The sequence below is a fragment of the Thamnophis sirtalis genome, unplaced genomic scaffold (assembly GCF_051295495.1).
Source record: "Thamnophis sirtalis isolate CommonGarterSnake01/CBP01778 unplaced genomic scaffold, rThaSir2_p1.2 scaffold_13, whole genome shotgun sequence".
In the NCBI taxonomy this organism is placed as follows: Eukaryota; Metazoa; Chordata; class Lepidosauria; order Squamata; family Natricidae; genus Thamnophis; species Thamnophis sirtalis.
In genome coordinates, this window is record NW_028261393.1 from 977,115 (window position 1) to 1,045,399 (window position 68,285).

Genomic DNA, 68,285 nt, shown 5'->3' on the forward strand with positions numbered 1-68,285 from the left:
AAAAATACGGAAAAAAAAAAGAATAGGAGCCCGAGTACAGGAGCAAGTGATTCACTTAACATCTGTGGCAACGAAGGCCGTAAAACGGAGCAAAGCTCACTTAACAACTCCCTTGCTTAGCAACGAAACGTTTGGGCTCCATTGTGACCGTAAGTGGAGGACTCCCTGTATTACAGGAGCTGATCTCAAGATAGAAGATCAATTAATATTTGGATCCCACAAGATGGGAGTAATTGTTCTTGACTCCGCGCTTTCTCTGAATAATCTAAGTGGTTTAATTCTATTTAGAAGCATCTATTTTCTGCCTCATCCTACCTCTAATATTATTAAGCGCCGCTTTTTGCTTTCAGGATTCCCTCAGGGCCGTTAAAATGATTTTGCATTCTGAGAAAATGAAGCTTCCCGTAGAATCCCACCGACTCCTTGCGCGTTGCAAAAAAAGCAGTGAACCAGAGACCAAATCATGAACATCTTGCTGACATGCGTGAAGATTGTAAAACATACTGAATTAAATAGGAAGGCAAACAATGCCATCAGCACATTGTTCCCCCGAGATAATAAATTTGATTTGAAATTCAATTTGCTTTTTGTCCGGGCCAGTAATTTCTAGCAAAATTTACATCCAGGAAGCCGGACTGTTTAATGGAAGAGTTGCTTTTGGAGGGGGGGAAAAATGATGTTGCCTTCAGTCAGATTCAAACAGTGACAGCGCAGGGTGGGAAGTTAGACTACGGAGGAACTTAAATCATCTAAAGGAATGGAATGTGTATTCCTGCACATATATAAATGTACTTGCATACACACAAACACACGTGAAAGAATGAGTGCAAATGAAAGAATAATGAAAAGAATTGTTGATTGCAGGGCCCTCGGTGAAAAAGCATTCCATCTGGGATATGATTTAGGATCTGACAGCCTTACTACCTTTCCAGTTTCCACTGGGTGGAAGGAAAAGAGCCGGCTCGTAATTTATCTTAATCCATATGTAGCTAATTCATTTTTACGCCCCAAGGCAAAGTTCCTTTATAACCTCCTCTGATTATAACCAAATACACATTTCTATGTTTTCCTAGCTTTAAAAAATTGAGTTTTTGTTTTTAGCATATGAAATTACGCTTAAGCAGCTAGAGAACTATTCATCAGACGCAGCTGCTCTCATGCTGCAAATTTGCACCTTATTTGATATAAAGGAGAACATTCTGGAGTTTTGGTTGATTGGGAGAGCTGTAGCTTTGTCTACCCTCTGTGGCTTGCTTTAATGCAGGGGTGTCCAATCTTGGCAACTTTTAAGACTTGTGGACTTCAACTCCCAGAATTCCCCAACCAGCAAACACCAAGGTAGAGATTCCTGGTTTAATATGTATCATGAATCATCTCTGCAGTTTAATTGATCTTTCTAATGTGTTTAGCAGCAACCCCCCCCCCCCAAGACAATTCTCTGATTCTTCAACCAACATATGTTTGAAGGCTAAATCATTTGATTAATGATTGTAACCATGATTATGACCTATTATTTGCCTGTTTATATGTACACTGTGAGACGAATTCCTTGTGTGTCCAATTACACTTGGCCAATAAAGAATTCTATTTCTATTTTTATTCCATTCTATTTCTAACTGCTGCTTTAATTTACAGATTGGCATTATGGACAGGCATTTAAATACATTCAAAATATGGGTGGGCTTCTTTAAAAGGAATACCGAAGTCATTTTAGTTTTAAAAATGAGACAAATGTTGTGCCTACCTGAAATTCCTCCTCCAGAATCACCAGTTGTCTGTCTTTGTCAACTTTCACTGATGACAGAGAGAGGAGAAACCAATTAACAAGTTTTTCACTTCCACCGGTTCCTAGAAAACTCGCCGTCTCCGTTATCACCCATTCCTTGCCCTTCTCAAATCTTCCAGCGTGGCTGCTAGACAAGAGTGGGCACAGAGCACTAAGCTGGAAACCCTGAATTTTTTAATAGCGCTGAAGCAATCTACCGTCAGCAGGAGTAGAGCCAAGAGCTGTTTTCATATCTCCTTCACTTTATTCAAAGTGATGACAAATTCACGGATGTTAGATTGCCTATACAGCTGTCAGCAGAGGTTCAATGAACATCAAAGGCACTTTAATAGAAGGGGCATGAAATGCTGACAACATTTCAAAGCAGGGGGCTGCTGTCCTCTTCGGTTAAAAAAACACAACCACAAAGATGTACAATCATGAAAGGCATAAACACACACACGCACGCACAGAGCGCGCACACACACACACACACATAATCACTGAGGAAGCACAAATTCTTAAAATGCATTAGGGCAGGGGGCCTCCAACCGTGGCAACTTTTAAGACTTGTGGACTTCAGCTCCCAGAATTCCTCAGCCAGCGTTGAAGTCCACAAGTCTTAAAAGTTCCCACGGTTGGAGGCTCCCCTGCATTAGGGTACAAGTGCCGCTTAGTGTTCAATTTGTGCAAAGTTTGGGCCAGGCATACACTTTTGCCCTGACGCAGGTAGTCCTCGACTTACGACAGTTGAGCCCAAAATTTATGCGGCTAAGTGAAACATTTCTTAAGTGAGCTTTGTCCCATTTTACGACTTCTCTCGCCACTGTTGTTAATTGAATCACTGCAGTTGTTAAGGTAGTCACACGGTTGTTAAGTGAATCCCACTCCCACATTGACTTGGCTTGTCAGAAGGTCGCAAAAGGGGATCACGTGGCCCACAGGACACCGCAACCGTCATAAGTACATGGCAGTTGCCAAGCGCCTGGATTTTGATCACGTGACCACGGGGGATGCTGCAATGGTCGTGAAGTGTGAAAAATGGTCACCTTTTTTCAGTGCCGTTGTAACTTTGGTCATTAAATGAACGGTTGTAAGTCGAGGACTAGCTGTGACTGACCGAAAACTAACTTGTAACACATATAGGAATTCACTTACTAATTAAAGCTGTGTTGTTAGTCTCCTTCTGGAAACGAAATTTCTTTAGTTTCTCGATCAGCGACGGATCCACATCACACACAACCAGGGAATCTGACTAAAGAAGGAAGAGCAAGGTGGATTTCTTCCCCACTCAGGTCTATCATGTCTCATTTCATGTTCCTGAAGGCCACGTGGGTCTCCTTCCCTCTTTGATTACATACTGCAAAGGACTGGCTATATTTTCAAAAATCTCAGACTCATATAGGTGACATATGCCAAAGAGGCCTGCGTTCTTAAAACCGTAGTCTATTTTGCTACAGCTGAAGGTTTAGAAGTAACTATAAACTTTAATTGAAACTGGTACTAAAATTCCCAATTTCCAGATGGGTGCATGGGGCAGGGGCGGGGGGGGGGTAGCTGGTTGCACAAGACTGCAGGATTATACGCAACTAGGCGATATTTTTCTAATGCCTTTCTGCTTTTGCAGTTCCTCATTTTTTAAAAACCACGATGTTAACGCCAAAGATTCACAAAATCTTTTTCACCTGGGTTTTGGTGCCTGCGTCCTCGTTCTGAACACGTGTGCCCCGTGTAATGGCATTTGCCTACAGTCAATCCATCAAATCTTAATTAATAGTCATAGACCAGCATATGGCTACTTGTTACAGCTTTTCTCTCCTCTGTCACTTCGCTAGTGTAATGTTGACCTGTTAGATTTTTGGCAGCAGAAACCATGTTGCCTGCGTACATCATTGGTGCAACATTCACGAACACAGACATATTTTGAACTGATTACAAATCACGAGGTTACCAGAGGTCAAGTTAACCTCATCTGCCACCCTAGTTTCTAGGACATTTTATGCCTAAATTAAATTTCTCCAGCTGCTTTTTGAAAACCTGAGGAAAGGGGCTTCTGGGTCTTCATTTCGGGGACCAAACAGGCTTAAATCTTCACAAGACGCTCTGCATCTTGGTTATAACTTAAACTCCCTTATTCCAAAACGCCCTTGTTTTGAAATGCTGATCTTTCAATCCAGCACACCGCAGCAGAGGAAGTGAGTCTCTGCCAACCGTCAACATGAGCTTCCACTGGGGCCATAACTGTTTCTCTTGAAGCTTCATTTTGAGAGATGGCAAAGAAACGGTTCCTCCAAAACCTCCCCCAGATCTGAAAAAAATAACTGACTGATGGGCAAAGGGACCCATAGAATAAATGTTTTAAAAGACCACTTTTCCAAACCTGCTAAGCCAATATTGGAAGCAAGGGCCCCACCCAGAATTAGGAATCGGTTAAGCTAACCATTCTGCCCTGCGGAGGATCTCCAGTCGTCTCTCCTCGTCTGTTGAAATCTTGCAGCTCCGAGTTCGGTGCTTTCTGCCCTGTTGTGCAGGATGTGTTGCTCTTCAGCTCGGGACACCCTCCGACAGATGCAAAGGGAAAGACAGAGACAGATGCAAAGGAAAGACAGATTGGGAGGAAGTAATTGCCGATGATGGGGTGGAGCATAGAGCAACGCCAAAGTTTTGCATTTTTACTTGCAAAAGAGGAAGGGCCACCCAGACCACAAGGTGGGAGCTTACGCTGCTGTATTTGCGAGTATTTTTCAGAGGAGGAATAGGTGCAAGGAGGCTAGGAATTAGGCTGCAGTCTTCAGCTCAATTTCAAATAGGAGTTTAGCAAAGTGAGTCCCTCAAGCAAGCGAGCCAGGATGCCGGAGGGACAGCAAATTGGTTTGACCTAGTAGAGCAAGGTTGGGAAAGTGGCGATTTTATGACCGGTAGCCTTCAACTCCCATAATTCCTCAGCCAGCCATGCATTCACACATCTTAAAGTTGCCAAGGTTATACAGCTGTTTTGTAGGTTTTTAAAGAAAAAATACTTATTTTTAAATATTTCTGAGCAAAAGAGTGCTCAGAAATAAGTGTGAGGTTTTTAAGAGGGATCCAACAGACCTTGGTCAAATCAAGTAGGTTCCTTTAACTCAAAGTAAGATTTAACAGATTAACAGAGTTGGAAGGGACCTTGTAGCTCATCTAGTCCAACCCCCCCCCCCCCAAGCAGGAGACCATTTAGTTCCCAGAATCCTCAGTCAGTCGAATCCATACATCACAGGCAGCCAGCAGCTGAAAAATAACAAGGACATCACCTACAGATCGGAATTGCTGTATCTGTTGCTAAAATATAATCATCTTCAAACTTAAGTTATCCAAATAAACCAGTTGGCTCTCCCAAAGGTGCTTTTTTTCAAGCACTTTCTGGTTTTCCTTTCGCTGGCTGGGGAATTCTGGGAGTTGAAGTCCAGACATCTTCAAGTTGCCAAGGTTGAGAAACACTGCCAGACAGTTGGCTGGTTTCCCACAACCTAGGAGTCACTTTATAGGTGAGGTGAGAAGCATGTAAATGTGTGTGTGTGTGTGTGTGTACGTATATAAATAAATAAATAAGCATGCTGAATGAAAAGCCAGCCAAGTGATCCCTAATTCCTTGGGGGAAATCCCTCCTATGGGGGGGGGGGCAAACCCAGATTGGGTGGGTTGAGGAACTACAGATGAGCTGAAGTCCTACAAACCCCACATACGCAGGGCCACCTCGAGGGGGAAAGAAGCAACATCACAACACACGCAACAGGGGTGTCAGCCTCTGCCTTGCTGCTGCTTCAGCTGCCATTGAAACGGGGAGGGGGGGCATGGTATTTGGGAAGGGAATCATTACGTGCTGGAGGAAGATTCTAGACGCTGACCTGACCATCTCACTGCGCATGTGGAGGAAGGGAGTTTCCCGCCAAGGTTAATTGTCCGGCATTCCACCCTGGTGATGTTTTTTGAAGATATCTCCCACCTGACAGTTGGGTGAATTGGACTATGGACTGGGGGGCCAAGGGGAGGGGATTGAACTATACATGATATTCTTTGCTTTCGCGCCTAATTAACTGTTGTCATATAACTCCTTGTGTAGGTGTGGCGGTCACCCATGGCCCAGTGCATAACAGGGCATGCGCAGCCACGCTGAACCACACAGGAAAAAACAAACTCCTAAAGGACATAACATCCTGATAGTTCACTCTAGATGTGCCTTACCCAACGACGCCCAGGATTTGACCATATATAGACAGAACTTCCCTGAGCAGTAGATTAGCAATTGTAGTTTGACAGGCTGTCTTAAATCACATGCTGATTGCTCCTCCTGCCTTTGTCCTATCTCAATAAAAGGGGCTCCCAGACCCCAATCTGGGTCGCCTCATCCCGAGAAAGCTCGTGTCTGTGTCTTTTCTCAACATTGGCCTCATGGGCGAACTGCGGGTACTTCACAATTAACCAGATTCAGCTTTGCTTCGCTACTATTAGTTTGTAATTAGTAAAAGTACACTTGATTTCAAGCAAATGGGAGTTGAGTGGTTTCCTTTCCTGATTATTAAATGAAGCAACACCTGACTCAAGCCAAGTGATCCCTAATTCCTTGGGGGAAATCCCTCCTATTGGGTGGGGGGGGTCAAACCCAGATTGGGCTGGTTGAGGAACTACAGATGAGCTGAAGTCCCACAAACCCCACATACGCAGGGACCCCTCGAGGGGGAAGAAAGCAACACCGCAACAGGGGATTGCAGCACAAGGCTTAGCTAGCAAGCCCAGTTGGCTGGGATGCTCTGTCCCTGGCCTTGCATGGCTGGGTTCCCACAATAGATTGACCCTGTTGGGTGAACGGTAGAAGCTTAAGGTGGGAGGGGGGGGACTTCAACTCCCAGAATTCCATGCTGCCTGGGGAATTCTGGGACTTGGGAGTCGGCTCGTCTTAAAAGCCTCAGAGCTTGACCAACATAAATGCTGGGCCATTTGATGGCCGGGGAGTCCGACGAGCTGCAAACACGTCAGTAGAGGCTTGGTTAACTCGGGTCTGGGGCGTCCCAGGTTGTGTGAACTCAGCCAAGGGGAAGAGGCGTCGCCTGGAGGCCTGGACCCAAAGGCCGTGAAGTGAGCGGAGAGGGGGTCGGCTTCGGGAGGAGCCCAGGTCGGGGGGCAAACCCGCTTCTCGGGCGCCCCTCGGGAGCCTCCCACCAGCCGGGCTCGGCGCTGAGGGAGAACCGAGATTTGGGCGGGAAGCGGGGGTGCGTCACACGCTGCCAGGCCACGCCCCTGCCCCCCCTCCGCCTCCTGCCTCCATTTCCCGCCAGCTCATTGGCCGCCCCCTCCGCGCAAACTCCACCCCGCGCCGCCCGACTTCAGCGATTGGCAGCGAGAGCGTCCGGAGGACGAGAAAGATTGGTGGGCGGAGGGGGGGGGGACACAAGGAGGAGGGTTTAAAGGGAAAGCCTCGCGCCGCGCCAGCCAATGGGCACGGCAAGGTGAGCGACGTAACTAGGGCGACCGGGGCGAGTGGATTGATTGGTTGGTTGGTTGGTTGGTCGGGCCGGGCAAGGCCCGCGCGCTCTTGTGCGTGCTTGCTTGCGTGCCTGCGTGAATGCCGTCGCCGCCCCGGGTGCGTACCCACGTCGCCGTGCGTTGTGACGTCGCGCTCCCCCTCTGGAGTGTGTGTGTGTGGTGGCTGGAGCTTCCCTGCGTGTGTCTCTGTGCGTGCGAGTGAGTGTGAGGGTGCGCGAGTGTGGGAGCGCGCGCGCGCGTGTATGTATGTCTGTACGTGGGGTCTCCGGGCGTGCGCGCGCGCGTGTGTGTGTGGAACTCGGTCTCCCCGGTGGGGCCGGAGCGGGCCGCGGCGACGGTGAGTGGGGCGGCGGCGGGGGGGGGGGGGCGGCGGCGGCGGGAAAGCGGCGTGTCTGAGGAGACCCGGCCGAGCCCCCTTCCCCTCCCTCTCCCGGGGGCTCCTCAGGGAGCGGCAGCCCCGCCCCCGGGGAGGGGGTCTCGGCGGGCCCCGCCCCTTCCCCCCTCCCCGCTCGGCCGGAGGGCGACCCGAGGCCCCATCATCCCCAGCCACGCCATGGGGCGGGTGGGGGGACGCTCGAAAGGAGAGCCGCGGCTGGACTTGAGAGTCTTCCCAGACGCCGAAGGCCCCCCCCCTCAATTGGACGGTTGTTAGAAAGACCCCCCCCCTCCCCATTCCAAGCAGACTTTCCCTTCTGGGGGGGCTGGAGGAGGTGGACAGTCCTCCCCCCCCCCCAAGTGGGCCCCCTTCCCAATGCCCTCTGGCGTTTTGGTCGGCCCCCCTGAGAGGAGAGGGACCCTCGCCTGCCCCCCCCCTTTTCCTTGCCAGGATGCCCCTTCCTCAGCTGAAGGGGTCTCCTCAGGGTCTGCCTGGCCCTGAAAACCCCTTCTGCCCCAGGGCTGCCTCTACCCCTCCCTCACCCTCCCCCCCTCCCAAATTTCATTTATTCCATTTATTTGCCACTCTGGGCAGCCTGTAATGCTACAAACCTGGGATAAAAACCATCCCAGGATTCAAAGCATGAAGGTCTTAGGCGTTAAAAGTTAAAACATTAAAGTTACTGCAAAAGTGGATACATTTGCTGCTCTCTGGGTTGCTCCCACCCCCACCCCACCCCCAAGTAGGAGAGGAAGCTGCTTTCCTGGGTCTGCAGCTTTTGCCCCCTTTCCATAAAGTTTCCCTCTGGAAGGAAGGACTCCCCCTCCTCCTTTCTCCCAGTTCTCCGCAGTTTCTGCTGAAAACTTCCCTCCGCAGGTGGTTTGGGGATCATTTCCGCCCAACATCTCACTTTTGGATCCAGTAGGGACCCTCCTTGGCGGAAGAGGACCAAGGATGGAGAAGAAACTCTTAGGGGTACAAATATATCTGGGGACATTAGCGGTTTCTTTAAAAAGTTTAAAATTTAGATTTATGACAGCAGACAAAGAGCCGGGGGTCTGACTGAGACCGAAGGGCCCCTTTTCCGCATGGTGTCATAAACAACTTATAAACTCACTCAGATGTTCCCTTTAGGCTTCTTCTGCAGGAAACATTTGCCTGTATTCATCTGATGGGCTGCCTCATTGTTTTCGTCCTTACGTTGATTGTTCCCTGATGTTGTTGCTCTGTGATGCTTTTCATTTTTTGTTCTATCACTTAGCTCGCCCTGCGTTGGTTGTTGCTCGCAAGATACCTCTCTGGGAGTGAGATACGTTTCGGTAGTTAAATGTCTATGGAGGTTCTCAGTCATCCAGGCCATGGTTGCCTTTTCAAAAACAATTGGTCGTCCTTGGTTTTTTCCCCCCTTGAAAACATTTCACTTCTCACAGAAGCAGCTTCTTCAGTTCTGTAGTTACTTCTGCTCACATTGGAAGGTTCACCTTCAAGAGCAACCCCTTGGCTGAGGATTAGGTGTGACACGATAGCTGTCTTCCAATATTCGAGAGGCTGTCACAGAGAGGAAGGGGGGTCAAGCTCTTCTCCAAAGCATCAGGACAAGAAGCAACAGTTGGAAACTAATCAAGGAGAGAAACAACCCTGGAAGCAAGGAGGAATTTCCTGACAGGACAAGTAACCAGTGGAACTGCTTGCCTCGAGAAGTCGTAGGTGCTCCGTCCCTGGAGTTCTTCAAGAAAAGATTGGACAGTCGTTTGTCTGGAATGGAATAGAGTCTCCTGCTTGAGCAGTCTTGGACTAGAAGACCTCCAAGGTCCCTTCCATCCCTACGATTCTATGTTTCTCTGTTTTTGTCTCGAACTTCTCCGTCGGAGGAAAGCGTTCCTGTATTTCGCCAGCTTCTGAGGATACTTGGTAGGGGGTGCATTGTCTCAATATGGCAGCCCATGCCCTCTGCTGCCAGGTGGGTTCCACATCTCCTTTGCCCAGATCCTCTTTGGGATAGTGGAGAGCAAATGCAAAATGGAGCTCTGGGTGATTTGTTAGAGGAACCTCCTCTTTGAGGCAAGACCGCTCCGGGCTTAATAGACTTACCTGCATCCTTCATTTTAGCCACCTACTTCTTCCTCGCCACTGGTATACAGGTTTTCTCCCATGAATAGCAATAGCAATAGCAGTAGACTTATATACCGCTTCATAGGCCTTTCAGGCCTCTCTAAGCGGTTTACAGAGAGTCAGCATATTGCCCCCAACAATCTGGGTCCTCATTTTACCCACCTCGGAAGGATGGAAGGCTGAGTCAACCCTGAGCCGGTGAGATTTGAACCGCTGAACTGCTGATCTAGCAGTAGCCTGCAGTGCTGCATTTAACCACTGCGCCACCTTGGCTCTTGAAAATTATTCCTTGCAATGCTCTGATCTTTCTTCCTCGTTTATAGAGGAATCTTTGATGGTTGTTTTTTTTTGTTTTAAATGACTAGTCAGGTTTAATGGTGGTCTTAGGAAAAGAAACCTCCAACCTCTGGACATGTGGTGGTGTAAAAGTGGTGGTGTAAAGTTCGTTAATTTTGTCTCGGGATCGGTACGGAGATTCTAATCCCGAGTCCTTAAATCGATGAGGAAAAGGGGATCCAGCTGGGTCAGTTCCTTCCAAAATTTGGATAACTGGGACAATCCCACATTGTAAAATTGGAGGCACACTTCAGTTTTGCTCTTTTTGGGAAAAAAAAACTCATTTTATGACTAACCTTTAATGCAGGGATCCCCCAAACTTGGCAACTTTAAGGCTTGTGGACTTCAACTGCCAGAATTCTCCAGCCAGCTATGCTGGCTGGAGAATTTTGGGAGTTGAAGTCCACAAGCCTTAAAGTTGCCAAGTTTGAAGACTTCTGCTTTAATGTGAAAGAGCTCCTATCCTTTGATCTGCAGTTAAGTTCATAAATTAATGGTCCACCCATTATTCTCACCACCTCTTCTCACCTAAGCTCCATGGTGGTTGTGCAGCATTTGGCCTATTGGGGAAGGTTCACGTTTTAGATTGAACCTCATAATAATCTCCTGGGGTCCTCTGGGGTCTTAACTCCCATTAAGCACTTTGTAACCAGGCCTGCCAAGCCACAGATAATAGCCTTATGAGATTCTGTTCTTCTTTTTGTGAGTTTTAAAACTGGAACTAGAAAGCTGCACTAGATTAGAAATTTAACACAGGTCCTAATGATTCTCTCTCGATAAGAACAAAATTCCATATTGCATGTGATGGCTGAGGCTACGTGCGGCACACTGGAGGCCTATATTTAGCCGAAAGCCTTGTCCTACTTAATATCTATATTGTTTTATTGCCAATGACAGTTGCCCTTCTATTGAGAGACAGAATGGTGCCACAAGCGCTCAATCGTATGCCGGGTGTCCACCCTGCCCCTTGATTTGAATATGTCGGTTTGTTTTCAGGCCTTTGGATGAGAATGGCTCTGAATCTCGTTTTGCGGTTTGCTTTTCTTGGTCCCCCTGAGATCAGCCTGGTTAATGCGAGGAAGTAAGTTACAGAATAACAGAGTTGGAAGGGACCTTGGAGGTCTTCTAGTCTGACCCCCCCTGCTCAAACCGGAAACCCCAGACCATTCCAGACAAAGGGTTGTCCAGTCTCTTCTTAAAAACCTCCGGCTTTGGAGCACCCATAACGTCTGAAGGCCAGTCCTTCCACTGGTTAATTGTCCTCACTGTGAGGAAGTTTCTCCTTAGTTTTAGGATTAAGAGCCGAGGTGGCGCAGTGGTTAGGGTGCAGTACTGCAGGCCACTTCAGCTGACTGTTATCTGCAGTTCGGCGGTTCAAATCTCACCGGCTCAAGGTTGACTCAGCCTTCCATCCTTCTGAGGTGGGTAAAATGAGGACCTGGATTGTTGTTGGGGGCAATATGCTGACTCTGTAAACCGCTTAGAGAGGGCTGAAAGCCCTATGAAGCGGTATATAAGTCTAACTGCTATTGCTATTGCCATTATTCTCTCCTTGATTAGTTTCCATCCATTGGTGCTTCTCCTTCTCCTTCTGGTGCTTTGGAGAACAGGTTGGCCTCTTTGTGGGCAGCCCCTCAAATATTATCCTTTTTTCTAGACTGGCCATACCCAATCCCTGCAACCATTCTTCTTCATATGTTTTAGCCTCCAGTCGCCTTTGGACTGGAGTCCCCAAGCAATCTTTGTTGCCTTTTTTTCTGCACTCTTTCCAGAGTCTCCACATCTTTTTTACATCGTGCATTTTACTACATACTGGATGCCGTATTCCAAGTGTGGCCTTCCCAAGGCCTTATAAAGTGGTATTAACACTTCACGTGATCTTGATCAGTGTTTTTCAACCACTGTGCCGCGGCACACTAGTGTGCCGTGACATAGTTTAAGGTGTGCCGTGGGAAAAAGACTTTATATATAGTCAATATAGGCACAGAGTTAAAATTTTTTAACATTTTCTAATGGTGGTGTGCCTTGTGATTTTTTTTCATGAAAAAAGTGTGCCTTTGCACAAAAAAGGTTGAAAAACACTGATCTTGATTCTATCCCTCTGTTTATGCAGCCTAGAATCGCGTTGGGGTTTTTTTGGCTGCTGCACGGCTGGCTCACACTTAAGTGATTGTCCACTAGAACTTCAAAATTCCTCTCCCGGCTACTGCTGTAGAGCCAGGTTTCACCTCACCTGTACCTGTACATTTGGTTTTTCTTGCCGCATCTTTGCGGTGTGCTTCTTTTGCCCTGACGGGGAAAACCTGACCAAGTCCAAGAGCAAACTTGAAAGCCAAACTTCAGTGTGGGTCATTCCACAATGTGTTCTGTGTGTTCTAGACCAGTGTTTCTCAACCTTGGCAACTTGAAGATGTCCGGACTTCAACTCCCAGAATTCCCCAGCCAGCGAACGCTGGCTGGGGAACTCTGGGAGTTGAAGTCCGGACATCTTCAAGTTGCCAAGGTTGAGAAACACTGTCCTAACCACTGCTGGGGAATTCTGGGAGTTGAAGTCCGGACATCTTCAAGTTGCTAAGGTTGAGAAACACTGGTCTAGACCATGAAAGCCAAGATTGACAAGTTGTTGCATAGCTCGTTTGCAGAGTTGTTGGCTGGCAGGCGCTGCCATAGAGAAAATGTGGGTGTGGGTATGTGTGCTTTGGACGCAGTTTGAGACAAGTTGGGCCAGCTAAAACTCCTCCTGTTTTTGCAAGAGAAATCGGGATCGCTGTATGTAGCAAGCTATGTTTCTTGGCTGTAATAACTGCATACGGGTAATCCTGGCTTAACAACTGTTCTCCAGGGACTGTTCAAAGTTACAACAGTTCTGAAAAAAGCAACTTACGACCATTTTTCACACTTAACGACCGTTGCAGCATCCCCCATGGTCGCATGATCAAAATTCAGATGCTGATTTAACATTTGCAGTGATTCCCTTAACTGTGGCAAGAAAAGTCGTAAAATGGGGCAAAACTTGGTTAGCAAATATCTCACTTAGCCAAGGAAGCTTTGGGCTCAACTGTGGTCATACGTTGAGGACTACCTGTATAGGAACAGGGGCCATTCAAACGCTCCTGCCTCGCTCCTTTTACACCTGCGTGTCTTTTAAGTCAGGGGTCTCCAACCTTGGAAACTTCAAGGCCTGTTGTGGGCTTCAACTCACAGCTGGCTGAGGAATTCTGGGAATTAGTCCACAGGTGTGAAAGTTTGGACACTCCTGGTCAAAGTTATTCTCAACTCTGTTTGGTGCCATGCAAGTAGACAGCCTGTCTATTAAGAGTAACATTAAACCTTGCTTTATCGTAGAAGCTTCATCAGCATGAGCACATGAGGGAAAAATCTGACTTCTTTCAATCAAAGGGCTTTTTTCCCCCCTCTCCCACCTAAATATCATTTCTGCATCAGCAACACAGCGAATATCCGTGCAGAAGTCCATGTTAACGTTTCCATGTTAATCCAAAACAAGGAGTCGCACCTCGCTCTCTTGCAACTAACCTTGTAATGATGGCTTGTTCCGTACGAAACTAGCTGCGTGCCTCCCATCTTCGTATCCTCTCCGCGTTATTCAAAAGCAACACAAGCTGCGAATATCGCAATAATTGAAGCTTGCTTTTTATTAAGCTCTCTCCGCCCTCCTTCGATCTGGAAATGGGGGGCAGCTCTCCGCTCTCGGCCGCGGAAGTTGAAGAGCGTGTTGTTTCTCTCGACGAGTGAAGTTGGAGGCTCCTGTTGTTTTCTGATTTACACGTCCTATTTTTGGGACCTGTGGCGGTGAGGTTTCCTGGGTTTTTTGATTTGCAGGGTGAGAACCAGAGGGCCTCCCCTAGGGTCCCTGGAGGGAAGGAGAAGGGAGAACCACGGCTCATCGGCCCCTTGAGTTGTTTTGCTCCAATTGGACACCCTGCAGGGAGTTTTGTAGTAGCAAAATGGCATTTTTTGGTGGGGGAAGTAGCCAGAAATGTTTGGTAGAGGATATTTCAGCTTAGCTGAGTCACTGGAACCTGAGTGTAATTCTAGGTTTCTCTTCCTGGCTTGTTTGCCTAATTGACATACGTTTCCCTCCTTTGGGCAAAATCTAGAAAGCAGATGATAAAACTTTACCTGCAAAAGAGTTCAAACTGAAGGTACAGGAAGATCCAGACTTAATTCGTTTAGTTACAGTGGCGTTGAAGACAAAGTGACATGACCATTTTTCACGCTTACGACTGTCGCAGCCTCCCCGTGATCACCTGATCAAAACCCAGGCACTTTTCACAACTGACTCACACTTGCGATGGTTGCGGTGCCCCGGCGTCACACGATCCACTTTTGCGACCTCCTGACAGGCAAAATCAATGGGGAAGCCAGGTTCGCTTAAACAACCTTGTTATACTGGCTGCAGATGATTCGCGTAGTAACTATGGCAAGAATGGTCGTAAAATGCTTAGCAACACATGTTGGATGTAGTCGTGATTCGAGGACTCCCCCTTTTATCTGTCTACCAGGTTTAACTGACCCGCTTTTCTGCAGACAAGGCAACTCAGGTCCAGTTTTGGTGCTGCGTGGCTGGCCGGCTCTTCCCCTCTTCGATGCTCCTGGTTCCTCCCACCTGTGTGGCAAAGGGCCTCTCTTGGGTGTGCATGGGACTGCGTGTGTGCGTCCTTCTTTTGGAGGTATAATTATGGCCAGCTGCCTCCCTGCTTCCTCCAGACGCCTCCTGGCCGTTTTCTTTGGGGAGTAGGCTAGCTTCGGTTAACTCTAATTATAGTGTCCAGAGAATGGAAGGACCTAGACAGCAGCCGTTTCCTCGGTCTATTCTTCCCCTTTCATTGCAAAAGATAATAACACAGATGCTCCCTGTTCGTAGAACGGCTTTTAAGTATGGTTGGTTTTGGGAGCCGCTTTTGCTGCTTCCTCTACCGAAAAAGGGGTACCGGAACAGTGGCCGGGGTCCAGAGGCAACGGTAGGCAGGCTAGGCTTACGGATGCATTGTTTTTAGTAGATCCTTTCGCGTCTTCTGGATTGTCCCAAAGGTGCTTTTTCAAGAGGCCTTGAAAATGTTTCGCTTCTCATCTAAGAAGCTTCTTCAGAAGAACTTTGGGACAACCATGAACTGGTAGATGGGCATCACCCTAGACCAGTGTTTCTCAACCTTGTCAACTTGAAGATGTCCGGACTTCAACTCCCAGAATTCCCCAGCCAGCATTCGCTGGCTGGGGGATTCTGGGAGTTGAAGTCCAGACATCTTCAAGTTGACAAGGTTGAGAAACACTGTCCTAACCACTGCTGGGGAATTCTGGGAGTTGAAGTCCGGACATCTTCAAGTGGCCAAGGTTGAGAAACCCTTCCCTAGACGCTCTTCTGGATTGCTCTCGTCTTCAACTCCTGCACCTTAACCACCCTGTGAGATTTCAGGGATTTCCTATTAGCACGCTGGCTGGCTTTGATTGGCAGTTAATTAGATTCATCCGACCGGTGTTCTGCCTCCTTTGGGGGTCTTGGAGAAGTCATTTAAAGCTTTTATTGCTTCTTGGGGCTGGAGGATTTGCATAACTCTCTCTGGAGCCTCTTAAAATGCAATTTGTTGGAGGAGATTGTCCTCACGCTCCCTTCTTCCTTCTGACGCTCATCCAAACACGGTTTCCGATGTGAGCTTTTTCTCTTGACTAGCTAACACTAATAGGAAGAATGTCAGGTTCATCGTTGGGTGTAAATAAATAAGGTGACTTGCACAAGAAGTAAGAAAACACGATTGGCAAGACAACAAGCGTTGGAAGGGACCTTGGAGGTCTTCTAGTCCAACCCCTTGCTCAAGCAGGAGACACCGTATACCATTCTGGACACCTAGTTGTCCAATCTCTTCTTAAAGACCTCCGGTGGTGGAGCACCCACAACTTCTGGTGGCAAGCTGTTCCACTGGTTAATTGTCCTCAAGTTGTCAGGAAGTTTTCTCCTTAGTTCCAAGTTGCTTAGCTCCTTGGTTAGTTTCCATCCGTTGCTTCTCGTCCTGCCTTCAGGGGCTTTGGATGGAAAACCCCCCCCCTCTCTTCTGTGGCAGCCCCTCCAATACGGGAACGCTGCTCTCGGGTCACCCTGGTCCTTCTTTTCACTAGAGTAGACCCACCCAATTCCAGCCACTGTCCTTTACAAGTTCGTGTCCTGTTAAGCGTTTAAAGGAGCTGGTGTTTGTCTTTTCTTTCGACTTCCGTGTTTCAAAGCTGGCTGGGGGGAATTCTGGGAGTTGAAGTCCACAAGCGTCAACCTGTGCTAGACAATAGAGAAACGGGCAGGGGGGTTTCCCAGAGTGTCTTATCTATTTTTTTCTCCCTTTTGTGCAGGGAGATCTGAAAGGATCCGTCAAAGAAGAGGAATCACAAAGGATCTACAGGGAGCCAGGAGTTTCTGACTGACTTCTGGGCCACCCCTATTTCCCTACTAGTGTGAAAATTGGTGTCGTGGCGCTGCCTACCTGCTAACCCCCACCCCACCCCACCCCTCCTTGAAAACATGTGATGGGTGCCCCTTTTTCCCTGTACTTTTCCTGACCCCCCCCTCGGTGGGTGCGTTGCTGCTAAGGCCGAGGCGCTGGCCATCATGATGTTCCGGGATCAGGTGGGCATCCTGGCCGGCTGGTTCAAGGGCTGGAACGAATGTGAGCAGACGGTCGCCTTGCTCTCACTCCTCAAGCGCATCTCTCGCACCCAAGCCCGCTTTCTGCAGCTGTGCCTGGAGCACTCGCTGGCCGACTGCACAGAGATCCACGTCCTGGAGTCTGAAGCTAACAGCGCAGGTGAGTCTCCTGTGTGTGTGTGCGTGCGTGTGTGTGGGTGGGTTGAGTGTGAATCACCTATTCCTTGATTTATGACCAGTCCATTAGTGATTGAAGTTACTTCACTGGAAATAGTGACTTACGGCCGTTGCAGCATTCCACACCCACCCATGGTCACGCGATCAGAATTTAGCCGCTTGGCAACTGATTGATTGATTGATTTAATAAATTTATAGGCCGCCCAATCCTGAACGATTACAGAAAATAAATTTTAAAAAGTGAAGAGTTAAAAACAAACGGAGGAAAACAGATTAAAAGAGAAGCACATCATGCACCCAGTCTAATCGGGGCTGGACCTCGGTCAAGAGGTCAACAGCCCCAGGCCTGCCGGCATGTGTACTGGCACGTGTTTATGACACTTGCGGTGCCTGGCGTCACACGATCAAAATTTGCAACATCCCCAGCCTCGCTTGGGACGAGCGAAGCCCATGGGTGAAGCCAGATTTGCTTAATGACGGCACGATTCCCTTAACAACCGCAGGGATTTGCAAGGCCGGCTGGGGAATTCTGGAAGTCCACAAGTCGTAAAGTTGCCAGGTCTGGAGAGCCCCATCCTAGATCCCTCCAGCTGAAATCCCTCGGCTGATGGGGCCCAGAGTGTATACATTATGCTGTTTAAACGTAACAGCCGTGTAAAAGTAACGCCCTATAGAAGGCAGTGTGGCATCTGATAGGGCTGCTATGGCTGTGGGCATAGCTCTGGCAGCAGCAAGCCAGCCCTCGTGGAGGCCAGGGGGGGGGGGACGATGGCCCTTTTGGGACTGGTGGACTTCCGGAATGAGCATGGCTGGCTCAGGAATTCTGGGAATTGAAGTCCAGGAGACATCGACGGGCCCTCCTTCCTGATGTAGGCCTCGGTCGGAAGGCTCCTGCCTCCAGAGTCACAGTCCCTTCCCTCGGAGGGCCCGGAAGAGGTCCCTGGTTCTGAAGCGGCCTTGGTCCAATTTGCACCCCTCTTTTTCTCCTCCTCCTCCTCCTCCAGCCGTCATCAACCAATGGCACCAAGAGCCCAAAGACAAAGTGGTCTCCCTGCTCCTCTCCCACCTGCCCCTCCTCCAGCCCGGCAACGCAGACGCCAAGGCCGAGTACATGAAGCTGTTGCAGAAGGTGCTGGCCTACTCCATCGAGAGCAACCTCTTCATCGAGGAGAGCCGGCAGCTGCTCTCCTACGCCCTCATCCACCCGGCCACCACCCTGGACGACCGCAGCTCCCTGGCCCTGTGGCTCAACCATCTGGAGGAGCGCCTTTCCAGCGGCTACCCCAGCCAAGGCCGGGCGCGGCCAGACGCGGCCTACCACTCGCGCCAAGGCTCCGACGACTGGCAAGGTCCGGGGGAGACGGGCCTCGGAGACCTGGGCCACGGTTGGCAGGAGAAGGCGCCGCGGGAAAACGGGCACATGTCCTTCCACCCTGCCGGCTCGGGCATCAATAGTCTTGGGAGCAGCTCGGGCAGCACAGGTTTGGAAGGGATTTGCTGGGGGACGGGGTGGGGGGGATATTTGTGAGGAGCTGGAAATAGCAATTGTTAGCAATTGTTAGACTTATATACCGCTTCATAGGGCTTCCGGCCCTCTCTAAGCGGTTTACAGAGTCAGCATATCGCCCCCAACAACAATCTGGGTCCTCATTTTACCCACCTCGGAAGGATGGAAGGCTGAGTCAACCCTGAGCCGGTGAGATTTGAACAGCCGAACTGCTGAACTGCAGTCAGCCTGAAGTAGCCTGCAGTGCTGCATTTAACCACTGCGCCACCTTGGCTCTAAGACTTTTCATAGTCCCAGATCGAAACAGGCTTTTCTGTGAGATGTGTTCAAATCCTGGCTAGGAAACCGTCATCTGGGGGACTCTGAGCCACGTAGTTTGGGTGCCAGCTGTACAACGTGCTACTTTTATTGTTTTTGAATTTGGCTGGGTGACTTTGGGCCAATGACAAGGAGGTTGGGAGTTCTAGCCCTGCCTCAGGCATGAAAGCTAAGAGGGTGATTTTGGGGCCAACACCAGGAGACGGGGAGTTCTAGTCCCCCCCCCTTACGCAGAGAAAGCCGGTGGGGGAGCCTCGGGCCAGTCGCGATGTCCTCCTCCGTGAAAGGAATTGGCTTATTTTGTGACTGTCTCCTCCTCCCAGCGCTTCCTTGCCAAATCCACCCCAGCCCGCTGAAGCGCTCCATGTCGCTCATCCCCACGGGACAGCAGGTCCCCAGCGAGTGGATGAACGTGGAGGAGATGGGGGCCCGGCAGGCCTTCATCTCCAGCGGGGAGCACGCGCCCCTCTCGCCCCAGAGCAGCGTGGCCTCCTCAGGCAGCGAGCAGACGGAGGAGCCGCCCAGCAGTCGGAACACCTTTCAGGAGGACGGCAGCGGCATGAAAGGTACGGCGGGGGCTGGAGGGGGCCGCGGGATCAGGCCCACCGCCCGGCTCTGCCTGGCTTGCGTAACTCCAGCCCTGGGATCTGAGGGGTCAGCCGAGCCCCTGGGCCTTCCCAGACTCCTTCAGGGTTTGGGATGCAGGAGACACACAGGTGGTCCTTGGCTCACAGCGGTTCATTTAGTGGCCGTTGAAAGTTACGAGGGCACCCGGCCACCGTTGCAACATCCTCGTGGTCACGTGACCCAGACGCTTGGCAACTGGCATGTACTTAGGACGGTTGCCATGTCCCCAGGTCATGTGATCCCCTGTTGCGACACCCTGACAAGCAAAGTCAGCGGGGAAGCCAGATCCACTTAATAACCAAGTGACTAACTCAACAACTGCGGTGATTCACTTAACGGCTGGAAAGGAAGGGCATAAAATGGGGCAAAACTCCCTTAACAACTTTCTCGCTTAGGAACAGACGATTTGGGCTCAAATTATGGTCGTAAGTCAAGGACTTAAGTGTGTGCCACTTCAGTGGGTTCTGTAAGCCAGTTACTTAAGGAGGCATCCAGAAATACATTTGAAGGAGGGGGCCTTCTTAGCCTCGATTTGGCTGTCCCGAACGTTGCACCAGAGATTGTGAAGACGGGGGTGGGGGGCGGGGGGCTCTTGCAGCCCCAGCATGGAGACTTGGTAGACCTTGAGCAGACCCTGCCCTCGAAGCAGCCCTAGAAAACTCAATAACTTCTTACTTTGCCCCAAAAATCTCCCCTTGAACTTCTCTTGGGGGGCTGCGTGTGGCCCTGTTGGTTGGAGACCAGCAGCCTGCTTCCCTGGGGGGGGGGTCTTCTCCAGGAAACGGGGCTTTTGGGGCAGGGTTCTTAAGGCCTTGGTGCTTCCCCACAGATGTTCCCTCGTGGCTGAAGAGCCTCCGTCTCCACAAATACGCAGCCCTTTTCTCCCAAATGACTTACGAAGAGATGATGACTCTCACAGAGCAACATCTGGAATCGCAGGTATTGTTTCCCGTTCCTCTGACTTTGGTCGCAGTGGCACCCCCCCAAAATGCAACGCCGTGCACCGTTTTGGGGGCCAGTCTGAAGACGCAGATATGTCCCTCCTATAAAGGCTGGGGGGCAGATGTGTGTCTGAATTCCCTTTTTTAACCCTCTTCTCCTCCTTCTCCTCTTTCTTCCCCGAACAGAATGTGACCAAAGGAGCGAGGCACAAAATTGCCTTAAGTATCCAAAAGTTGCGCGAAAGGCAGAGTGTCCTGAAGTCCTTGGAGAAGGTAAGGCCTGGGGTTCCATGGGTGGTCCAAATGGTTTAGAGCAGTGTTTCTCAACCTTGGCCACTTGAAGATGTCTGGACTTCAACTCCCAGAATTCCCCAGCAGTGGTTAGGACAGTGTTTCTCAACCTTGGCCACTTGAAGATGTCTGGACTTCAACTCCCAGAATTCCCCAGCAGTGGTTAGGACAGTGTTTCTCAACCTTGGCAACTTGAAGATGTCTGGACTTCAACTCCCAGAATTCCCCAGCCAGCATTCGCTGGCTGGGGAATTCTGGGAGTTGAAGTCCAGACATCTTCAAGTAGCCAAGGTTGAGAAACACTGGTTTAGAGCAGGGCTTTTCAACCACAGACCCCTGGGGGGGCTGTGATGTCACAAGAGGGTCCTTGAAGGCTTGAAGAAATGTTAACGATTTAAATCTGAAGTCTTGTGGTGTCCGTGGGGAAGAAAAGGTTGAGAACCACTGCCCTAGCCCCATGTTTCTCAAACCTGGAAATTTCAAGATATGTGGACTTCAACTCCCAGAAATACTCCGCCAACTGGCAACTTTTAAAGACTTGTGGACTTCAATTCCTAGAATTCCCCAGCCAGCCAGCTGTTCTGACTGGGAATTCTGGGAGTTGAAGTCCACAAGTCTTAAAGTGACCGAGGTTGGTCACCCTTAGTTTAGAGAGAGTTTCTCTAAACATTCAGAAATTATCTCAGGAAATACTTGGTTTTCCTGCAAGTGGAAGCACACTTGTTGTTGATGTTGCTTGCCTCGGCATAGGATGTGTGTGTGTGTTTTGGGAAGCTGTGTGAGTTGTGTTGCTGTTTGTTTGCTGCTGGCAGAGAGTTGTGTCACTCAGCTGTTGGGTCAGAATGCTGGATCAGAGCCAGCAGTTGCTAAGCAGATGCAGGAAAACCCGCCCCCTTGTTTCCAGCTGTTGTGGCTGAAAAACGAATTTCAACAACTGTAGAGTCAGGCTGAAGCATGAGGGAAGCGAAGGGGGTCGGAAAGCCCTTCATTCATGCCTAAGTAAAGATTTCCCTCGGCCTCCTCCCCCCTCCTTTCTCCCCCCCCCTCTCCAGGACGTTTTGGAAGGGGGCAACCTATGGAACGCACTCCAGGAACTGCAGCAGATCCTCACCACCCCCATCAAGGCCTTCCACACTCTGCATGCCGCGTCCGCCTCCAAGGAGGCCCAGCCACTGGCAGCTGAGCCGAGGGGGGCCCCCACGCTGGGCCTGGAGAAAAGCAGCAACGAGGACAAGGAAGCCACCGACGACCCCTTCCCGCCCCCAACAGGCTCCCCGTGCGACGGAGAATCCGGAGCGGCACCGATCGCCGAAGGGGACATTGCAGGCCAGTTCACTCGCGTGATGGGTAAAGGTGAGCTCTTTTGAGGGGGGGGGGTCAGGCCTTTTTTCAGCGAGGCCTCCAAGGAGGCTAGAATGAGGGGGCTGTGCTGTGGGTCTCTCTGCCCCATAAGAAACGCTCTTAAGCTACTCTTGGCATTCCCAGAGTTTTGAGGATTGATGAGGTTCCTTTGAGGAGTTGAGGTTTGTTATTGATAGAAGGGAATCCTTCGTGCTGTCTGAGCTGGGTGGTTTTCTTCCAGACGTTTCAGGACCCAACTAGGTAACGTCATCAGTGGTAGAAGCGAGTGGGGTTTGTGGAGAGGAGGAGGAGGAGGAGGAGGAGGATAACTGGGTTGCTGTCTGAGCAGATGTTTTTTGGCCCATCTAGGTGACGTCATCAGTGTGCTCTGAGCCTGGTTGTCAGTGCACTGATGATGTCACCACTTTCACTTTCACTTTACTTTCACTTTATCAAGATTTGAATGCCGCCCACTCCCTAGAGACTCAGGGCGGCTGATAGATAAACGGGGGAGGGGGACATATAAAACTTACAAAAGAACAAACATTAAAATTACACAACATTCATACAGTCTTAGAAAGGGGCTGGATAAAAATCAACAGTTATTTATTTATTTATTTATTTATTATTTATTTATTTGTCTTGTATGCCACCCACTCCCGGAGGACTCCGGGCGGCTCACAAAAGACAAGGGAAAGGGGGGGAACGAGACAAAGACAACATATTAAAAACAAAACCAACATTCACAATTTCCGTGGAGGTAGATGCTTCTCAGCTCCCCCCAGCCTGCTGGAGCAGCCAGGACTTGGTGGCTTTGCGGAAGGCCGGGAGGGTAGTGAGGGTCCGGATCTCAACAGGGAGCTCGTTCTAGAGGGCTGGAGCTGCAACAGAGAAGGCTCTCCCCCGGGGGGTCGCCAGCCAACATTGGCTGGCAGATGGAATCCGGAGGAGACCTAACCTGTGTGATCTAATTGGTCTGAGGGAGGTAATCGGCAGGAGGCGGTCTCTCAGGTACCCAGGTCCGATGCCATGTAGGGCTTTATAGGTAGCGACCAGCACCTTGAAGCGGATTCGGAGACTAATAGGTAGCCTATTCATTATCCAACAGTTGGATAATGAAACGTCTTCAGGAGAACCACGAAGCTCAGAGGGCATCAAGGACCCTACAGATGTTCCTTATTGTTCCTTTACATTGAATTGGGCTTCTGGTTTCCCAGCCTTGGTTTTAGTGGCACATAGGTTGGAGAAACCATCTCCCTCTCTCCGTAACCATTTCCCCCTCCTTTCTCGCAGTATGCACGCAGTTGCTCGTCTCCCGGCCAGACGAGGAGAACATCACCAGTTACCTCCAACTGATCGAGAAGTGCTTGATGCACGAGGTGAGCCTGGGCATTACAGGAGGCCCGGAGGGTGGCCATTGTCTTGAGACCGCTGCTTTTCTTCCCCCTTTCCCAACATGGCTGCCTCTCTCTCTCTCTCCCCTCCCGCCAGGCCTTCACCGAGACCCAGAAAAAGCGCCTCTTGTCCTGGAAGCAGCAGGTCCTGAAGTTGCTCCGGACCTTCCCGAGGAAGGCCGTGCTGGACATGCAGGGCTATCGCCCCCAGAAAGGGTAAGTCTCTGGGCACCGCTGGGTTAAAATGCCAGCCTGGCATCCCATCGGGCACAAGGAGCTTCCTAGCGATGGAAAATCTGGCAAGGTTGACTTAAGAAGCAGATGCTGGGTAGAAATAGAGCCACTTTCCATTGGTTACTCCAGTGCAGTGTTTCTCAACCTTGGCAACTTGAAGATGTCCGGACTTCAACTCCCAGAATTCCCCAGCCAGCATTCGCTGGCTGGGGAATTCTGGGAGTTGAAGTCCGGACATCTTCAAGTTGCCAAGGTTGAGAAACACTGTCCTAGACACTGAATTGTTCATACGTGAATGCTGACTGGGGAATTCTGGGAGTTGAAGTCCGGACATCTTCAAGTTGCCAAGGTTGAGAAACACTGTCCTAGACACTGAATTGTTCATACGTGAATGCTGACTGGGGAATTCTGGGAGTTGAAGTCCGGACATCTTCAAGTTGCCAAGGTTGAGAAACACTGTCCTAGACACTGAATTGTTCATACGTGAATGCTGGCTGGGGAATTCTGGGAGTTGAAGTCCGGACATCTTCAAGTGGCCAAGGTTGAGAAACACTGTCCTAGACACTGAATTGTTCATACGTGAATGCTGGCTGGGGAATTCTGGGAGTTGAAGTCCGGACATCTTCAAGTTGCCAAGGTTGAGAAACACTGAGCTAAATATTGTGACAAGCGAAGGGCACGTTCTGGATGTCTTTTGTCACTTTGTGGTGTGTCTTCCTGCCACGCGAGTGACACTTCGGGGATCCTTTGCGGGAAAGATGGAACCAGAGCGGTGTCAGAACTATTTCCGAAGCCGCCAGTTTAAACTCCTGAGAGCCTTGTCACCGGTTGCTTTTGAAAAACTGGATTTAGTTAAACAATAGAAATGGATTTTTATTTATTTTTTTGCTTCAAAATGACAGAGTTTTTTTTTGTTGAAGGAATATTTCCATACTTAACAGAAACTGTCACTGTAGTAAAAAATAAAGAACCTGCAAATTTAGTATTTAGTATTTATTGTTCTTGTATGCCGCCCACTCCCGAAGGACTCCGGGCGGCTTACAATAGACAAAGGAAGGGGATAAATAGACAAATAGACAAACAACAATTTAAAATACACAACATTCATAGTTCCCGTGGGGCTGGCTATTTCAACATCCCCACAGCCTGCCTGAACAGCCAGATCTTTGTGGCTTTGCGGAAGGCCGGGAGGGTAGTGAGGGTCCGGATCTCCACGGGGAGCTCGTTCCAGAGGGCTGGAGCTGCAACAGAGAAGGCTCTCCCCCGGGAAGTCGCCAGCCGACATTGGCCGGCAGATGGGATCCGGAGGAGGCCTAGTCTGTGCCCCTGCGATTGTGAGATTGCGATATGCCAGTGAAAACGGCTTGCTTTGGATCCTTTTTGAAAACGAGGCTTCATTGACACACATCCTTCTGCAGAGAGGGGAGATTTGGGGCTCCTTCCTTGCGGCTCCTCCTGGCTGAGGTCTCCTTGGCTAACTTTGCCGTTTGCCATTTGGATGGGGGGGGTCAGTTTGATAGCTGGCTGCTATCAAATAGAAGCAGGGAGGGAGGGAGGGCACCGTGGCTCCCAATTGTTAAGTGAGTTTGCACCATCTTACGACCTTCCTTGCCAAAGTTGTTAAGTGAGTCACTGCAGTTGATAAGTTAGTAACTTGTTTGTTAAGTGAATCTGGATTCCACGTGGACTTGAGTCCATAAATATGAACCAGTTGAAATTATCTGGATTTGATCTCATGACCCAGGGGGGGGATACAGCCACGGTTGCATGAAAAGGGCTCATGAGTCACGTTTTCCATGTTGTGACAATTTTTGAACAAATGGTTGTAAGTCAAGGACTATGGGTACCCTCCCTGTGGCCCCTTCTCCCATGCAGGATGCCCGGTGGAGGCTCCTTAGATCTGCCCTCTCCTTGGTGAAGCCCCCCTGGCAGCCTTGGAGGGCGGGGGGGGGCAGAGGGGGGCTTCCGAGGGCCCTTGAGGGAGGGGCTCCCATTGGTCCTCTCAGCTTCAGGGGCAGACGGTGGCATCGCTTTGGGTGGCAAAGCAGTGCCAGTCCCGATGGCGGCCCAGCCACCGGTAAGATTGACGTTCCTCTCCTGTGTTCCTCCAGGTGGGCCTTTGGCTCCAACTCTCTCCCCATAGCTGGATCTGTGGGGGTGGGGGTGGCCCGCCGAGGACAGAGGCAGTTCCAGATGCCCCCCCGTGCCATCCCCCCAAGCCGCATGGGGATCCTGAGTCCGGTGGGGATCGGAGGGGTCTCCCCACGGCACGGACTGACCAGCCCGAATCTGGGGAGCCAAGGTCGGCAGGTGAGATCCGGTTCGATTTGGGAGGATAGCATCCGAATGTCTCGAATAGCAGCCGGCCGAGAGGTGCCAACGAGCTTCTCCCCTTTCCCTTAGAACCTCTGGTTTGCCAATCCCGGGGGCAGCAACAGCATGCCTGGCCAGAACCGCAGCTCGGTCCAGCGGACCCACTCTCTGCCCGTCCACACCTCCCCTCAGGCCATCCTCATGTTCCCACAGGGTGAGTAAGCCGGACCCAATGCCTGTCCCCTGCGTAGGAGGCCTCCGTCTTTGTTCCGCGGTGGGGGGTCTTTGGGAAACATTGCTCTCGGGATCGGGTTTTGGGCCCTTCCTTAAGCCCCTTGGGTCTTTGGGCAAAGGTCTGCCAGGGGCTTCCCCCCCCCCCAATCCTCTTTCCTCTCCCTCTTCCTTTCCGACTTGAGCAAATGTATTTCCCCCTGAGCGTTAGCCAGAAGCGGTGCCATTCCCCTCTCCGGGGAACGCCAGAACCGCCCACAGCTGTGCCTGATGGTTCTTCTCCCCATCCCTCCAACCTCTCAGATTGCCAGCTCCCTGGAACGGATCTGGAGATCAACCCCACCTTGGAGTCCCTGTGCCTGAGCATGACGGAGCACGCGCTGGGCGGTAAGGAGCCCTGGGCTCGCCAGATCGGGAGGGTGGGTTGGGGTCGGCCAAGGAAGGCCAGCGATGGGTTTGCACCGAGGGGGCCGTGATCCTTGTGAAGGCGTGGGATTGGGGGACCCCCATGTCCACGTTCCCCCGAGGCTGAAGGGCCAGTCAGCTTGGTCTCCTTGGAGGGTTGGGGGGCAGAGACGAGAAGTAGGGCCAAGAAACATCAGTTTGACCTTCTGAAGGAAACGTGGATATGAATCTAAGCAATGCAGCCAGTCCTCGACTTACAGCAGTTAGTTGGGAGAAGGGCGGCATATAAATCGAATAAACCCCAAACCTCAAGCCATTGTCCAAGGTTGGACAGGCTGCTCTCCCCTCTTGTTGACACCCAAACTGAACAAACTCAAAAAGATTCCCAGGACATCAAAGCACACACACACACACACACACACACACACCCGCCTCCCCTGTTGAAAATGAACCCTGTGCCCCCTCAGTGCTGCCCCTTGACCTCTGCCCCCCCCCCTCTCTCTCTCTCTCGCAGATGGCACGGACAAGACCTCAACCATCTGAAGAAGCTGGATCTGCGGGCATATTCCTGAGAAGCTTTAGGATGGCTGTTTTATTTTTTCTCCTCCTCCCCCCCCCCCATTCCTTTTGTTTTTTTTGTTTTAAGCCCCTCCCCCAGGGGTATGTCACTACGGGGGTAGGTGAATAATTTTTTTTTGTTTTCCTTTGACCTCCCCCCCCTCCTCATCCCCCCCAAAAATCGCCCTTCTCCAGCGTTCCTTAGCAGCCAGAGGAAGAGAGGAGAAAAAACGGTCACTACAATCTTTACCATCTTGTCTTCTAATATTTTTTTTCCTAATTTTTTTTTTATTATTCTTATAACTTCAGATATTGGATTTAATATTTTTGATGTACAGGGGAGGGGGGGGCGGCCTCCCCCTGTTGAAGGTGCAGACGCGGGGGCCTAAATTAGGCCCGGTATAATTTCCGATTTTGGTTTTCCTCCCTTCCTTCCCGGTGCCTCCCCCCCCCTCCCAGGGACAGGGAAGGTGACCCCCCCCCCCTGAGTGGAACCAGAGGTCACACTGGAAGACCCCCCTCCCCTCGCAGTGGGGATGGGGGAGGGACGGGGGGAGGGACGAGAGGGCCGTTTTCCCGGGGAGTCCTGGGTCAGAAGAGCAGGGAGGAGGAGGAGGAAGAGGAGGGAAAGGGTGCAGCAGGTGACTTAAACCATTTTAAAAGTGCCTCTAATACTTGCTTCTACCAAGAGTGGTGATGGGGTGGGAGGGGGGACCCCAGGGAAAGGCCCAAGGGAGGGGGGGTGTTATCCAGCACACAATTTGTTTTGTTCATTTTATCCTCTTGAAAGCCACCGCCTCTTTTGGGGACCCCGACAGACAGACAGAGTAGCCTAGGCCAGTGTTTCTCAACCTTGGCTACTTGAAGATGTCTGGACTTCAACTCCCAGAATTCCCCAGCCAGCGAATGCTGGCTGGGGGATTCTGGGAGTTGAAGTCCAGACATCTTCAAGTGGCCAAGGTTGAGAAACACTGTCCTAGACACTTCCCCATCTTCAAGTGGCCAAGGTTGAGAAACACTGGCCTAGGCGTCTCCCAGGAGTAGCATGGGACTTTTTTTTCTTTTAACCCCTTCAGTTCCTGCCCAGTCAGGCTTTTGTGTCCCCCCCCCTCCCTTCCTTCCTTTTTTTAAACGTGGCAGTATTAAGCCTAGTTCTGTTGAAGCAGTTTGGGAGGATCGGAGATCCCCCCCGTTTAGGTTTCAGAAGCCGGATTCTCAGTTGAGCTGATTTTTTTGAGTTCCTGGCATGGGTTCCAGGCTCCCTTCCTTTTCCCCTTCTCTCCACCCCCCCCCCAACCCCAGGCTGTGGAAGGGGGCAGGGTGCGGTGGGGGGTGAACGGTTGGGACCACCCGTGCAGCATCTCCCCAAACCTCTCAAAAAGCTTTTCTCTCCTCCTCCAGTCACTTGGGATAATTGTGTGTCTTCCTTTGTCGAGAGGGACGGTGGGGGAGGTAGGATCAGGGCAAACTGGCCATAGCAACAGGGGTGGGTAAGTGTGGGTGGGTGGGTGGGCTTCCCCTCCACCCACAGGGTTTCCTGGTACTTAGCAAAGGCGAGGAGGAGGAGCAGCCGGGCTGAATTTGCAAAGCTGGGCAGAAGGCTGGCAGGCAAGTGAGCCAGGAACCCTGGATCATGGCTGCAAATTGGGGGCAGGAAAGACGTTGGGGACACATCCGAGTGGGCTACAAGGGGTGTGAGGGGTGGCTGTGCAGGAGACCCTGACTCTTATGGGGGTTGGGCACCACCCCCCACCCCCTTTCGCACCTCTTCTCTAGCCCCCTTGTTTATGGTTTCCCAATTTTCAATAGCTTTACTACAGGAGGGAGGGGAGGGCATTACTTCCCCTCCCGCCCCCCCCTCCCTGCCCAGCCTCATCCCCTTCCCCAAGGAGGCCGTGCCAGGAAGGACAGGGCAGAGGTGGGCTTTTCAAATGGAGGTAAGCAGGGTGGGAGTCGAGCGAGGGTGGGGGCTCCACAACCAGGGGGCTGGGAAAGTTTACCCAAGTAAGGTGGGGGGTGGGGGTGGTGGAGGGGGCCGGCCCGTGGGTTCTGCCCCCTCCAACTGGGCACGGTGCCCCTGCTGGGGTGGGTGGGTGGCAGCGTCCCTTGGCAGCCCCTTCCCCACCCACCAGCCAGTTCCTAGGTACCGAATCCTCCTGGCCGCATCCCCTCTGCTCTCCCACTCCCCCCCGTTTGAAGCCTGCGGAGCCTTTTTCCAAAGTGTGTCCCGAGAGAGAGAGAGAGAGAGAAGTGTACAAAAGAACAGAAGAAAAAGACGGGGGAAAAAAGAAAGAAACCAGGGAGAGCTACTGTATTTCTAAAGAAAAAAAAAGAAAAGTAGAGAGAGACAAGGTTTCCTGTTTGAAATAGAAATGTTATTTTAGATACATTTTATTATGAATAACTTTTGTTATGACTATGGCTGGTAACCATGAAATACGTTATTTAAAAAAAGAAAAACACAACACACGCAAAATGTTTTACAAAAAAAAAAAGAAAAAAAAAAGATCAAATTCTGACTTTAGATTGCTTTGTTTCGGATTTCCTTTTGCTGCTTTCCACCCCCCCACCCCCGTCCCCCCCACCCTCCCTCTCCCTGGTTTTTTGTTTTTTTGCTTTGTAAAAGGCACATACAGAATTTAAGCATTAGTCCTTTTTTATTAACCTCTATGATAAAGCTGTGCTTATTTTGTATTATTTTTTTAAAACGCTTGGTTTATTGGGGCTGGGGAGGGGGGGGGTTTCCTCCCAATCGGAAAGAGGGGCTGGAGAGGTTTAGCAGGGGAGGGGGGGTCTGCTAAAAGGCTGCCTTGCTCTACCACTGGGGGCCCCCCAGGGCAGTGGGCTCAAATGAGATGGATCCAGTCGTCTGGATTTCCTCTCTGCCGTTCACCCCCTTCTCTGGGGTGGGAGGCGTTTATTTAAAGGGGGGTATTCTGACCACCGAGGAGTCGCTTCTGTTTGGGGAGAATCTGGGTGGTTTGAAGGAAGAATTCTTCGGACCGACCGATGAGCCCACATGGGGAAGGGTCCGCTGGGAAAGAGCAGCTCCGCAGGGGAAGGTCCAGTGAAGTGGATTTATTGCTAAGGGCCTTTGCACGGGAATCTTCCCAAGAGTCGATGAGGGTCAACAAAATTCAGTGTGTTTGGGGGGGGGTGTGTGTTGGACTTAGTTCACTTGTGGTCATGTAGGGATGCTAGGCTGGTACCTCTTTTAACTCCACCGCCCACCCCGCAGGTTGCTGTTTACAGAGTCTGCCTCTTGCCCCCAACAATCTTGGCCCCCTTTTTACCCACCTCAGAAGGATGGAAGGCAGAGTCAACCATGGAGCCGGTCAGGATTGAACTCCTGGCAGTTGGCAGAATTAGCCTTCAATGCCGCACTAACCACAGCTCTTCATGGCACCTCCTAGCACAGCATTTCCCAAGTGTAGGGACTTCTACTCCCAGAAGGCTCGTCAATGGACATGATGGTGGTGGAATTCTGGGAGTTGAAGTCCACAAGTCTTAAAGCAGCCAAGGTTGGATGGACATCCCACTCTATAGGGATTCACCTTTTGAAATTACACTCCTGCGTTTGACCTGGAGGAGTCTCGGGGGTCCATGGGGTGGGGGCTTGTGGTTTTCCCGTGGGGCAATGCCCTCCTTGTTTCATGGTGGGGTGATCGCTCAGGCCAATGCTTCCCCCAAAACCCCAGACAGCCTCCCTGAATGCGGGGTCCTTGGTGCTCCTCCTGCAGACATTTCATTACCTAACTAGGTAACATCATCAATCTAAGTGCTGGTGACGCTGACTAGTTTGGTCGTGAAACATCTGCAAGAAAACAAGCTCGGAGAGGACCGAGGGCCCCTCGTGTCGGACCCGGAGCTACAAATACCCTCCTTCCTTGGAATCTCACTAAACTCCCAAGGGCCCCGTTTGCAAGTCCCTCCCAACTTTGGACAGTCGTTGAGCGAGTGGTCGCAACTGGAGGACATCCGTATTGGGAAAGCAGGGACAGCGGAGGATCTTTCTGGAAATTTCTTCCTCTGGACAGGAATTCTCGGGGAGGGTCTCAAACGCGCTTGGCCCTCGTGGCAACTGTGCCTCCGTTTAAAGCCCCCCCCCCGTTGTGATGGGTGAGGAGTTTGTGCATGTGACTCCAGCCAATTGGAGGGGGGGGATTTTATCCCAAATTTGGAAAGCCAAATGGGGGGGGGCACTTTTCACCCAAGGGGCTGGCTCAGGAACTCTGTGTTTCTCAACCTTGGCTACTTGAAGATGTCTGGACTTCAACTCCCAGAATTCCCCAGCCAGCGAATGCTGGCTGGGGAATTCTGGGAGTTGAAGTCCGGACATCTTCAAGTTGACAAGGTTGAGAAACGCTGCTCTAGGAAGTCAGCCTTGGTTCTATGGCCCCCCTCCCTGGCAGCTGCCCAGTGCCCCCCCCTCCCCATGTCTTGGCAACACACACACATCTCTTGGACCCCCCCCCCTCCTTGCCTGCTCAACCAGGTCAGCCCTTCTTGACCGGTAGAGGCGGGTCTCCATTTTTTGGGGTGGTGGTGTTCCCCTCCCAAAAATCAAAGCCTGCCTCTAGCCCCCCACCCCCTTCTTTACAGGCTGCTCGGACACCTGTTCCCATCAACCCTGGTTTTTCAGAGTGGAGGAGGAAGGTTTGGGGGCTCCCTCCCCCCCCCCGTGTGGCTGTGAAGGCTGGGCCCCCCGAGACCAGCTCTTGAGGGGCAGCTGGGCAGCCCCCTGCCCAAGGTTAAAGAGGGAAGTCCAGCCTGAGGCACAGTGGAGCAAGGCGGCTTTAATGTTGACACAACAATAGAGAGCAACAGGTTGAGCCCAGAGGGCCTCCCGGCGTTTCGGGATCTGCGGCTCCTCGTATCTTGTCCCTCGGAGGGAGGCGGTTCCCTCTGCTGCCCTGCGGCCCCCCCCAGGATTCGGGGTGCTCTCGAGGTCTCCCCAGAACAGCAACTACAGGTAGTCCCCCACTTATGACCACAATCTTTCTGTTGCCAAGCAGGGCAGGCGAATTGCGCCTCATTTTACGAGCTTTCCGCCCACGGTTGTTAAGTGAATCACTGCTGCTGTTAGTAACAGGGCTGTGAAGTGTGGATCTGGCTTCCCCTTTGACCCTTCTCAAGACGGTCGCAAAAGGGAAATCGCATGACACGGCAACCGTCATAAATGCGACCCGGTTGCCAAGCATCCAAATTTTGATCGCGCGACTGCGGTGTGTGCGTTTTGTGCTGCAGTGACTGTGTTAAGCAACGGTCGTCACTTTTTTTTGGCGCTTCAGTCGGTCGCTAAGTGAACCGCTGTAAGTCGAGGACTACCTGTCCAACTTGGAGGAATGGAAGAAAGGCGGGATTGTGCCCGAGGAGGAGCTCCAACTTGTCTTCCTTCCCGACGTTTGTGCCTGGCTTGGAAACGGCCCTGAGCCCCCCTCCCCAAATGTTGTGCTTTTTCTCGGGAAGGAAGCAGGGGGGGGGGGGGGCAGGCTGTAGAGCCCCTCGGCAAGAGCCCCCCCCCCTGGGGGCAGGAGCTCCCGTCTAGCGGGGGGCTCAGGCCTTTGATGCTACGAATTCCGGTTAACCGGAAGTCCTCATTTTTTTGCTCTGCCATGCAAAGATCGGGGGCCTCCTCCTCCTCCACAGCCCAAAGTCTCTACCACCCTAGATTTTGCACCCAGACTGGGAAAAAGGCACCCACAAACACCCTTGTGCTCACAAGCCCGAAAAGGCGTGGAGGGAGATGGGCCCGCTCTCTCCGCCCAAATCCTTCCCGGGTGTGCCAGGCTCCGTGCTCAGCGTTTCCAGCCAGCATGCTGCTCGGAGTACCGGAAACGGGCAGCCACCTACTCTGGAGAATGCCAGGCGGGAGAAGGTGGGTTCAGAAGTAACAATTGTCCTCCAAAGAAAGGCAGGTAGACCCCGGAGGCCGATCAGCGGTTGGGGGTCGGCTTCAGGTGCCCCAGGTATCCAGGCGCCGCACCCTCACCCTCTGCTTGTAGTGGTACTCTTTCAGGTACTCCTTCAGCGCCCGGGGCAGCGGCAGGTGCCCGATGCCGTCGTACGTGGTGCAGCAGCTCAGCACGGCCCGGCAGAGGTGCTGCAGGCCGAAGGGGAAGGTGCGGTGGACGGGGATGGAGAGCAGCGGCTCGAAGAACATGCAGACGCTCGGGTCCTTGTAGTGCTCCAAGAGGCCGCTGACGGTGGGCGCGTGGAAGACGCTGGGGTCGTGGACGTCGAAGCTGAAGTTGTGGTTCCACTGCTCGATGCGGGCGTGGAGGGAGCGGCCGTAGCGCCGGAAACTCACGGAGAAGAGGTAGTCTTCCTGGGCCGAGTCCCGCAGGAGGAAGGTGCCCTCCGGCTTGCCCTCCAGCAGGGACTCGGCTTCGTAGCGGTCCATCACGCCCCAATAGCAGGGGAGCTGCGTCAGCTGCAGCAGATCAGGCACCAGGCAGTGGATGTAGTCGATCTGGGTGTGCGCCCGCAGGCCGTCCCGGACCTCCGGCAGCCCGGCCAAGGCCGACTCCAGCTCTTCCTCCTCCTCCTCCTCTTCCTCCTCCTCTTCCTGCTCATCAGTGGCGGTCAGCACAGCCCGGCCTGGCCCGGTTAGCTCGCTCATGCCGTGGGCGAGCTTCGGCCCCAGTTTGTACAGGGGGTTGATCTGCGCCGTCACCTCGAAGGTGTGGATCAAGGCGTCTGGCGGGGGCTCCACGCCCTGCTCGATGCTGATGCGGCGGCGTTCCCTCAGGCGGTCGTCTTCGTCCTCGGGGGGCAGGGCAGCCAGGCCCTCGTGCTCAGAGACGGGCACCGTGTGCTGCTTGATCAGCTCCCAGGTATGGGCCAGCTCCGAGCCCGGCGGGAAGGGGCAGGTGTCCAGCATCAGCTCCCGGAGGTGAATTTTGCGCTGGGAAGAGAGGTCCGGCGAGCGCGGGAGGCTCTTGATAGGGAAGCACTGCCCCACGGCGGCCTGCAGCTTCTGCCGCAAGGAATGGCCCAGCCCCTTGGAAGGCTCGGGGTCTGCCCGCCGTGGGCCCGCCGTGGCTGGCCCCACTTTGGACGAGGGAAGGTTGAGTCTCTCCGAGGCGTGGCTCGGTCGGGACTTCCCACGGCCACCCCTACGGCTGCTGGTGCCGCCATCCGGCTTCACTTTGGGCCGAGCCCCCGCTGTCCTGTGACATGGCCCCCCAGGCAGGGGGCACGCTGGAGGGCCGGCGCTCCTCCCAGGCACTGGATGAGCCACCTCTTGCTCTTCAGCGGGTGCGGCAGACCGACAGGGCCGCGACGGTGCCGACCTGGGGAAGAAAATGGAGCCGTGTCATTAGCAGCCCGTCAACAAGAGGAAATCACGAATGCACCAGGACAGAGTGAGAGATGGTCCTTGGCTTACGACAGTTCACTGAGTGACCGTCCAAAGTTACCACAGCACTGAAAAAAGTGACTTACGACCTTTTTTCCACACAACTGTTGCAGTCTCCCTGATCAAAACCACTTGGCCACTGACTCACATTTGTGGTGGTTGCAGTGTCCCCCACCCCCCCTCGGGTCACCTGATCCCCCTTTGCAAGCTTTGACAAGCGAAGTCCAATGGGGAAGCCAGATTCACTTAACGACCAGGTTACTAACTTAACAACTGCCCCTAACTGGGAGAAGAAAGGTGGCAAAATGGGGTAAAACTCACCTAACTAATCTCTCACTTAGCGACAGAACCGTTGGGCTCGCCTGTGGTCGTAACCGGCAAAGGGCTGCCGTTTGTCTGAACCGCTTTCTCGACCTCAGCAACTTGGAGCTGGGTGGAGGTCAGCTCCCAGAATTCCTAAGCCGGCTGGGGGATTCTGGGAGTCGAAGTCCACTCCGCTTCACGTTGCTGACTTCGATTTGCTCCCAATGGCCCTTCTGCCCTGTAATGCCAGTCATACTTGGTCCGCATGATTGGGGCGCAGAGCAATGTGGGAACCCAGCCAATTGCCAATAATCGTGGTTTAGCACAGCCTGCAGATGGATGTTGGGTTAGCAGGAAGGTTCCTCACCCTCCAGGGGTCTCTTTCTGGGCCTGGGGTCTCAGAGGGGCCTCCTCGCCAGCTGGGTGCCCGTCTCAAACCAGACCTGGTGGGATGGCACAATGGGGAGACTCTGCAATACACAGGGTGCCCCGGGGGGTGGGGGGGCAAAGGGGAAGCGTGAGGAACTCCCACCCAGGACCATGGTTATCCTCTCCCCGCCATCCTCCTCCTCCTCCTGCCCCCCCAAAATCCAAAGAAGCACCCTGTGAGTTTCTGGTGCCAAGAGCTGCCAAGGAGGCGAGGCGTCCTTCTCTCCCGACTGGCAGCTTCATGGGAAGGGATGGGCTTTGGGGTGCCAGAGTGGCTGGACTGGTTTGCCCGAGAAGGTGCCACCTGGCAGGTTTTGGCATCCGAGCATCACGCAGCCCTCCTCCTCCTGCCCCCTTCCCCTCCAACTCCTGCCACCAGCGGCTCTTTGTACAACAGGGCTCCTAAGGGGGGCTCAGGCCGGGCCCCCTGCCTCCCTCGCCCCCAGGACAGAGCCGGGTTTTGCGGAGGCCGCCTGGGTCGCTTTTAAGCCAGAGAGGAGCCAGTCCTGTGGGGGGGGGGGGGGTTGGGGGTTCCGGAACAGATGCCAACCGCCACGGAGGTCTCGGGGGGGGGGATACCCGGGTTTTCTCTGCAAAGCAGCCCCCCTTTGCAAGGGTCGATCCCCTGGCCAACCCCGGGCGGTCTCCGAAGCCCCCCCTGGCAGGCTAAAAGGGGAGGGGGCGTCTGGGGTGCCTCCCCCGCCCGGCCCTCCCTGTCCAAGCCCCCCGCCCCCGAGACCCTCCTGGGGCTGGGCAGCTTCGCCCCAAAGGGCGCCCGGGAGGGGGTCGTGGTTCTCCCTTGCCAGGGCCGCCCCCAGCCGGCTTCCCAGGGGGGCTCCACGCCCGCTTCCTCCCCCCTCCCGCCCCTCGGGGCCCTCAGCCCCCCCCGTCCGCCCCCGAGACCCCCCCCCCACGCACCCGCCGTCCATGCGCCCCGCCGCCCGCGCGATCCGGAGGGGCTTCGGCCCTGCCAGGCGCTTCCTGGGTGGCGGCACCGAGTGGAAGCGCAGCCGCAGCGCCGCCCCTCCGCCTCGCCTCGCCCGCCCCGCGCAGCGCTGGAGCTGGGCGGGGATGGCTGGCTCGTCCCTCTCCGGAAGGAAGGAGGGAAGGGAAAAAGGGGGGAAGGAGGGAAAGGGACAGAGAAGGAAGGGAAGGAAGGAAAAAAGAGAGAAGGAAGAGAGGAAAAAGAGAAGGAAAGGGGAAAAGGAAAGAAAAAGTGGAAAGGAAGGAAAAGAGAAGGGAAGGAAGAAAGGAAGGAGAGAAGGAAAGGGAAAAAGGAAGGAAAGGAAGGGAAAGAGAAGGAAGGGAATGAAAAAAGGAAGGAGGGAGAGAGGAAGGGAAGAAGGAAAGGAAGGAAAAAAGAGGGAAGGGAGGGAGGAAAAAGAGAAGGGAAAAGGAAGGAAAAAAGGAAGGAGGGAGAGAAGGAAGGGAAGAAGGAAGGAAAGGAAAAAAGGGAGGAAGATGAATAGGAGGATGGAAGGACTTCCATTGAGAAGCCCATAATGCTGGGCAGGGAGGAAGGAGGAGGTTGAAAGAGCTAAGGGACTCCGTTCCCTTGAGAGACCCATAATGCTGGGCAAGGGGGAAGAAGGAAGGCTGGTGCTAGGGGCAGAGGCTCTCTGTGAGGACCGCAGAGGGGCCGGTCCTCATGAAGGAAGCCTGTCTGGGGGGGGGGCAAGAGGCTGCAGAGCCCTCCTTGGAGCCCAGAAGAGGCCCCTCCCTTCTCCCAGCCACCCCTTCGCTTCACCCCCCCACAATCCCCTCGTTGCCTGGTGCCCTTGCCAGGTTCCCTGCCCTCCTGGGGGCCCTTTGGCCCCTCACACCAGGCCAGGGGCTCTGGACCCCTCCCAGAAGGCCCCTTTGCTGAGCAAGCGACCCTCAACGGAGCCCTTAGCGAAGGGGGCTGCAGGAGGCTCCCCACTGGGCTGTGGTCTTCTGCCCCTCCCCAGACCTGGCCTCCAAGCCTCCTCCTCCTCTTCCTCCATAGCATCCCTGTAGACTTCAATGGCCATACGGCCCAAGGGCTGATGGGAGTTGTAGTCCAGCACCTGCGTAGAGAAACCGGCCCTGTCCTCACCACCCCCATATGCCTGAACCCTGAGAACCAAAATCCACCCCTACCTGATGCAGAGAGAAATGTACTCTTTTATTTACGCCAAACTTAGCCACTTTTAAGAGGTGGGGTCTTCAGCTCCCAGAATTCCTCAGCCAGCCACATTCTGGGAGCTGAAGCCCCCGCCTTTTTTTTTTTTTAGGGGTTCAAAAGTTTTATTTCTTTTAAAACAAACATTTCATCATTCCTCAATCAGCAAGACATCGGAGTACAATTTTTTTGTGTGTCAAAATAGTTCTAGTTTACCACCAAATTCTTGTCTAGCCTAATGTATACCCCTCCCTCCCCTCCCCCCCAACCCCCCTCCTCCTTCCCCCCCCCCCGACTTCCCAGAACCCCTACACGGTATGGATTTCTAACAAACACAGTCTAAAATCTATTGGGGAAAAAAGAAATAAAGAAATTAATGACATCTCTACATCAGTGTTTCTCAACCTTGGCCACTTGAAGATGTCTGGACTTCAACTCCCAGAATTCCCCAGCCAGCATTCGCTGGCTGGGGAATTCTGGGAGTTGAAGTCCAGACATCTTCAAGTGGCCAAGGTTGAGAAACACTGTCCTAACCACTGCTGGGGAATTCTGGGAGTTGAAGTCCAGACATCTTCAAGTTGCCAAGGTTGAGAAACACTGTCCTAACCACTGCTGGGGAATTCTGGGAGTTGAAGTCCAGACATCTTCAAGTGGCCAAGGTTGAGAAACACTGCTCTACATTGATCTTAGCTTCTTCTTGCTGAGCTAACTTTAAACAATTTAAATCACTTCTGATCTTAAGCATAGGCTAACTGGAATTTCTTGGTCCCCCCCGCCTCTTGAAGTGGCTAAGGTTGGACCCGCCCGATTCACGCCCAACGTGGGGGACGACCCTCCTCCCCCAAAAGCTCCACGACTGAAAAGCCAAGAAAAGGGACCAAAAGCGGAAATGAACCAAGAAAAGAAACAAGACGTATTTTATTGCAACAGAAAAGGCTTCTATGTACAGCAGGGAACTCCCAGGGCCGAAGCCCCCCACGGTTCCCCCAGCAGGGCCAACTGGCCAGCCTGCGGCTAGTGACGGCAGAGCTGGCGAAAGGACCCTCTGGACCCCCGAAGGGGCCCGGCCAAATCGAGGCCCCCGTGCCTCTCGCGACAGTCCCGGTCCCACCGGAGGGCCTCCGCAGCCGCTCAGTCACTCTCGCTGCTCTCGCTGCTCGACTCCGAAGGGGCGTCGCTGGGGCTGGCCTCGCCCTCCTCCTCCTCCTCGTCCTCGTGGTTGGAGCGGTCGCTGCCGCTGAAGAAGGGGCTGCGGCTGCCCTGGTGGTGGTGCTGCTGCCGCCGGGTGCCGCCCTCTTCGTCGTCCTCCTCCTCCTCGCTGCCGCTCTCCTCATCCGCCTCTGGCCGGCCGCCCTCCGGCTCGGAATCTTCCTCGTCGTCGTCGCTGCCGAAGATCTCCTCTTTGTCTCGCGCAGCCCGCTCGTCCTCCTCGCTCTCCTCGGCCGGGACGCCCTCGCTGGGGGAGCGGGGTTCCTCCTCCTCCTCCTCCTCCTCTTCTTCCTCCTCCTCGGCTTCGCTGGCCTCCTTCTCGCTCTCACTCCCTTTCTCCGGCTCTTCGTCTGAAGTGAAATTTGACAAAAATAACCTTTAAAACGAGAGCCATGCAACTGAATGGCTTGCATCAACTTATTTACTTTGGGTTCCGGCTGCCCTCAAGCGGGCCAGAGAGAAAGGGGCGAAGGGCCGGATGTGGCCCAGCTGGGCTCCCTGGGAAAGTCCACCCACCTGAGCCTCGGGCCTCTTTGCCCAGGTCCATCATCTCCTCCTCTTCCTCCTCCTCCGGTTCGTGGTTCTCCAGCTGGGCTTTGCGGGCTTCCTGCGAGGGAAGCAGAGGTGCTCAGTTCAAGACTCCCTCCCTCCTTCCCTCGACCACGGGGAGGGGCGCTCGGGCCAAGCCCCGGGGCCCCTGTGTGGCCCAGCGGTAGGGTCCCTCTGCCCACTAGGACCCCCAGCCCTACCTGTGCCTCCAGCTCCTTCTCGTTCATGTCCCTGTGTTTCACCACCAGCACCGCGTTGGTGCCCGACTGGACACCGGCCTTGGCTCGCCGTTTGCTGAGCCGGACTCTGCCAGGGGAGGAAAAGGTCAGAGGGGGGGGAGCGGCCTGGGCCCACCCTTGCCAGCATCAGTTCCCCCCCCCCCATGCCCCTTTTATCCGAAGACCCACAGCCACCACTCTTCAAGTGGCAGCATTCGCAAAGCACTGGAAACTGGCTCACAAAACAACCACCAGACCAGGGAGGCTTCCCCACGCTGCTTAGCCTGGCTCCAACTTCTGTTCCCCCACCCCCGCCCCACCCCTGTCCTGCCCAAACTTCCTCCCCCCTCACCTGGTTTCCAGTTCGTTGTAATAGACACCGTCACCCTCACGGAAGATGAAGAAATAATTCTCCTCGTAGCCCTTGCTGGCCTTGTTCTTAACGTTCCAGTTGTACTCCCGAGCAATTTTATACTCATACCTAATTGGGGGGGGAGGGGGGGGAGAGAAAAGGAGGAGAGTTTCACACCCGCTTGGGGAAAATCCACCCCTTCCTAATTCAATTTCCTAAAATTGCTTCTCTTGCTTTTCTTACTTTTTTTACCCCTTATCTGTACCCCCTTCCCTGACTTGGATTGTGAGCCGCCCTGAGTCCCCTTCAGGGAAAATGCAATAAATTCAATTCAATTCAATACCCAAACCCCCTTTTTTTAGGGGGGGGGGTGTCTACTTTGCAACAACAAACCCAGGGAAGAAAAGGCAGGCGGAACATTCAAAGAGAGGATTAAAGGCGTCCCTGCAACTTAACGTTTCTATCCCCTGTTCTGAAGTAGTCACAAAAAAGGAACAACCAACCCAGGAAACCCCATTTCATTTGAATCCTCTGTTGTCATATAACTCTTTGCGTAGGTGTGGGTCACCCCTGGCCCAGTGCATAACAGGGCATGCGCAGCCACGCTGAACCACACAGGAAAAAACAAACTCCATAAACATCCTGATAGTTCCTAACATAACATCCTGATAGTTCGCTCTAGATGTGCCCTATCCAATGACGCCCAGGATTTGACCATATATAGACAGACCTTCCCTGAGCAGTAGATTAGAAATTGTACTTTTACAGGCTGTTTTTAAGCACATGCTGATTGCTCCTCCTGCCTTTGTCCTATCTCAGTAAAAGGGGCTCCCAGACCCCCAATCTGGGTCGCCTCATCCCGAGAAAGATCGTGTCTGTGTCTTTTCTCAACATTGGCCTCATGGACGAACCACGGGAACATGACAATCCTCGACTCTGAAAAGCCGAATTCCAACCGGCTTCCCCCGTGAGACAACGCCCAGCGCCTGAGCTCACGTACACGTCCTCGGGTGTGTAATCCATCTCCTCCTCTTCATCCCGTTTGCGCTTCCGCATGGTGTCGTCCACGGGAAGGAAGTAGGCCACAAACTGGTTGCCCTCTTCGTCCATCATGCCCCTGGAGGCGGAGGGAAAGAGGCGTTAGCAGCTCCTGTTTAACTGTTTAATAAATTTATAGGCCGCCCAATCCCGAAGGACTCTGGGCGGCTTACAGAAATAAAACTTCAAAAATAAATAAATAAAATTAAAATAGAGAGAATAAAAACAGATTAAAAGATCACTTCACACACTCAATCTAGGCGGGGCTGGACCTCATACATCAGGTCAACAGCCCCAGGCCTGCCTGAAGAGCCAGGTTTTGGTAGCCTTTTGGAAGGCCGTGAGAGTGGGAAGGGTCCGGATCTCTGGGGGTAGATCGTTCCATAGGGTCGGAGCGGCTACAAAGAAGGCCCTCCCCCGGGGGGTCGCCAGGCGGCATTGTCTGGTCGACGGTACCCGGAGAAGGGCCATCCTGTGTGATCTTATCGGCCGTTGGGAGGTATTTGGACAGAAGCCAATAGGTTTTTTGTCTTTTGATGACCCTGTAAATCCCTCAGACGGGGGTATAACTGAGTGCAGCTGAGGGCTCACTGGCCGGACGCTCTCCCTGTCCCCAGTGCAGAGTTCACAGCAGAGATTGATTCATTGTGCCCAGAGAGAGAAATCTCTACCGCTACCTAGGATTGAACTCGCAGGACTTCTGACTGGGAGGTGAGAGCCTCCACCTCTAGGCCACCGCACCACAGACGGAAGAGCCACTGGGCCAAGCAAAAGGCCCCACCGGATAAAAGGAGGAAGCGGACGGTCGTAAAAGAGAAACAGGCCTCTTCCTGCGCTGGGCTTAAGGCTAGAAAGTGGGAGATGGTGAGTTCTAGATCCGCCTTAGCCATGATAGCCAGCTAGGCGACTTTGGGCCGCTTGCTCTCTATCTCTCTCTCAGCTCAACCCACCTCACAGGGTTGTTGTGGGGAAAATAGAAGGAGAACGATGTGTTGGATATGTTCACCACCTTATTTGTAAAAATAAAGGTGAGATGCTAAAAAATAAAATAAAGCTAAAACACCCTCGGCGAGGAAACCAAAGCGGGCTTTCCCTTCCCTACTTTAGAAACAAACCATGGTCTCACCTAATCATGGCTTGTGACATCATGTCCAGAGCGGCTGCCCCGCTGGTGTCCTTGGGCGCTGGGTCAGAGTCAAAAATGACCTGAGCGCAGGGGTTGATCCACATCTGGCAGGGAGGACAGAGAGACAATGAGAACAGCAGCTCAGAGCCTGGGGAGGGGCAGTGGGGGAGCTGTTGACCTCCTAACCCACACAGCAGCCCCTCGGCCGGCTCTTCCCTGGAGCCCCCCGCTTTCCCCTTACCTTGAAATCAGGGAAGACTGGCATGACCTCCATTGGAGTGACACGAGGCTTGCTGTAGTGCTGAGAGATCTGGGAGGGGAGAGTTTCCCATTAGGAAGCAACTGAGGAAGAGGGAAGGCACCCACCACCCTTGCTAGGCCTGAAAGCTGAATGTAGGCTCTGCAAAGCTCTCTTCACACCCACCCACCCAAAAAATCAGAAAGTGCATTTTGAACCACCAATGCAAGGAGGATGAAAATGGCCCCGGTAAGCTTCTTTTAACGGGTATCCAACATTGGCAACTTTAAAACTTGCGGGTTTCAAACTCTCAGAATTCCCCGACTTTAAGACTGGTGGACTTCATCTCCCAGAATTCCTCCCGCCACCTCTGCTGGGAAATTCTGGGAAATGAAATCCACAAGTCTTACATCTGCCAAGTTGAACCCATCCCGGTTCTATTGCTCTACAGCAGTGTTTCTCAACCTTGTCAACTTGAAGATGTCTGGACTTCAACTCCCAGAATTCCCCAGCCAGCATTCGCTGGCTGGGGAATTCTGGGAGTTGAAGTCCAGACATCTTCAAGTTGACAAGGTTGAGAAACACTGCTCTACAGGACTAGAAGACCTCCAAGGTCCTTTCCAACTCTGTTATTCTGCTACTTTCTCTCTTCTGCCTCTAAAACTAAAAAGGTACAACAATGAGGAAGCGAGAGAGGGAAGGAAGGGCACTCACTGACTTCTGAGCATCCTCAAACGTCTTCTCAATGGCTGCAATCTGGCTGTCTCGGTCCTTGTAGATCTCCTCCTCGGTGAACTGCTGTTTGACAGACACGCCAATTCTAACCGAAACCGAGGGGGGGGAGTTGAGAAAGGGAGTCTCAGCCAGCAGTCTAAGACAGAGGTCCCCAAACTTGGCAACTTTAAGACTTGTGGACTTCAACTCCCAGAATTCTCCAGCCAGCTATGCTGGGAGTTGAGGCCCACAAGTCTTACATTTGAGGCCCACAAGTCTTACACTTGAGGCTCACAAGCACAGCTGGCTGGAGAATTCTGGAACTTGAAGTCCACAAGTATAAGTCTCAGTACAAGCAGACTCACACCAGACTGTTTCTTTGCTGGTGCACAGCTGGATGGAAATAAATAACGGCGGAATAACCCAAATGCCGTGTCTACTCACTTGACCTCTGGCTTCTCATTGGAGACACCGTAGCGGTTGAACTCGGTGGAGATGTACTCGGTCTTCCGCATCCATGGCACCACTTTGGCATGCTGCTGTGACCTGAAGAGAAAAACAACGATAACAAAATAGCCCGCCTGGATTTCTGCTCCTCTCCAGAATTGCCTTCCCCAAAGCCCACCTGGCTAAAATCCAATTATAGCAATAGCAATAGCAGTAGACTTATATACCGCTTCATAGGCCTTTCAGGCCTCTCTAGGCGGTTTACAGAGAGTCAGCATATTGCCCCCAACAATCTGGGTCCTCATTTTACCCACCTCGGAAGGATGGAAGGCTGAGTCAACCCTGAGCCGGTGAGATTTGAACCGCTGAACTGCTGATCTAGCAGTAGCCTGCAGTGCTGCATTTAACCACTGCGCCACCTTGGCTCGTGGTTATTCCCAGCCAGCGCAGGAATGACAGCTCCTCCACACACACTGACTAGCATTACAAAAAAGCACAAGTCATTTGGGCCCTTGACTTAAATAAGCGTCAGGATTCCTTGGCACAGAAGTATAATTCCTTCAAAAAAGAACCTGGTCCAACTACTGGCTCCTACATAAAATCAGCCCGACATTATTCCAAACCAGCGTATCAGTCTCAATCTTGAGCGCACTGCACAATCTGTATTTATGACTAAAATTTTCTATGGCCGCTCAATTCACTCCCGGTGAAGTATATCAACAAAACCGCAATGTAGCAAATGCTGAGAGAGAGAACATTTATTCCCTCCAAAGCAGCTACGATGCTCAGTGTAGGAGAAAAAGAGGCAGAACCCGGGGCTGGAGTCAAGAGAGGAACCAGCCTGGAGCCCTCAGGTTGCCACAAACAGTGTCTCCAACTGCTCTTGAATTCCATTCAATCTTACCTAGCACCAATTTAGTGCTGATCCTTAATTGACTAGATTCTTGCAAAGCTCAGCTTAACTGGAACTTAATGTGGTCTTCATTCTTCACACTTGACAGTTAAATGTATGTATATGTATGCATAGCCAGAGTTGCTTCGGATAGTGAGATGGGTGGTATATTAACCAATTACCTCCCAAAGACCCGTCAGATCTCACAGGGTCGGCCTCCTCCGGGTTCCGTCCACCAGCCAATGCCACCTGGCTACCACCTGGGGGAGGGCCTTCTCTGTGGCAGCCCCAGCCCTTTGGAACGAACTCCCCGCGGAGATTCGGACCCTCACCTCTCTCCAGGCCTTCCGGAAAGCCGTCAAAACCTGGCTGTGCCGGCAGGCCTGGGGTTGATGAGTTCCCTTCCCCTCTCGACTGGTATGGCTGTGGGATTTTTGTGTATTTTAATTATGTGTACTGTTGTTTATGTTCCCTTTCCCCTCTGAGTTGTTCGCTGCCCTGAGTCCCTCCTGGAGAAGGGCAGCATACAAATAAACCAAATACAATACAATACAATACAACAAGTGTGTGTGAGAGAGAGGGAGCAGAGCAGATGCCAATATGGTGAGGCTGAGGAGAGTGGTAGAGATTAGAGGCAGATGCTAAAGTCCAGAGAGCTTAGGGACCCTCTCACAATGGAGGAGATCGCTTAAACAAGCCACGCTACAAAGGCAACTGCAACTCATGCTGGGGTGGGAGACAAAGAGGCCTCTGGAGGAAGAACGGGGGCAGCAGACCCTGCAGCAAGACCAGCAGAAGGGGGCTGTGGAGTCCGAGGAGTTGCACTACCTCTTGGAACTGGTGGGTGCCTGGATCTCCTCCTCCAGCAGTTTCTCATCCGCAGGATCTAAAAGAACTAAAAGACGACAAACGTGGTCACAGGTTGGTCCCCTCCACTAAGGGCGCTCGGAGAGCTCTGCAAAATCCGGCCTCTTTGCGTTATGCAGCTAAACTCCTGTAATTCTGCTATATGAGGTCACTGGGGACGTAAACATTTAGTGTGGGGAGTCTTCGTGTAACGCCAGTAATTGGGACCAGAACTTCCCACGCTAAGCAACGCAAAGCACGTCATGTAATCGCATCGCTCAGCAACAGAAATCCCAGCAATAGACAATGCTATTGTTTTTTTTAATCTTAAAATATACCTTTTTTATTTTCCATTTTCATAACATATAATCACATGTATACTATTACATAGCCAATATCCTATTGTATTAAGTAGTAATTACATCAGTTCCTCTTGCCACCAATACCCAGAAGGATAAGAAAGATGGACAGAGAGGGATTGGGGGGGGGGGGAAGATGAGAAGGATGGGGGGAGTGGATTGTGGAGAGAAGAGTAGTAGAAAGGGAGGGGAAGTAGAGTAGAGGGGGATGATGGAAGGAAGATAGAAAGTTGGAGGGTGGTAGAAGAAAGAGGTGTATGGAGAGCAGAAGAGCTATAATGGGTTTCTATTTTGGGGGGCATTGTTGACAAGAGGAACTGATGTAATTATTATTTAATACTATATGATATGGGCTATGTATAGTGTACATGTGAGTGTGTGTTATGAAAAGAAAATATTTCAAAAAAAATAATAATACCCAGAAGGATAAAAACCCATTATTAGCTCTTCTGCTCTCCATACACCTCTTTCTTCTACCTCTCTCCTACCTCCTTTCTTCCCTCCATCATCCTTTTCTACTCTACTTCCCCTTCCTTTCTCCTTCTCCTCTCTCTACATTCCACTCCTCCTTCTCCTCCTCATCTTCCCCCCTTGCCCTCTCTCCTATCCCTCTCTTCCTATCTTTCTTCTCTCCTCTGTTTCCCACTCTTCCTCTCATTCACTTGGTGTATTTCAACTTCCGAGCTAAGCAACGTAAAACATGCCATGTAATCGCATCCCTCAGCAACAGAAATCCCAGCAATAGACAATGCTATTGTTAAGCGACAATCCTGAATCATTAAGCAGCCTCACAATTTCCCGTCAGCTCCCCGCAATCAGTATGCAAGGACTACCTATAAGAAATTTGAATTCACAGTATAGTTGTGTTATCTCCCTAGCAGCTGTTTATTTAGTGGGTACCAGAAATCTAGGGCACAGGTTTTCCCCACACCCAAAACGGGCACATCTCCCCAACCAGCATCGATTTGCACACACATTATTATTAACCCCCCCCCATTGTGAAGGTCGTAGAGAGAGTCCATCTCACCATTGGGATCGATGCGATAAGTATCTGGGTTAATTAGATCTATGGTGACTCCCAAGTCAGGTTCCGTCAGCAAGTCGTGCTTGTGCTGCTTTTCCAGAGAGGTGGCCTTATACTGGACGAACCTGGAAAGGGGAAGGAAGCAAGGAAAACCTTCATCGGCAGAAAGGGCCCAAGCAGCTGCCGAAAGCTGGAGTTCACTCAGAAATGTACACTGGCAGCATGATGAGCGTGGGATCAAATCCCCCAAGTGAGAGACTAGCCAAACCAAAGGCTGGACATAAAAGGATCCCCCCCACCCCATAATAGGAAGGCCTTAAACCAGTGTTTCTCAACCTTGGCCACTTGAAGATGTCCGGACTTCAACTCCCAGAATTCCCCAGCCAGCATTCGCTGGCTGGGGAATTCTAGGAGTTGAAGTCCGGACATCTTCAAGTGGCCAAAGTTGAGAAACACTGCTTTAAGGCCTTCGGCCTCCTGGAGACTCCAACCCTGCAGAGGCAAAGGGGCTCCCCAAATTGTCGTATATATTCATTAATGTGTGGGAAGGGCCTTCTGGGTGGCCTTGATTTGATTATATTTATATGCTGCCCTTTTCCCCCCGAAGGGGACTCAGGGCGGCTCACAATTCAAATCAGGGAAGGGGGGTACAGACAGAAAATGAAAAACGAAACATAACAATACATAATTTAAAAACACACAACAGTCATACCATTCGAGACGGGGGGGCAACAGCTCTTTAGCCCCAGGCCTGTCGGAACAGCCAGGTTTTAAGGGCTTTGCGGAAGGCCTGGAGGGTGGTGAGGGTTCGAATCTCCACGGGGAGCTCGTTCCAGAGGGCTGGAGCAGCCACAGAGAAGGCTCTCCTCCGGGTAGTCGCCAGTCGACACTGGCCGGCGGATGGGATTCGGAGGAGGCCTAGTCTGTGGGATCTAATCGGTCTAGTGGAGATGATTGGCAGCAGGCGGTCTCTCAAGTACCCAGGTCCAATACCATGAAGGGCCTGTGGGCCATGAAGGGCCATGAGCCGAGGTGGCGCAGTGGTTAAATTCAGCACTGCAGTTCAGCAGTTTGGCTGTTCAAATCTCACCGGCTCAAGGTTGACTCAGCCTTCCATCCTTCCGAGGTGGGTGAAATGAGGACCCGGATTGTTGTTGGAGCCAATATGCTGACTCTGTAAACCGCTTAGAGAGGGCTGGAAGCCCTATGAAGCGGTAGATAAGCCTAACTATTGCTTCACTAACCCATGAGGCTCTCAGTCCCTGAAAGGGCCAAATTCATTCCTCAAGGCTTTTGGCCAAAGGTCAAACAGAGGACAGGGAGTCCTCAACTTATGACCACAGTTAAGCCCCACATTTTTCATAGTTGGCCACTTGGAGTGGACTTCAGCTCCCAGAATCCCCCAAAGTTGCTCCCAACCCCCCCCCCCCAAAAGCATCTGCCTCTTTATTTCATGGCCTTTCCTTCCGTACCCCTAGTTGCCTTTTCTTTCTTTCCCCACAGCTCTCAGTTACCCCGGAGTAGCGGAGAAGGCCCAGGAAGAAAGAGCAGGCCAAGAGCCCTCAGGAGCTCCGCCGTGAAGAGAAACAGAGGCCTCCCTGTTGGAGGGGACCTCCGAGGCCATCCAGCCCGTCCCCTGGCAGGCTTCCCCTCGCGTCTTTCGGCGCCAAAGGAGGGCCGATTGGGGGGGGGATGGAGAGAGGCCTCTGAGGAGGAGGAGGAGGAGGAGGAGGTCTCACCTGTTCTGGTCGAAGGGGTAGGTGATGAACTTGGGGTCGAAGGGGATGTCGGGGAGGCTGTTGCAGTACTTGACGCGGCAAACCACCCCGGACCTGCGGGCCGAAGCAGAAGGAAGGGCGTCAGTGAGGGGGAGGCCGCCGCCGCCGCCATCGCCGCCTCTGGAGGGGCCGGAGCCCCCCGGCGGCCTCAGGGACAGGGGTGCCTTACCTCTCGGGGAGCGTCCGGTGCGAGTTGGGCCTGCGGGGAAGAAGAAGAAGAAGGCCGGGAGAGTCAGTGATCGCGGGGGGCTGATTAAAAGGCCGCCCTCCCCGCCCCGGCGGCGCCCCCTCCCTCCCCACCTGTGGCCCGGCTCCTCCCGCTGCGCCTGAGTCTGGATCGTGGGCGCCATGACAGCGGCTCCCCCTCCCCAGCAACCGAGGGCGCAGGCGCCAGGCCTCTCCTGCCGCGGGGAACGCCGGGAAGCGTAGTCCGGGAGCCCGCCGATGTCCTCGGCTCTAAGCGCGGAGGGACTGCAGCTCCCAGGAGGCCGCGCTCCGCGAAAGGCGCGCCGGGAAGCGTCGCTCTAGGACCGCGTCGCGAGTGGACGGGGCAGCGCTTCCTTGGCGCGCTTGGCGTCGCGCGGGGCAGGCCGGGAAGGGTAGTCCCGCGAGAGTGGCCGAAGATGGCGGCGCCGCCTCAGCAGCAGGGCCCGCCGCAGCCCCAGGCGGCCCCGCAGCCGCCGCTGATGGGCCAAGTGGGGGCCGCGGGGCAGCAGGCCGCCGCGGGGGCGCCTCCTCTGGCCGGCGGGCCGGGGCCCTCGGGCATGCAGTTGGCCGCGCAGGCGCAGGACTTCGACCCGGTGCAGCGCTTCCGCCTCCTCCTGCCGCAGCTGAAGGAGAGCCTGCAGGCAAGAGGGACTCCGGGGCCCATGGGGCGCAGCAAGAGGGACTCCGGGGCCCATGGGGCGCAGCAAGAGGGACTCCGGGGCCCATGGGGCGCAGCAAGAGGGACTCCGGGGCCCATGGGGCGCAGCGGGCGGGGCCTTTCTCAGCCCTCAGCTGCAGAGATTCCCTCCTTCGTGTGTGTGTCTAATGTATTATATGTGTGTGTGTGTCTGTATAATGTAATATACACACACACATACATACACATATACACATATACATATACACACATATACACATACATACATAAACATATATACATATATAATACAAACATACACATACATACATACACATATATACATATACACACATAAACATATATACATGTGTACATATACACACATATACACATACACATATATATATATATATATATATATATACACACATATACACATACATACATAAACATATACATATGTACATATACACACACATATACACATACATATACATATACAAACATACACATATATACATATACACACATACACACATACATACATATACATATATACATATACATACATACATACATACACACATACACATGTACATATACACATACATACATAAGACTTTAAGTATATACATACATAAACATATATACATAAACATATATACATATATACTTATACCCACACATATACACATACATACAGTGTATATATATTCTTTAACATACATAAATGCTTGGTAAACCCTGTATTGTCTGGGTCAACCTACTTATCCATAATAATAGTAATAATAATAATAATAATAATAATAATAATAATGCTATTTTCTTGTGCCTAGTGGCATTCTTCCAGCTTCCAATTTCTAGCCATTGGTAGAACAAATCCCATGTGGAAAAATATTCGGCCTCTTCTTTGTCCTTTAATGCCAACCTCTCCAGTCTCCTCTTTAGGGGGTCCCTGCTTGGAAGCCCCTTTTCAATATCCTCCTTTCCATTCCAGAACCTGATGAAGGTGGCTGCGCAGAACTTCGTCCAGAACACCAGCATCGACAGCGGGCAGTGAGTTCCCTCCACCTTCCCTCTCCCCGGCCCGGCCTGCTCCCTTTCTTTCTGTCTAAACCAGTGTTTTTCAACCTTGGCAACTTGAAGATGTCTGGACTTCAACTCCCAGAATTCCCCAGCCAGCGAATGCTGGCTGGGGAATTCTGGGAGTTGAAGTCCAGACATCTTCAAGTTGCCAAGGTTGAAAAACACTGGTCTAAACGGCAGGCTTTCTTTCCTTCTTCCCCTTTTGTCTTCAGGAAAATCAGCGAAGTTCCCGTGCAGAGAGTGGACAAAAGCCTGGAGGAATTTTACGCCTTGTGTGACCAGCTCGAACTCTGTCTGGTAAGTCCACAGGGAAGGGGAGGGGGGGGATCCACTCTCTTTCGTCGGCTACAGATTCCCACTTGTGCACATTGCTGGGATTTGGGGTTTTGTCCTCCTCTTCTCTTTTTGTCCTCCACATCTCTGGTGGGTATGGCTGGGGGTGGCCACCCCTTTAAGAGGTCTCGGATGTGGTTGTGATAAGGAATTGTGCCTCTGCAGAATAACAGGATTGGAAGGGACCTTGGAGGTCTTCTAGTCCAACCCCCTGCTCAAAACAGGTAGCCCTCGACTTACTACACTTCATTTAGTGGCAAAGTTACAACAGCACTGAAAACAAGTGACTTATGGCCGTTTTTCACACTTACGACCCTTGCAGCATCCCCATGATCAAAAGCTTGGCAATTGACTCACACTTAATGACGGTTGCAGTGTCCCGGAGTCAATCCCCTTTTGCCACCTTTGGACAAGCGAAGTCTATGGGGGAAGCCAGATTACTTACTTAGCAACTGCAGGGATTCACTTCACAACAAGAAAAGTGCTCCATAAAGTGGAGCAACATTCACTTAACGGATGTCCTGCTTAGCCACAGAAATGTTGGGCTCCGTTGTGGTCGTAAGTCGAGGATTACCTGTAGCATTCCAGACAGGTCTGATCCCTTCATAAAAACCTCCAGTCTTGGAACACCCACAACTTCTGGAGGCCAGCAGTTCCGCTGGTTAATTGTTCTCACCGTCAGGACATTTCCTCTCCGCAGACCCTCCCCGGGGTAACATCCCACCAGCTCTGTTCTCACCCCCCCCACCCCTTCTCTCCCTCGTCCCAGCGCCTGGCCTACGAGTGCCTTTCCCAGAGCTTCGACAGCGCCAAGCACTCGCCCACCCTGGTGCCCACCGCCACCAAGCCCGACGCGGTCCAGGCCGAGAGTCTGCCCTACACCCAGTACCTCAGCATGATCAAGTCCCAGATCTCCTGCGCCAAGGACATCCACAACGCGCTCCTGGAGTGCTCCAACAAGATCACGGGCAAGATGCCCTCGCAGGGGGCCTTGTGACCCGCAGGGTCCGTCTGGATTCTGACCCCTGGACAGAAGGGCTGCTGCAAGAGGCAGAGGCCAAATTCTGCGCCTCGGTCTTCCCTTCCGCTAAATCTCCGCTCGTTCTTTCGGCCCTATCCTCTGTGACGCTCAAGTTCTGGATAGTGTTTGCGGCAGTCACCAAAAGTCTGCCATCTGGGGGCCGTAAAGCTCTCCCAGAGGCATCTGGCCAGTTTTCCCCACTTTTATTTTCCATGGAGAGAAAACCCCGGTGGGGTCTGCCCCCCCACAACTGCCGGGAATCTCAGAACTGACTCTTTGAAAGATGACTTCTCCCAAAGGCGGATAAATGTCTTTCTCCAACTTAGGACCCAGAAGATGAACCTGGGCACGAAATACTTTTTTTTTTTTAAGGGATCTTGTTGTTGTCAAATGTGTTATCTATAAGAAGCTGACTTCTGGGCTGAGGAGGAAGCTTCTAGAATCGTGTCTTTTTGTTTTTGTTCACTTTTCTGTTACACTTGGTTGAAGACTTTGCAACACAATAAAATTTGCCTCATCCGTTTAGTTCAAGCTGATAATGTTATCTAGTTGGGTGATAAAATGTCTGCAGGAAAGGAGCCAAGTTCTGACAACACCAAGGACCTCACAGTCCTCCTCCTTCCTCCTCTTCCTCCTCCTCCTCCCCCCACTCCCTTCTAGCATTGATGATGTTGCTACTTGTGGTTGTGAAACATCTGCATAATCTCTCAAGCTCAGACAGCAGCCAGGACCCCTGAGTTACAGATAGGCTTTTCTATCGGGGTTTCATTCAAGTTGAGCGCGCTCTCTCCTCTCTGCCCACGGGGGCCATTTGGTGCCCGGTCATCTTTTTCTCCTGACCAGTTAAGGAGTCACGCCAACCGGCCTCTTCAGCTGGAGAGGACCTTGTCTGTTGCATCCCAGGAAACCCCCCGAAGCGAATGGAAGGAAGGGCTTGGGAGAGGCAGTGGGGGCCAGCACTGTGCCGCGTGGTTATCAGCCCGTCAAACCAAGAGCCCACCGCCCTTTCTCGTGCCGTGCTCTTTGGGCGTGTCCTCCCCCAACTCTGGGCGAGATTTCCATCGTTGCCAGCTTTGTCTTGGTCTCTGTGGGTTCTAATTATGAGCCGAGGTGGCGCAGTGGTTAAATGCAGCACTGCAGGCCACTTCAGCTGACTGTTAGCTGCAGTTCGGCGGTTCTAATCTCACCGGCTCAGGGTTGACTCAGCCTTCCATCCTTCCGAGGTGGGTGAAATGAGGACCCGGATTGTTGTTGGGGGCGATATGCTGACTCTGTAAACCGCTTAGAGAGGGCTGGAAGCCCTATGAAGCGGTATATAAGTCTAACTGCTATTGCTATTCCGAGGTGGGTGAAATGAGGGCTCAGACTGTGGGGGCAATATGCTGACTCTGTAAACCGCTTAGAGAGGCTGAAAGCCCTATGAAGCGGTATATAAGTCTAACTGCTATTGCTATTGCTAATTGCTCAGGATTCTCATGAGCAAAATCCCTCCGAAGCATCTCAAGCCCGTGAGGTTCTCTTCTGCTCCAAATCCTCCGCATCCAGAGATGCCCAAGGACGGGGTTCAGAGGCCGCCTGCACACACACACACCCCTTGGGCTAGGCAAATCTCCCCCAGCAGCCCCCTCCCCCAGGGAGGAACCAGGGACCACCACCACCCTCCTCTAGCAGAAGGAGCCCCCCCCTCCCAATTGGGATGAGATCCTCTGTTGTGGGATCCCCCAGGACAAGGCAAATGTGGGCATTTAAGCCGCCCCAGAACTCCTGGGGGTGGAAAGGGGTTTTTTTGGGGGGGGTGCTTTACGTTGTTCCTGGGGGGCTTGGAGAAAGAGAAAAGGGGCCTGGCCGTCTTAATTCCTCCTGCAGTTCCACAGGGCGTCTTTCGCAATCTTTTGACTCCGGGCGTGGGAGCAGAAGGAGGAAGGTGGGACGTCGAGTTCTTGCCAGTTGCATCAGCGAAGGCAAAGGAGCCTTTTCCTTCCTTTCTGGTTCTCCAGAGTTTTCGCATGCAGCTGGGTGGCTTCTCTCCCCCCTCCCCGACCCCCCCTCCTTCTGTTGCAAGAGCAGGGAGGGGGGGGGACAGGAAGCTCCGGCAGGCAGCCACAGAACGCCCTGTTCTAGGCCGCTTTGGCCGGGCCTCGCTTTCCCCTCTTCGGAAGCCAAGGGAGGCGCTGAGCTATTGGAAAAACCCGGCTGGTGCCAAGCCACAGGCCGGCAGCTGGGTCAGCAAGCGAAAAGTTCCCTCTTTGGGGAACGCAGCTTGTTCATCCCCCTCCCTCCCCCGAATAGCACAGCCCTCTTTTAACCCAAAGGGCTGGAAGGAACCTTGGAGGTCTTCTAGCCCAACCCCTGCTCAAGCAGGAGCCCATATCCCATTCCAGACAAGTGCCTGCCCAGTCTCTTCTTGAAAGCCTCCAGTGAGGGAGGAGCCACAACATCTGGCGCAGTGTTTCTCAACCTTGGCCACTTGAAGATGTCCGGATTTCAACTCCCAGAATTCCCCAGCCAGCGAATGCTGGCTGGGGAATTCTGGGAGTTGAAATCCGGACATCTTCAAGTGGCCAAGGTTGAGAAACACTGATCTGGAGGGAAGCTGTTCCACTGGTCAATCGTCCTCTCTGTTTCTAGATTGTGTCTCTCCTTGATTCCTTCCTGTCCATTGTTTTTTGGTCCTGCGTTCCGGTGTTTTGGAGAATAGGATGACCCCCTCTTTTTTAGGACAGACCCCTCAAATTTGGGAAGGTGCTATCCTTCTCCCCTAGCCCTCCTCTTCCTTAGACTGGGCATGCGATTTAACCCCCAAGCCACTGGCCAACTTCCTCTCTCCCCTCTGCGCGCTTTCTAGGGTCTCAGCACCCATGTTGTCCTGTAGTGGCCAAAACGGGGGCTCCGTGGCCCCCAAAGATCTTTGAAGGGATTGGTGGTGAAGAAAAGGCGGAGATATAATTACCGATTGTACAGTTATAGAGGCTAATCTGATTTGGCACTTAATAACGGCAGCAAGACTGTTGGTGGCCAATACAGGAAGAAGGAAGATTTGCCTACTATTCAAGAATGGACATTAAAAGTAACAAACTTAGCAGAGACGGCTAAAATATCAGCATATCTCAAGGACCATTCAAACGAGAGATATAAATAGGAGTGGAGAAGATGGATTGATTATACTCAAAATAATTATGGGACTAAGAAATTCCAGATAGTTTATGACTGAATAAATAAGGAATGATATAATCTGTTTATAGCTAGCCTAGCAAAGAGGAGTTAAAGCTCAAATAAGAGATGATATTAATCTTTTTTTAAAGTTTATTTTAGAATATCTTTGTTAAAAATTTATACCCTATATTGGCTCTGGGAAGTCGGGGGGGGGAAGTTGGGGGGGGAGTTTGGGGGGGAGGGAAGTAAACATTTGTAAAAGTTTTTTTTTCTCAAAATTTTTAATAAAAAAAGGGGAAAAAAGGCAGAGAACCACAGGTGCAGGGTTTCCTCCAAGCTGCTTCCAGCCACCCAGGCAAGCAGACAGTGGGGAAAACTGGATTCACTTAACGACACTGTGATTCATGTAACCACCGCAGCGTTTTTCCCTTAACAGCCGTGGCAAAAGCTCATAAAATCATGTGCGACTCACTTCATCTCCTGGCTTAGCAAGGGAAATTCTGGCCCCAATTGTCAAGCGCTGAGGCCCCACCTGTGCTCAGCTTGCGTGGCCCCCCCCCTCCACTGTCTCCCAAGTGATTCGCGTGTGTCCCCAGCCCACCACAGTTTGCTGCAAATTGCCAAGGGGACACTGAGGCACGGGCACCTTCCCTGGCTGTTAGGGGTCCTGGCAAGGCAGGAGCGGCCCTTCCTGATGGGGAGGGGGCTGCTGAGCATAAAAGGTACGGTTCACACTTCCTGGGCTCATGGAGTCCTCACCTCAAGGCTTCCTTTGTCTTGAAGCCCCATGACCTTCCCGGCTGCAAGCGCCTGTGTTTTGCTGAGCGAAGGTGAAACCACACCACGCAATTCACACTCCTGCCCCCCTCTTGCGGGTGGCATGTGGGGCTCCTCCCTCCCCCTGGCTGCAGGTGGCAGGGCAGAAACGTGGCCTGCTTCTTCCTCCCCCTTAATTTTAATGTCTGGTTTTGTTTTGAGCCTTTGGGAGCAGAAGAGCCTTTGCCCTAGTTCGCATTTCCTGATTTGCAACCGTGCCCCGTAAAGGGAGGAAAACCCTGAAAGAAATGAACCGAAGGACTTGTGGTTTTTGGAGGGGGGGGCGGAGAGGTGGCTATGCTGGCAGGCAGCTCCAGATTATTTTTCCCAGCCCTTCGATCAAACCTCTTTTAAGTAAAATACAATAAATACAAAATATGCAGCTTCAGCCGCTGGCCTCCTGCAGCGTGCCCTCCGGCCTCTAGGTGGGGCCCAAGAGCAGGTTTTGGGAGGGCCAATTTTCACATGAAGGCAGCCTAGGAAGGGACCTTGGAGGTCTTCTAGTCCAACCCCCTGCTTGGGCAGGAGATCCCAGACGATTTCCGCCAAAGGGCTGTCCAGTCTCGTCTTAAAAAACCTCCAGGGATGGAGCAGCCCCTCCAGGAGGCAAAGCCTTCCACTGGCGGATTGTTCTAACAGGAAATAATTCGTAATTTAATAAGTTTATATGCCACCCAATCCCTTTCTACGTCCTGCGTTGCTTGTCTCCTTGTTCGGTTTCCGTCCGTCGCTTCTTGTCCTGCCCTCGGGGGGCTTTGGAGGACAGGCTGAGCCCCTCCGCTTTGTGGCTGACCCTCAGATACTAGAACAGTGTTTCTCAACCTTGGCGACTTTAAGTCCTGTGGACTTCAACTCCCAGAATTCCCCAGCCAGCTCTGCTGGCTGGGGGATTCTGGGAATTGAAGTCCCACAGGACTTAAAGTTGCCAAGGTTGAGAAACACTGCACTAGAAGATTGCAACCACATCCTCCCTGGTCCTTTTCTTAGATTAAACTAACCATGCCCAGTCCCTGCAGTTGTTCTTCCCACATTTTGGCCTCCGGTCCCCTCATCCTCTTCCTTGCTCTTCTCCGCACCCTTTCTAGAGTCCCCGCATCTTTTTAACATCGCGGTGACCCAAATCGGATGCCGCATTGGGGCCTTTATCAAAGCGTGGTGAAGGGGTGCTAACACATCCCGCGATCTCCATTGGGTCCCTCTGGGGAATGCAGCCTAGAACTGGGTGGGCTTTTGGTACGAGAAAACAAGTTAACGGAATTTGGCTTCCCCGTGGACTTGGCTTGTCGAACGGTCGCAGAAGGGGATCCCCCGCGACCGTCATAAATAGGAACCAAGCACCCGAACGTCCATCGCGTGGCCATAGGAAAGATGGTAACTGGAAAACGGTCGGACGTCGCTGCTGTAACTTGGAACGGTCAGTAACTGAACTTGTGAATCGAGGATAAGTTTCTTCTGAGGCGAAGTGTGCAAATGAATAAATATCTGCACGCTCGCTGAGGACTAAGTGGGGTGCAGGTATGAGTGTGTAGGAGGTAATCTCAGGGGGTGCACATTGGATTTAGATTGGATTTATTAAATTTCTATGCCGCCCTTTTCCCCGAAGGGGACACATGCCTTGCCACCTGGGCCAGGGAGTAGGTCCTCTGGGCTGGTCGCCAGACGGGCGAGGGGGTGGAAGGGAGTGGTCTTCCCAGAGCCTCCATTCAGACCGGAACCCCCCCCCTCCTCCTCCTCCACCCAATCCTGCCCCCCCTTCCTCTGCCTTCTGTTCTGCCCGCAGAGCCCAGGGGGCTTCCCAGGGGGCTCCTCTGCCCCTCTTGCTCCCCAAACTCCTCTGGGTGGGGGGAATGGCAAAGAGCCGAGGTGGCACAGTGGTTAGGGTGCAGTACTGCAGGCCACTTCAGCTGACTGCTATCTGCAGTTCGGTTGTTCTAATCTCCCCGGCTCAAGGTTGACTCAGCCTTGCATCCTTCCGAGGTGGGTGAAATGAGGACCCGGATTGTTGTTGGGGGCGATATGCTGACTCTGTAAACCGCTTAGAGAGAGCTGAAAGCCCTATGAAGCGGTATATAAGTCTCACTGCTATTGCTATAGATGTTAAATAAACAGAAATAGATATAAGATGAGATAGATAATTAGATAGATAGATAGATAGATAGATAGATAGATAGATAGATAGATAGATAGATAGATAGATAGATAGACAGACAGACAGACAGACAGACAGACAGACAGACAGACAGACAGACATGTTTTTTCTGCAGTTCGGCTGTTCAAATCTCACTGGCTCAGGGTTGACTCAGCCTTCCATCCTTCCGAGGTGGGTGAAATGAGGACCCAGACTGTGGGGGCGATATGCTGACTCTGTAAACCGCTTAGAGAGGGCTGAAAGCCCTATGAAGCGGTATATAAGTCTAATAAATAAATAAATGACTAGCCGGAGCGTTTGGACGGCGGGGGCTTTTCTGCAGAACTCTGCGCATGGCTAGGAGCTAACGTGGCTAAGGGAAAGGAAAGGAGGGGGCGCCCCCGAGGGGGCACCGGGTTCTCTACGCCCCTCCCCCATTTCCTGATGAGCCGAAGGCAGGAACTGGGACTGGTCCCAGATTGCATCTTGTCACCCGCATAAACCCGATGCCCCCCTGTGAATAAAGGCAGTTAATCAGGGTTTACTAACCAGCCTTAGTGACTCCCAAGACAATGGGGCTGGGCAGGGAGACGGCCGCCTTGCAAGGGGATTCCTCTTCCCGTGCTTCGGCAGGGCTGCTCCAACGGATGCCTGCCTGGGCGGGAGGGGAAGGTGGAGCCCCCCTCCCCACGACTCCTAGATGCCCAGCCTTTGATGCACCCACCCAGCGGTCGGAGTGGGGAGCCCTGCTTGGTGAGCTCTCTCTCTCCTCCCGGCCTTTGGGGGAATTGCTAGTGCCCCCCACACACCCGAGAATTTGGGGAAGTCTTTGGTTCAAAGGACGGAGGAGGAAGAACGAGGGGTCGAAGCACAGACCGAGACCCTCCATGTGCGTGTCTGTCTTCTGTCTGTCCGGCTGTCTGTCCACCTGTTCATCCATCACCCATCCACCCTGCCCGTCTTTCCATCCGTCCATCTTTCTGTCTATCCAGCCAGCCGGCTATCTGTCCGTCTCTTCACTCAGCCAGCCATCCTCTAGGCCAGGGGTCTCCAACCGTGGCAATTTTAAGGCTTGTGGTCTCCAACTCCTACAATTCCCTAGGCAGCTGGTGTTGGCTGGGGGGGATTCTGGACGCTGAAGTCTTAAAATAGCCAAGGTTGGAGAACCGTGCACTATGTAGGGAGGGGGCAACCGGTGGACTTCAACTCCCAGAATTCCCCAGCTGGCCCCTTCCTTGTTTTCCCCAAGCCCCTCCGGCTGTCTCTCTTGCTTCACCCTTCATGGTTCAAGGTTACGTCAGCCGGGTGGCAAACAGGAACACCGATTCTTTTTTTATTTATTTAATGGTTTATTGTAAACCATCATCTGGGCTCCTGCCCCCCCTCCCCCTCCTATTTCCCCCCCCTCCCATCCAAGCAATGCACTTCCCCAGCCCTTCAGCCCCCCCCCCTGTGAAATTGCAGCTAGCGGGCGGGGATGAGTCATGAGAAGGCCAGACGCTGCCATTTGCCGAGGGTTTTCCCGGCACTTGGGTCGCCAGTGCGAGAAGCGGCTAGTGGCAGATGGAGGAGGATGAGACTGGGGAGACAAGGAAGGGCCCAGCCCCCCCTCCCCCCCTGTGCTGCACCAAAGAGGCTGTTCACACTCACTTGAATGCCGCCCGGCCTCTTAACCCCTCAGGGTCAGTTTTGAAGAGATAAAAGATGGTGGTGGTTCATCGGACAGTCATCCAGATGTTTAGACTGGATCTGGCCTTTTTGGTCCACCCATCGTGTCCTTCCCATCCAGGGCCTGAAATAGGCAGATGTCGCTCTGGTCGGCCTTAACTTGGGTCTTAGTCATGGGAAGCCTGTCCCAAGTGGAGCTGTCTTTGGCAATTGACCAACGTTGGGTTTGTCAATGACGAAGCTGTTCAAGCATTAATAAGTCAGGGTTTGCCGCACAGATGTTTAGACTGGATCTGGCATTTTTATCCAACTCTCCAGTCTTTCCCAAGGACCCGGCAGAGGCAGATGTGGCTGTTTTGCTGGTCGCAGGGTAGAAGCTGTTCCGGGTCAAGCCGCCTTCTGCAATTGACTTGGTTTTGTCAATGCCGACGGTTCTCAGTTATTATTGGGAATAGTTTGGTTTTCTTGGGCCAGATCATTATTGAATAAATTTATTGGGGGGGGGGGGGAAACTCACACGTGTGCATCTCCAGACAGCTTACAACATGACCAAATAGGTGCACGGGCCGTCCTCAAATTAAAACAATTCATTTAGTGACCAAAGTTACAGTGGCACTGAAAAAGCTGACTTATGACCATTTTTCACACTTATGACCGTTGCAGCATCCCCACGACCAGATAAATTTCAGATTTTGGCAACCGGCTCATATTTGTGACGGTCGCGGTGTCCCGGGGTCATGTGATCCCCATTTGCGACGGCCTGACTAGCAGAGTCAATGGGGAAGCCAGGTTCACTCAACAACGGTGTTCCTGTCTTAACAACTGCAGCGATTCCCTTAACAACTAACAGTCGTACAATGGGACAAAACTCACTCAACAAATGTCTCGCTTAGCAACATAAATTCTGGGCTCAATTGCCATCGTAAGTCAAGGACCACCCGCAATGCCAAATGTCAGCGTGGCAACCGTCACAGTGTGATGGAAACCCCACCTGGCTGTCATGCGCATCCCTCCTTAGACCCCCCAGGTGGGAGCCCTCCCTCCGCACATGCTCAGAGGCCAGGCGTGTGGGCGGCTGATCCCACCCTTGGGCAGCTCCGGCGCCACACGCCAGTTGTGCAAGGCAGCCTTTGGGGGCGCCTGCCCTGCAAAAGGATTTGGGGGGGGCAGGATCTCTTCTCTTTGGGGGCCCCGATCAAAGGGGTGGGGGCCGTGCTGGGCCTCCGGCGGAGTTTCTGTTTGTCTCTGGGTTGTTGTTGTTGTGTTTTGAAGGGTGCGCGGTTACGCAAGTGAAAGCCGTGTGGGCCCGTCACGCTCTCCCGTGTGCTGCCTTAGCCAGCGCAATTTCCTGTGTGCATCAGCCACTTCCCCACCAGGCAAAGGGAGGAAGTCAACAGCCGCGGGTGCGATTCTCCCTCCTGCGCCGTCATCGGCCGGGCCGCCTTACGCAAGAAGCGCCAAAGGAGAAGTGAGGAGGAGGGAGAGGGGAAGCGAAAGGCCCCTTTCCCAGCACTCGGAGGGAAGTGATTATTTTCTTTTCGTCCCAGAATCCTCCAGTGCTCAGCCGGGCGGCCTTTTCCCAGAAGCCTTTGCGTGTCGGGCGGGGTGGGGGGGAGAAGGTCCCCTTCTGGAAAAGTCAGCGGAATCCACACTGAATTTGAAGCTCTTCTGCTCTTTCATCCCTCCATCCATCGCAATGGATCTGCTTTAGTCACCCTTTCAAGTTGCAACAGCGCCGCGAAAAAGGGACTTGGGTCCATTGCGGCATCCCCGGGAATCACGCGATCAAAATTCGGAAGCTGGCTCATATTTATGACGATGGCAGCTTCCTGGGGGTCTCCCCACCCCCACCCCCTGATGACTTTCTGACAAGCAAAGTCAATGGGGGAGGCCAGATCCCCTTAACGACCTGCGGGGATTGACGTAACGATGGCGAGGAAGGTGGGCAAGATTCAAAATCGGCATTCATTTGGTGAATCCAACTTAAAAACTGCCTCGCTCAGCGGCAGAACCCTTGGGCTCCACGGTGGCCGTAAGTTGAGGACCATCTGTATCCCCCCTCCCTCGCCAACCAGTCCATGTTCCCCACATCATTATCGTCCCCCCCCATAAAAAGGAAGGAGGGAGAGGCCAAAAGCACGGGAAAAATAGATCCGAGGACATCGGCAATACAACCGGGATCCGATCCGGAGCCAGCCGGTGTTTTTAGAATTAAAATCAGGACAAAGCTGGAAGGGACCTTGGAGGTCTTCTAGTCCAGCCCCCTGCTGTTGGTGGTCGCATGACTCTGGTCATTGTCCAGAGGGCTGCATTGCGGTCCCTCGGTTCAGCCCCCAAGCCCTTAACAAAGACACACTGACCTCTTTTAAGTGATGCAACACTTATGACAATTTTTTACACATCCCCTCCAGGCCAGCCTGGCTCAAGATGTCCGTGTGCTCCCTCCAGGGGCTCTGGACGTCTCTCGTGCGAGAACAGAACCCCCCACTCAAAGTGAAAGGCCGGCCAAAGGTTTTGGCAGCTGGAAACGTCCGTTGCGCTTCGAAGGAAGCCAGCGGCTGCATTTAAGCCAGGGGTGCCCAAACTTGGCCACTTTAAAGACTTGTGGACTTCAACTCCCAGAATTCTCCAGCCAGCAGAGATTCAAGTGTATCGTGCAGAGCTCATTATTCTCGCTATTTCTCTCTTTTTTATCTTTCTCTCTCTCCCTCTCTCGTTTTCTCTCTGTCTGTATTTATGTATTTATTTTCTCATGTTTATGTAGTATATACATGGGAGGCATGCAAGGAGATTTCATTTTGACGTGTGCCGATCGGTGTGCATTTCAAAGTGAGAATAAAGTTATTATTCCAGATCAGCCCGGCGAAATGAAGCAAGGCAGGATTCCTTCCCGTGCTCACCTTTTCCAGGAAAAGCTCCCTCTTCCCCTATTTGGCTCAGCCCGAAGCACGGAAGGCTGGCGTGGGAACTTGCCGTTCCAGCTGCCGGGAGTTTTTTTTCCTCCCTGCCGGAGAGGCGCATGCCAAGCCCTCCTTGCAACAGCCGGCCCAGGCAATCCCCTCCAAATATTCCCCACTCTTTTGACGCTGCCGGGAGCCCCGGCTCGCCTCTCCCCCTCCGGCAACAAAAGGGTTTTTCCATCAGCGGCAGAGCAGCCTGCCAGGGAATTCCCCAGCTCCGAGCTGGTCCTCCTTCTCCTCCGAAACCTTCCCCCGCCTGGGACTCGATTCCTGGCAGAGGCTCAGCGCCCGGGGAAAAAAGCACCCACCTCCCCCTAAATGGGGGAGATCCAGCACGGAATGTAATTATATTGCTTATTAGGAGGCACCCCCTCCCACCCACCCACCCACCCGTTTTTCTCCAAAGCTGCAATTGGAAGTGTCACACTAGAGATTTTGAATCTGCTCAGGCCTAGAAAAATGTGTTTATTTAGAAAATGCTCACCTCTGGTGGTGCGAAAACACAAGGAAAAAACAGCACAACATGACCTCCCCCCTAAACTGAAAGGGGTCTCTGGTGTGGAACCCCCCCTCCACTCATCACCCCCCCGCCTCTCCCCTTTTCTCTCCTTCCCAGAAATCAGGAGGCTTCTTGGCCCTGCTTTCCCAGCACACGGCTCTCCCGCTGAGCTGCACCTCCCATGGGCTCCTGGGTACCCTCTCGGCTCCTCGTTTTCTTGCCGAACTAGGTAACGTCATCAGTGCTGGAAGGGAGTGGAGTGTGTAGGGAGGAGGAGGAGGAGAAGGAGGAAAGGGGAGGAGGGCTGTGGGGTCTTTGGTGCTCTCTGAGCTTGGTGGTTTTCTTGCAGACGTTTCATGACCCAACTAGGGAACATCATCAGCGCTAGAAGGATGCAGGGTTTAACCTAACACTGATGATGTTACTTAGTTGGGTCATGAAATGCCTCCAAGAAAACTACTAAGCTCAGAGAGCAGCCAGGATCCCACAATGATTGTTGTCGTCCTCCTCCTCCTCCTCCTCCTCCTCCTCCTCCTCCTCCTCCTCCTCCTCCTCCTCCTCCTCCTCCTCCTCCTCCTCCTCCTCCTCCTCCTCCTCTTCTCTACAAACTCTCTCCCTTCTAGACTCGATGACGTTACCTAGTTGGGTCGTGAAACGTCTTCAAGAAAACTACTTAGCTCAGAGAGCACCAAGGATTCCACGTTTTAGCCCAGAGCCACCAATGCTCTCTTCCATTGGTGACTATTATGTCTCTGCGACTCCCCTTTGAAGATATGTGGGTTTGTGTGCGCCCCAAACCTTTCAGGAGAAGCTGTGTCGCCCCCCCCACCCCCGGAGACCATCCTTTACGTCCCCCAACCCTCCTCCTCCCTCCATTCCAGACTTCACTTCAACATGGGAAGCAGAGGGCAATTGTGGCAGCCGAACTATCCGGCCAGGCTTAGCCTAGAGGAAGATTTACTCAGACTTGAACCTGTGGTTTTCTCAGTGGGGATTTGGGAAGTTAGGGAATTTTTTGTGGGGGGGGGATGTGGGAGTAAAGACGCCGTTTCTCCTGCGTAGTCAGGCTGGTGGGAGTCATGCGGGGAAGCCCTGGGCTCAGCGGGTGACACGTCAGACACGTCTGCCTTTACATGACAAAGGAGACACGTCTGTTGGCTCATGAATCAGTTTCAAGAAAGTTTCAAAACAAAAGGAAAGAAGGACGAAACAACAAGACACAAGAGGTGCGATAAATAAAGGAGTTCTCGGGTATTGGACTACTGGACGTTCGGCCACAATTGAGCCCCAAAACATACGTTATTAAATGAGAAAATTGTTAAGTGAGTTTTGCCCCGTTTTATGACTTTCTTGCCATATTTGTTAACTGAATCACTGCAGTTGTTAAGCGAGGAACAGGGTGGTTAAGTGAATCTGGCTTTCCCCCCCTCCCAATTTTGCTTGTCAGGGGATCACATGACCCCGGGGACACTGCGACCGTCATAAATACGAGTCGGTTGCCAAGCGTCTCGAGTTTTGATCACGGGGAGGCTGCGATGGTCGTAAATGTGGGAACCATAAGTCCAACTTTTCAGCGCCGTCGTAAGTTTGGACGTTCCCTAAGTGAACCGTCGTAAGCCGACGGCTACCTGTACCAATCCCTGTGTGACGTGGCTCCCTAGAGCCGGCAAATGCTGCATCAGATTCACTCTTCATGGCAGGCCAAGGGTACCCAAAGGGAAAGTTGGCTGCAGGCCTGACAGTCAGCCCCTCCTCAGAAGAAAAGCGTGTCCTGGAAAGAGAATTCTCTGGGGGTTAACATGAGCATAGCTATCAAACAGACAGACAGACAGACACACAAACACACACACACACACACCGGATTAGGTCCAGCCCCGATTAGACTGGGTGTATGATGTGGTTTTTCTTTTTAATCTGTGTTCCTCATTTTTTAACTTTTTTACTTCTTAAAATTGTGTTGTTGTAAGCCGCCCGGAGTCCTTCGGGATTGGTCGGCCTATAAATTCATTCAATTCAATTCAATTCAATTGGGGGGGGGGGCTCTGGACTCCCAGCCGCCCCTCAAGGAGGCCCAGAAACAGAAAAGTTTTCATTTCAAAATTTGGGAAGTTTCAGCAGAGCCTCCTCCGACCTCTGGAGTCCCACAACCGACTTACGCAGAGGCTGGTTTGCCGTGTGAGTGAGTTCACGTCCCTTTGCTCCTGGGAGTGTCCTGGAGTTTTCCCCTTGATTGGGAAAACCTGTCTGGATCCTGTGGGGAGGCTTGTGCCTTTGTGCGCTTGTGTGTGTATGTGTGTGTGTGTGAAGTGTGCCTCCTTGTTCCAAGGTCAACCCTTTGCTACGTAAGCGAATTTCCACATAATCTTTCCTGACTGCCTCTCGGGAATTACTCCCATGGCGCCTGGAAAGACAGTCGCACCCAGGGCTGCTCCCTTCTTTGACGGCTCCAAAATACAGCCAGTCCCCGACTTACGGAGCCCAGGCACACACCTGAAACGACACACACACACACACACGGCCACAGGTCCAAAGTTAAAAGGCGCCACCAGGCGAATCCCGAATTTCCATGGCTTAAGTGAGATAGAAGTGAATTTTGCGGTTTTTCTTCTCGCGGTTGTTAAGTGAATCGCTGCCGTTGTCAAATTGTAACCCCCCCCCGGTTGTTAAGTGAATCCGGGCTGCCCTGTTGGTTTTGCTTATCAGAAGGATGCAATGGAGCAAGGGGGGGGGGGTCCTCCAACCTTGGCAACTTGAAGACTTGTGGACTTCAACTCCCACAATTCCCCTGGCTGGCTGAGGAATTCTGGGAGTTGAAGCCCACCCAGGGTTAAAGTTGCCATGGCTGCAGACCCTTGCTCTACAGAATTCTTTACCTGGGCTCATGAGAGAGGGGAGATTCAGTAAAATAACCGAATTACTGAAGGGACCTTGGAGGTCCTCTAGTCCAACCCTCTGCTCAAGCGGGAGAGACCTAGACGAGGGGCGTGGCCAACCTTTGGAAGCAGAGCCGGCTGGGGAATTCTAGGAGTTGAAGTAGCATTCCCAAGTCGGACGCCCCTTTTCCTGCAAGATTTCAGAGGAACAGTTCTCCAATTTAATGCTTCTCTGAACTAAGGAGAAATTTCCTGGCAGGTAGAACAATTAAACAGTGGAAACAGCTGGCCTCCAGATGTTGGGAAGGCTCCACATGATATAGGGTTGATATAACACACACACACCCAAGCTGGGGGTTTGACTAGAAGACCTCCAAGGCCCCTTCCCACTCTTATTCTATATTCTGATCTCTTCTTCAAGACCTCCAGTGTTGGAGTATTCCCCAAGGGGGGGGGGCTTAGCCAAGTGACCCCCCCAAGTGCACCGTCCCAAAACTTTCTGCAATGAACCAAGGCCCCTCCCTGCCTTGGGATGTCTTTCCTCCCCTCCCCTGCAGGTAAACAGCTCACCTGAGCCTCCCTACACCCTGACCTCACCGTTTGTTCTCCCAGCAAAATCCCCTGGCGGGCAGGCAGGCAGCCGTTAACCCTTTCCTGGCATTCAGCCTGGGCTCCAATTCTCCGCCGGAATCGGTTTGAGTCCCGTCAGCGGAGGAGACATGCGGAGGAGGGAATGAGTCAGCCTCGGGCTCCAGCCCAGCCCCCCTGCCCTGCAGCCGTTGCAAAGCGTGTCCAGGCTTGTGAAAGCCACTCTGGACTGGACGTCCTGTGCAAAGACACAAACACACACACACAGACACACACACCTCGGAGGCTTTGCGGAAAGATTTCCCCAAGGGTTAGGGGCAGTGCTCTTTTTACGACCACGGTTCAACCCAACATTTTTGTTGTTAAGCGAGATGTGAAGTGTCGATGGGGAAAGCCGGGTTCGCTTAACGACCGGGCCGGTGCAGGGATTCGCTTCAGATGACGTGGCAAGGAAGGTCGTATAAAACAGGGCTTAACTCTCTGAACAACGGCCTCGCTTAGCAATGGGAATTTGGGGGGGTCAATTGTGATCCGTGCCTGTAGCCGTAAAATGGGCCTTCCCAGACCCCTCCTGGCTTTGAGAGAGGATCGGCAGCAAAGGGAGGCCCCCCCTTCCCCTGCGTATTCTGAGGAGGGGGTCTGGGACCAGCAGGGATTCCCAGTCCCACCTCCCTGCCTTTGATGGGTTTCCCCACTCTGCTCCGTGATACGCAATGTGCGGCATGATTGGGGGTGGGTGGGTGAAGGTTCTTCTGAGCATGTACAGAGTGCCAGTGCTTTTTGCCCTGAAGTTGGGGGGGGGGGCTTTGAGTAAATGAGGAGCCCCGTGGGGGAGGGGGTTCTCAGCCCCACGGCTGACGGGGAACAAGGCCAGCCGGACCCTCAGAATGGCAGATCTCCGTTGCTTCCCTGCAGCGGCAGCAGAGCGACGCGACGCTGAGCAAGGCTCTTCCCGGAAGGCTTTGGGCCGCCCTGCGTTACATAAAGGCTGATCTCAGCCTCACATGCTCTCCCGAAAGGCAAACACACACACACACACAGATGCACAAACACACAGGCCGCACACTCACCCCGTTGCCAGAGGAACCCGGTGCCAGGCAACGCGGCTTCTGCCAAGTCATCGCCAGGGAGCCCGCCTGGCAGGGCTGCCCCAGGAGAAACGGTGCCCTCTTTTCTGCCCGCAGGCAGAAGACTCGCTGCCCTCTTGGGGCTGGGGGCTGAGACTCCCCCCCCCCCAGGCTTCCTCTTCGGCTCAACTCTCCCACCTTGGGCCATAGAACGGCGGCACTCTGCCCATGCTCAGAGGAATCCCAGTCATGAGAGAATGTGGGCTGACCGCTGCAAACTGAATCCCGAATCTCCATGGCTTGGTGAGAACAGAAGTGGAATTTTTGCCTGTTTTGAGAGCTTTCTCGTCACGGTTGTTAAATGAATCACTATCGTCGTTAAGTTGTAACCCCGGTTGTTAAGTGAATCCGGCTTCCCCGTTGGTGCAATAGAGCAGGGGGTCTCCAACCGTGGTCCCTTGAAGACTCAGCTCCCATAGTTGAAGTCCAGGGGTCCTCAAATGACCAAGGTTGGAGGCCCCTGCAAAATAGACGGTCACATGGCCTCTTAAATATGAGTCAGTTGCCCAGCGTCTGAATTTTCCTTCTAAATATTTTTTTATTTCCATTTTCATAACACACACTCACATGTATACTATACATAGCCAGTATCATATAGTATTAAATAATAATTACATCAGTTCCTCTTGTCAACAATGCCCAGAAAAATAAAAACCCATTATTAGCTCTTCTGCTCTCCATACACCTCTTTCTTCTACCTCTCTCCTGCCTCCTTTCTTCCCTCCATCATCCTTTCCTACTCTGCTTCCCCTTCCTTTCTCCTTCTCCTCTCTCTTCATTCCACTCCTCCTTATCCTCCTCATCTTCCCCCCTTCCCCTCTCTCCTATCCCTCTCTTCCTATCTTTCTTCTCTCCTCTGTTTCCCACTCTTCCTCTCCTTGGTGTATTTCCACTTCTGAGCAAACTCCATTCTATGTTGATGGTATTTATGCTTCTATATCCATAGAAAATTTTTATTTTCCATTTTCATAGCATATAATCACATGTATACTATTACATAGTCAATATCATGTTGTATTATTAAGTACTTACATCAATTCATCTTACCATCAACAAACCCATTATTAGC

At 52.5% G+C, this 68,285-nt stretch overlaps 5 protein-coding genes across 5 annotated transcripts in view; 2 read left to right on the forward strand and 3 right to left on the reverse strand.

Moving 5' to 3' along the window:
• The window catches only part of GMFG (glia maturation factor gamma), an 11,988-nt gene extending 7,572 nt beyond the window's left edge, over positions 1–4,416 (reverse strand). The window contains exons 1-3 of the mRNA XM_087728420.1: positions 4,206–4,416; positions 2,924–3,020; positions 1,745–1,794 (exon numbers count right to left, since the gene is read on the reverse strand). Of these exons, the coding sequence (XP_087584546.1) occupies positions 1,745–1,794; positions 2,924–3,020; positions 4,206–4,412 (354 nt within the window). The 5' untranslated portion in view covers positions 4,413–4,416. The remainder of the gene's footprint in view (positions 1–1,744; positions 1,795–2,923; positions 3,021–4,205) is intronic.
• Positions 4,417–7,434: 3,018 nt separating this feature from the next.
• Positions 7,435–29,653, forward strand: SAMD4B (sterile alpha motif domain containing 4B). The gene is made up of 13 exons (XM_087728117.1): positions 7,435–7,619; positions 16,464–16,915; positions 17,937–18,413; positions 19,081–19,323; positions 20,214–20,323; positions 20,512–20,598; positions 21,669–21,969; positions 23,251–23,336; positions 23,449–23,567; positions 25,697–25,895; positions 25,989–26,112; positions 26,433–26,516; positions 27,049–29,653. Exons 2-13 carry the CDS (start codon positions 16,720–16,722, stop codon positions 27,075–27,077), a joined length of 2,055 nt encoding a protein of 684 aa, XP_087584243.1. The 5' UTR covers positions 7,435–7,619; positions 16,464–16,719; the 3' UTR covers positions 27,078–29,653.
• Positions 29,654–31,868: 2,215 nt separating this feature from the next.
• On the reverse strand, positions 31,869–36,206 carry LOC106553701 (suppressor of cytokine signaling 5-like). Its single transcript, XM_087728119.1, has 2 exons — positions 36,103–36,206; positions 31,869–34,387 (listed from the first exon to the last, which is right to left on the reverse strand). The coding sequence occupies exons 1-2, from the start codon at positions 36,111–36,113 to the stop codon at positions 33,049–33,051; spliced, it is 1,350 nt and encodes a 449-aa protein (XP_087584245.1). The 5' UTR covers positions 36,114–36,206; the 3' UTR covers positions 31,869–33,048.
• Positions 36,207–38,217: 2,011 nt separating this feature from the next.
• On the reverse strand, positions 38,218–48,503 carry PAF1 (PAF1 component of Paf1/RNA polymerase II complex). The gene is made up of 14 exons (XM_087728118.1): positions 48,418–48,503; positions 48,287–48,316; positions 48,079–48,171; positions 46,343–46,464; positions 44,939–45,005; positions 43,216–43,317; positions 42,772–42,877; positions 42,061–42,129; positions 41,820–41,923; positions 40,656–40,772; positions 39,656–39,784; positions 39,286–39,391; positions 39,053–39,143; positions 38,218–38,886 (listed from the first exon to the last, which is right to left on the reverse strand). Exons 1-14 carry the CDS (start codon positions 48,465–48,467, stop codon positions 38,459–38,461), a joined length of 1,614 nt encoding a protein of 537 aa, XP_087584244.1. The 5' UTR covers positions 48,468–48,503; the 3' UTR covers positions 38,218–38,458.
• A 200-nt stretch (positions 48,504–48,703) lies between these two features.
• MED29 (mediator complex subunit 29) lies at positions 48,704–51,929 on the forward strand. Its single transcript, XM_087728123.1, has 4 exons — positions 48,704–48,965; positions 49,962–50,020; positions 50,263–50,347; positions 51,153–51,929. The coding sequence occupies exons 1-4, from the start codon at positions 48,741–48,743 to the stop codon at positions 51,378–51,380; spliced, it is 597 nt and encodes a 198-aa protein (XP_087584249.1). The 5' UTR covers positions 48,704–48,740; the 3' UTR covers positions 51,381–51,929.
• The last annotated feature ends 16,356 nt before the right edge of the window (positions 51,930–68,285 follow it).

Bases quoted from the DNA above. Each gene is read 5' to 3' on its own strand.
- SAMD4B (XM_087728117.1), top strand. From the start codon at position 16,720: ATGATGTTCCGGGATCAGGTGGGCATCCTGGCCGGCTGGTTCAAGGGC. The intron at 18,414-19,080 runs GTTTGGAAGGGA...TCCTCCTCCCAG, and splicing joins GAGCAGCTCGGGCAGCACAG to CGCTTCCTTGCCAAATCCAC. The intron at 19,324-20,213 runs GTACGGCGGGGG...GCTTCCCCACAG, and splicing joins GGACGGCAGCGGCATGAAAG to ATGTTCCCTCGTGGCTGAAG.
- PAF1 (XM_087728118.1), bottom strand. From the start codon at position 48,467: ATGGCGCCCACGATCCAGACTCAGGCGCAGCGGGAGGAGCCGGGCCAC. The intron at 48,317-48,417 runs GTGGGGAGGGAG...TCTTCCCCGCAG, and splicing joins CGGGAGGAGCCGGGCCACAG to GCCCAACTCGCACCGGACGC. The intron at 39,144-39,285 runs GTAGGGCTGGGG...CTTCCCTCGCAG, and splicing joins AGAAGGAGCTGGAGGCACAG to GAAGCCCGCAAAGCCCAGCT.
- MED29 (XM_087728123.1), top strand. From the start codon at position 48,741: ATGGCGGCGCCGCCTCAGCAGCAGGGCCCGCCGCAGCCCCAGGCGGCC. The intron at 48,966-49,961 runs GCAAGAGGGACT...TTTCCATTCCAG, and splicing joins AGCTGAAGGAGAGCCTGCAG to AACCTGATGAAGGTGGCTGC. The intron at 50,348-51,152 runs GTAAGTCCACAG...CCCTCGTCCCAG, and splicing joins ACCAGCTCGAACTCTGTCTG to CGCCTGGCCTACGAGTGCCT.